Genomic DNA, 72,089 nt, shown 5'->3' with positions numbered 1-72,089 from the left:
CCCAAGGTGTCAACCTACATTCAACACACAGAGACAGTAGGTTGAATGAAGGTGCCGATCGGCTACTGAAATTCTAGCTTAAAACCAGACCTTGTAACAGAGAGACAGAATTTCTTCTAGAAGTTTGACAAAAATTTAATATCACTAATACTGTGTAAGACAGCTGTGCTGCATAAGGCAAGTGCTACTACCAAAATTGTGGGATTATCCTTCTATGAAGAGCTTTTTGTGAGCTGTTATAAATTGAATGTGGGAGAAGCTTTAAAAATTGGCTTCTTTTTAACCTATTAAAACCCATATAGAATTTAATTCAAATGTTGTAGATCGGCATAAGCACAGTCAGAATACTAAACGGTGGAATGAAATTAGAGATCCAAGTCCTCTAAAACAATGTTTGTCAACCATGGGCCAATGACCTCATATAGGCTCCTAGGAAATCCACAGGGGGCCACACATAAAAATCTCTTCAATGGGGGACCATGACACAAAGTTAAGGGATTGGTGTGCATGATGGCTGAATTGGTGCACAGGAGAAAAGAGGATTAGAAAATTCAAAATAATGGTGGTGGGAAGATGTAATGGTATTTGGATTTGTGTTGAAATATTGGATGTAATGAATTATTGTTAACAACTTTATAAAAACAAAATTAAAAACAAACAAACAAAAAACATTGGAAGGATCTCTGGGATTCTACTCAAGTCTTAGGTCTTCTTCCCCTCTTTTCTAATTTCCCATCCCATTCTTCCAAAACCCTTTTAAGTCCCTGGTAAATTGCATTCTTTTTTTTTCCCTTTTTGGGTCATATTCGACTATGTACAGGGGTTACTCCTGTCTTTGCACTCAGGAATTATTCCTGGTGGTGCTCAGGGGACCATATGGGATTCTGGGAATTGAACCCAGGTCGGCTGCATGCAAGGCAAACACCCTACCTGCTGTACTATTGCTCTAGCCCTAAATTGAATACTTCGGTCCCAGTGCACTTTCCAATCTGTTTCCATTAGAAGCCGGGTGGTTCCTACAATGATCCATTCTGCTATCATGCCCGCTCCTCAGTTGCTATAGAGTCTTTCTGAGCTAGGTTGAAAGATTGACTCAAAGTGGAAGCCATGGCTTCTTGCTTCCTGAAAGATGCGAGAGAGAATGAAAGCAGCATGCCTTCACGGTGGAGAGGAGGCCAGTTTAAGTGAAGTGATAACATTTAGGCCCACATGGATCTTTTTATCACTAAATCTGGTGGTGCTGTTTCATCCACTTTTGAGTTACAGAAAAGAGGCAGCTCTAATTTTCAGATGTGAGGTCCTTACCAGAAGCCTGCTAGGTTGATTTCTTTCAGCTTGAAACTTCCGTATAAAAGAATTACATCTGCCCCAACCCTGTGGCAACGGTGCTACTGTATGTTTTCTTTACATCAAGTCTCCAATCCATGCAGTATGCAGTGGATTAGTCATGGGAACCAGAAACTCTGAAGAGGCCACCCTCATAAAAAGGGAATTTGCTGTCTTGCCCTGTGTATTTGTGTTGATTTCTGCTGACAACTAGGTGGGGGTCGATGCTAGGGAAGTAACATTTATATAAACCCAAGTGGAGCAAGTCGTTTCTCCCTCATCTTCCCTTCCCAAACAATCCGGCTTAGTTCATCATCTTGTGTTGACATTACTTATGAATGCTAATGAACTCGTAAATGCTAATTAATAACTCCATGTGCTTGTATTTACTGGCAAATAAGGGATCCAGGTGCAGTGTAGACCTGGTCCCAAACACAGGGCCTCTCTTCATCTCTGAGCCCAGAACATGGGGGCAATGCTGCCAAAGTCTGGTGCTTAGGAGGATGCCTTTTCATATACACTGCGCAATGATTAAAATCTTACCAGCAAATCACCCTCTTATTTCCCACTGAGGAAAGAAATCAAGGTCCCTGAATAGAACAGGTTTCGATTAGATTCCCAATCCTTGGAGAGGTTAGTGTGCCAGGGGAGAGGGTAACCGCTGCAGTTTGAACTAGGGTCTTTGCTGCTTTGCCTAGGGTAGGGCTGGCACTTCGAATGGGTCCTGAGGACGAGGTATTTAAGGATGGACTGAAAGTAGGAGCAAAAGGCTTTAAGGAGCTTGACCTGCCAGTGCTTATTTTTTTTGGGGGGGGGGGAGTGGGATTTGGGGCCACACCTGGAGGTGCTCAGGGTTTACTCCTGCTCTCAATTCACGATTTACTCTCAGCAGTTTTTGGGGTCCATATGGGATGCCAGGGATTTAATTTGGGTGGCTGCCTGCAAGGCAAATGCACTACCTGCCATACTATCACTTTGGGCTCCCTGCCAGTGCTTTTGCACTATGGGTGGAGCTGGCCTCGCCACGTGGATGCTCTGCCCTCCTAGGAACTCATGAGCAGACTCGGTTTTCCCTAGAAGCATGCCAACATGGCTACTTAGACTTGCTTTTTCCTTTTTCTTTTCCTTTTTTTTCCCCTTTTTTGGGTCGCACTCGGTATTGCACAGGGGTTACTCCTGGGTCATGCACTCAGGAATTACTCCTGGCGGTGCTCAGGGGACCATATGGGATGCTGGGAATCGAACCCGGGTTGGCCACTTTCAAGGCAAATGCCCTACCTGCTGTGCTATCGCTCCAGTCTGAACTTGCTTTTATCTTTGGGAAACCCAGCAAATCCAATGATTTTAATGATCATGTTACTTGAGAAGGATCAAACCTTCTGCACTAGGTTTTAGCCCCAGCATCCTTACAGCATAGCTTGTGTGCAGATACTTATCTCCAGCTCGACTACCCCAGACTTACTGTCCCAATAAAAATATTGAATGCCCTGAACAAATGTCATGGTCTTAACTTAGCACCTGTATTGCAAACTATAACACACAAAAGGAAAAGGAAGGAGAGAGCAAGAAGGAAAGTGCCTCCCATAGAGGGAGGTTGGGAATTAGGGGTGGGGTGTTGGGGGATGGCGGTGGGGAAACAGGGGACATTGGTGGTTGGAAATGTACACTTGTGAAGGGATGGGTGCTGGATGACTGAAACCCAATTATGAACAGCTTTATGTTGGTCCATCCCACGGATATTCAATTTAAAAAATTTTTTAATGTAATGTGGAGTTTATGCCCAAGTCAATCAGCTTAATCAATGGCTGAATAAATAGCACTACTCCTACATTTATATTTTTAAAAAATCTTAAAAAATCATTTCCAGCTTCAGAATTTTTGTAAGCTGGTTCCAAAGGGTAATGCAACTTAGCGGGGCCCAACACCTAGCCCATGATGAGACTGGGATCTGTAGGCATCACTAGGAATGAAAGAATGAAACCCCCTATAGGTTGCAACATTGATTGCGGTCCCTGTTGCTGCAGAGTCCAGACTCCCTCCCCGCCCCCCGCCCCCACCATCTCCTTCCTATCCAGAATTCCTGCCTAGATGATGTAAGCCAAGGAGCAGGGTTCCCCATTCCTGCCTTCTTGGCATCCCAACCAGACTGGAGAATTGGTGCTTGGATCCAATTCCCCTTTCTAGCTGCAATAGCTTCTGAGTCCCCAGCCCCCCCCACCCCCGCCCCTACCACCACCTAAGTTAGGAATTACCCCCATCTCCCTTCTCTTTTTTGGGGGTTTTTGTTTGTTTGGTTTTGTTGTTGTTGTTGTTGTTCAGCTCTCTCTCTCTCAAAGGCTCTGCCCCACCTCTGATTTTAAAGTCACTGTTAAATCAGCATTGCTGCCAATCTCCTGGAGAAAACTGTGTTTCAAGGGAAGTAAAATGGGGTTCTGGGGAAACTCTCTCATCCTTGGAGAAACCAGGCTAGGGAGCAATGTGAGCTATTGCTTTTGGATATACCTTCCCTGCAGGAATGGAAGAGCTCTTCTTTGTAAACATAGATACTTTATAAACCCAGAATTTCTTTCAAAGAGGCTGTATGGTTGGCAAGGCACAGTCACTGTGGTGGGAATAAGGTAGGAGAGCAGTTAAAGACTGTTCATGCAAGTTGTGTGTGTGTGTGTGTGTGTGTGTGTGTGTGTGTGTGTGTTTTGGCAAGGAGTAGAGGTTGAGCTAAACCCACTGATACACAGGTCTTACTTCTGGCTCTTTACCCAGGAGTCACTCCTGGTGGGGCTTAGGGGACCATATGGAGTGCTAGAGGAGGGACTGGGGTGGGTCACATGCAAAGCAAGTACCTTACCTCAGTCTATCTCTCTGGCCTGTAAGTTATAGGTATGGCTTGGGGGCCCAGGTTCCTTTCAGATACTTCTTCTTTGAATGCAGTGAACACGTGGCCATTTGACACCTCAGCTGCTGTTCTCTTGGGCAGCCTGATTCCTCTGTCCTTAGTGCCATTTGTACTGGGTAACGCTGAGGGGGGAGGGGAAGGGGCGGAGAGGAGGTCCAGGGCTATGTCTGCCAACCTCAAATGCCAGCAGCTGCACAATCCTGGGATAATTGCTCATATCTGTTTCTTCTCTCCCAGGCCTTGGAGAGTTCCAGGAATGGACTTTTGCGGTATGAAGACTTGCAAACGCAACCCTTCCATTGACATTTCAAACTCCAAGTCAGCTGTGTCAAGGTTTGAACCGGGGCTGTGGAGGATAATGGGTCAAATGCAATTAGCAGCTCAGCAGAGCTCCATGTTGCAGTCTGATTTTTTTTTCCCTATCAGTTTCCAAGAATCCTAGTGCTTAAAAGCAACGAAACAATCACTCTATTGTGCTGAAATAAAGCCCAGCTAATTCAGAAATCAATTGTACCGCCAGGTGGGGCACACTCTGGTCCCAAACAGATGGGGTTGAAAACTCCCCCCAAATCAGTCTTGTTAAATTAAAAACTTGATCCAGGAGTGGGACAAATAAGGAGACATGAATGGAATGGACTCAGGTCCACTCAGGCAAATTCTTTCTGCTCCCAACCCTTTCCCTTCCTTTAAAAGAGAAAAATTCAACACTCCACTTTCATCAGTATTAGCATCTATGCAGAAATGCAGCCATCCACCCTTTGCAGTTCAATGTGTTACTTTAATTAGTCTGAAAATTGAAGGGCAACTTTGGGCCAATGTGAATGATTATGAAAATACATGTGCATCTCATGCAATCCTCTCATTTAATTAACAGTCTTGTAAACTATATGACTCACTTTAAGGCAGTCACGAGGTAGAATAAGTCCATTTAAATATCCACTTAATACTTAACAGAATGTGAGGGACACACCATAGCAAAGGGTCCCTTCTCAAGTTTCACTGTCTGAAATTTTTCAAAGCTGACCCAAGTCAACCCAAAAAATGTTTAACACCCTGGGCTTGAACACAAGAAACTCTGTGATGAACAGACATTCAATTACATTTTTTAAAAGTGAGAAGCATTTTTTTTTGTAAAACAGCAACTCTGGAAACTAATTGGCAGGCACAAAACTTGTGAGCAAAGGCCAAATCTGGTGGGGAACTTTTACTACAGTAACACGACTCAAAGAAAATGGGAATAAAAGGCATCTTTGTTTCCCGGTCAAATTAACTGATTAAAAAATAAAACATCTTAACGTGTTTTTTCAATGTAGAATTCATTATTTATATGAGAAAATATTAAAGGCAAATTCTGTAAATTCTGTTCCTTGTGGGAATGGAGCAGAAAGAGTTACCCTCATGTCTCAAGTCATTATGCGAAGTGCAATATTAAGAACTCCAATTATTTAAAAAACAACAATAACGACATCACATTCAGGTCATAGAACGTGCTTTTCATTTTTATTTTCAAAGTCCATATTAGTTATGGTACATATGAAAAAATGGGATTCAGAGCAAGAAAACTGCTTTGTGTAAACTAGGTACTGACAATTGAGAGGGAGAAGAAAGAATAGCTATACAAAGAGCAGAGCCAGCACAGGCTGATTACTCTGAAGGAACCCAGGGAGAGAGTCAGAAAGAATTCAAACAGGCTGCTCTTTATTTTGCTAATGGGTGAGTTTGGAACTCCTGAAAACAAGAAAACCTAAGTTACTTTTTCAACTCAGAAAAAAAAGTGGGCAGGTGACCTTTGACATCTCAGGCCCTAGCCCTTCAGCCCCGACCTCTAAACATTCCAATATTCTGAAGGCAGATCTTCCCAAGCCCAGGCTGGACACAATCTCAGAGATGTGGAAAAACATGCACTGTTTTTCTGAGGGGCCACCTGTATCAGAATACCTGGAGCGCTTCACTAAAAACAGCACCGACTTCCGGGGTTTCAGGAATGTTTGGGCCAGATAGGCCTGGGGTCCCCAGGTTTTCATTTTGAATTTCTAGGACTCTCAGGATACTGAAATTGGAGAGTCTACTTGGACATTACTAGTGTAATTTTCTGTAAAGGTCTTTAATGGGTTCTCTTTAGTGAAAGGCATTGAGTAAAATGTAGAAGTTTGTCCTCAGATCCTTCATTAAACAAAAAGACAAGAAAAAAAAATTATCCGTCACTATTTCTTTCTCATGCTCTGTCTTCACAGAGAGGGAATAGGAATGCTCTGGCCTTGAAAAGAAGTTCAGTGAGTACTTGAAAAGTCATTTGGCAAGAGATGAGAGATGAGACAAAGGGGGAAGATTAATGACGAACAGAACCAGAGTCCTTGCTAAAATAAAAATGGATTCACACCCAACTTCTTCTGAGGGGTGAGACATATGGTGGCTCATGTGGGAAGCGAGCATGTTTCGTGGAAGGAGGTCCCGCTGCGGAGCTGTGTGATATAGGGGACAGCTTTCTCAGCCAAAAACGGAGCGGCACATGCTCAGGGCCATGGACCGTCTCTGCTGTGATGAGAGGCTGACTTTCTCAAATTTGAGCAAACTCTGCCTGAGCAGTTCTAATAAGTCTCTCAGAGGCAAGAGGATTCCATTTGGGGTGCTGAGGTTCCGTTTGGGGTGCTGAGGCATGGGTTCGTGCTTATCTTGGGGTGTGGCCTGACAGTGCATTGGCTCTGAGCTTCAGGTTTCTCATTTGTAAAGGGCCGTTCAAGCCCTTCATCTCTCCTAAGAACTGAGAGGAGGAAACCGCTGGTCACCTGAAAATGTGTGTGGTCTGGGAACTACCAATTCAAATGGATGATTTCTTTCATAGCCTCTTTATGGTTTGCTTTGGGGCCCCACTAGGAGGCAGTGCTCAGGACTTATTTCTGGTTCTGCTCGGGTGGGGTTGAGGGGACGATATGTAGGGTCTGGGATCCAACTTGAATCCAAATGCACTGTTTCAGTCCCTGCAAAATTACTGCTTAATAAGAACTTTCCCAAACCTATGTCCCCTTTGAGATCAAAATTTCCACACTAAGTTTCATCGCCCTACTAGAATTTCCTTTGGAATGTTTGTGCTAAATTCCTTTCCCCCTGATTGAAGTGTACACACAAAAATCAAGCTTCCAGCCTTAAAAAGTTATGCACTGCAAGGCACAGCTACTTAGGATGTGCTGGGAGAGGCAGTGGGTGGCAGAGGCAGAGGACAGTGGGGGAAATGAATTAACCTCCCCAGTAATTAAGAAGTGATTTACTTGGCAAATTCAGAATTTAGAACGTTTGAACAGTAGGGCAGTGTATAACTTCATTAGATGCCATGGGTAACCCCAGCAACTCAGTTTTGCTGCAAGAAGGTTGTTTGGCTTTTTTTTTTTTTTGGTATTTCCTGACTTGGTATGTGCAGTTGTGAACTTAATTAACACACTAGTGATTCTGTACCCTTAGGGAAAAATGGTAAGTTTTGTCAAATGTAAATACAGGGGGAAAAAAAGAAGTCTTTTTCCTCCTTTTCCTTCCTGTTCATAGCCATGTTCATGCCCTCGTATACCAAGTATCAGAAAAACTTGAAAGCCACATGAAGCTAGAGAGAACCCAACACTCAGACCTCATTTATAGCACAATATCCAACAGTATCCAGGGATTTCTCTAGATCACTGCTATGTCTTAGACCATCCACTGCTTCTGTATTAGAGAGAGCAGCATTAATTTGTGGCAAAAGTTAGCCTGTAAAACAACAATATTACATCTCTGTGCCTTATATTTTTTTTTAAATCACATTGCTCTCATTTGGAAGTGGGTTTAACAATTCCCTTCTGAATCGATTTCTATACATTTGATCAATAGCGTTATTTTCAAGAGGCAAGTTTAAAGCAATCAAGTTGTTCAGTTTCGACTCTCTCCTCTCCTACCCACACTCTTAAAAAAAAAAACAAAACAACAACAACAATTAAACACATACATATACTCACACAGACACACACAAGGAAGAGTCACAACTTTGGCGTGTAGCTTGAGTCTGAAGCTCAGTATGGAAAAGTCTATGAAAAGATGACATTTATAGATGGGTACATATATATTTAATTTTGTGCATGTGAATGTGTGAGTATATATATTTCTGCTTCTGTTCATCGAGAATACAACATCATACATAATTAAGGACATTTTCCTTTATCCAATGAAGAGTTTTTTCAGTTCTCTCTTTAATTGGTAATTTAATTACAGAGCTAATTAGGAACAGAGTGGGTGTTGGGATTACATGACTGTCTTTAACTGGAAATTCTTACCACTTATGGAGCAAGAAAGTTTTAAACTTATGGAACACAAATAATAGATTAATAAGTCACCAGGTACAACTGTATGAGGGTGAACCATTTACATGGCCCTCAACTGGCAAAACTGAACAGTCTGATCTATTCCAATAAGTTATTATCACTCTGCCTTTCATTACCTCCTGGGGGGTCTGTGCCCCAGGGAATTTACAGGTAAACTCCAGAACTGGAATTGCTGGCCACAGTTGAGGCAGAAGGTGGATCAGCTAAAAGCTGTTTGGGAGGCAGTATGGTCCAATACTTAATGCAATGGGAATTCTACCGCAGCCTCTTATGTGTACTAGGACCTGGAGACAAGCCTCAGTTTCCCTCTGCTGCACTCACATCTCCACCTCAGTGGGACAGGAATGAATTTGAATATATTGCAGGGTGATCTTTAACACACGCCTGGTGACCCTTTGGACTTATGTTTATCACTCAGAGAGGGTTGCAATGATCAAATTCATCCTCAGCCTTCTCAACCCATGGAATGAGGCCCTATGAAAGCTTGCTGTGGGTTCAAGGGCACACTTTGTGAGACCGCAATTAAAAAATCTATTTGCTTTCATGCTGACTCCAAACAGGTGTGTGTGTGTGTGTGTGCATGTGTGTGTGTGTGTGCGTGTGTGTGTGTGTGTGTGTGTGTGTGTGTGTGTGTGTGTGCATGCTTTGGAAAACTTCAGGGCATGATGGCCAAGGTCCACACTGGTCAAGTCATCATGTCCATCTGTGCTCAACTACAGAATAAGAAGCCTGTGAATGAGGCTCTGCACTGGGCCAAGCTACATTTCCCTGTCCACCAAAAGACCCACACCTCCAGAGAGTGGAGCTTAACCAAGTTTTATGCAGGTAAGTCTGAAGCCATGATTATTGCAAAAAGACTCATCTCGGATGGCCATGGGATCAAATACATCCCTAATCGTGGGCATCTGGACAAATGGCAGCACTGCACTCCTCAGAGCCTTGTAGTTATTCCTCCACCTAATCCCTTGTCCCCACCCTAGTCCTCACCACCCCATCCCACCCCAACACAATAAGTCCTTCTGTCTTTGTTTGTGATTCTGGGTCACCTGGTGATTCTCAGGTGTTACTCCTGTCTCTGCACTCAGAAATTACTCATGATGGTACATAGTGGACTAAATGGGCTGCTGGAGATTGATAAATCCTACTTCTTAAACTGCACTGGAAGATAGCTTGATATTGAGTTTGATTCCCAGCATCACATGACTCCTGCCCTACCCCAGCATCACTGGGTGTGGTTCTGCTACCCCTCACTCCTCACTCAGCACCTCTAGGCAAGTCCCTCATTGAACCATTAGGCCTGTGCTGCTGGGCAAAACATTGGTGGCCCCAATTAAAAAAAATTGACCTAAATTATAATCGGTGTGTGTGTGTGTGTGTGTGTGTGTGTGTGTGTTTACAAGAGTTCTGTCTTTTGAGAAGACTTGTGACTGACCTGTTTGAGAGGAGCAATCATTTGTTCACTCATTAAACACTTAAAAGTTTTTGGTATGTGAGGGGCTTCCTAGTGTAAGATGTTCACAGCAGAACAAAAGTCCCAAATGTAAATAGGCATCCCCTTGAATACAAGCTACAGGGAATTCCTACAGACAAATTTTCATAAATGCCTGAATAAAAGACCCTCATCTCCAGGGACACTTTCCTGAGAAGTTTGTATCTGGAAAGTTTGGGCTAGCTGACCAGGTGTGGTGTGTGAGCGGTGATGGGGGGGGGGGGGGCGGTGTCTGTATAGTCAGGAAGGTCAATGGTTTGGAATGGAAAATGCTGAAGTAATGCTGGCTTGAAGGATGTGTTTGTGGATTATAGATTGTCTGCTCTAAAGTAAGACAGACAGAGGAGAGGAGGAGGAAAAGAAGGGAAGAGAAATATAGAAGATAAAGAAGAGATAACCCGGGCTCAGAGATATACACAGTTAAAGCTTCTCAATCCTGGTTTCAGCCAAAAGCCTTACTCAATCCATTCTCCTCCAAAATTTGGACCATTATTAGTACAGCGGGTAGGGCATTTGCCTTGCTCCCAGTCGACACGGACAACCCGAGTTCAATTCCTCCACCTCTCTAGGAGACCCTGGCAAGCCTGGCAAGCTCCCCAGGTATTTATATGCCAAACACAGTAACAACAAGTCTCAATATGAAGACGTTACTGGGCCCGCTCAAGCAAATTGATGAGCAACGCGGGGACAGTGCTACAGATCTAAATGGACATGAATTTACCATTTCAGTCCATATGTACAGCCAGGAAGACTTCAATGGACTGAATAAGAAGGAGTCACAGATACAAAATATAAAGGTTCACGAACAAGCTATGACCACCTCCCCCATCTTTTTTCCATGGATTAAAAATGAAGGTTCCAGAGAAATTAGTCTTTTATTAAAGCAGCCTTTCCCTAAGGGCTGATAGAACCCCATCCTTTGGTTGTCTTGCTGGTACTGGAACAATTCAGGTAGCAGCTCGGGGTAATTTTAGAGGAATTTTCTGTTTGCATACAGAAGGTATATTTTCAGGAAGGAGGGGAGCTGAGTAACTTTTTTTTCTGAAAAGGGGGTAGAAGACCCCAAAGTTTGGGAATTTCTTCTCCAAACACAGTGTTTCTTGCTAGGGAAAGTTTTATAAACCTAAAGAGTTAGTACTATTATCACTTTCTCCTTATTCACCATAAGAGAGAACTTTCTGATTTCAAAAGTCATGGGGCCAGAGAGATAGCCTAGCAGGTAGGATACAAGGCCAACTCAATCCCTGCACCCCTATAGAGTCTTCTGAGCTCCACCAGGAATAATCCCTAAGCACAGAGTCAGAAGAAAGCCCTGAGCACCACCAAAAGCACAAAAAACAAACAAGAAATAGTCTTACTTTAAATTGCTCTGTGCTGATGTTTCTACATCTTGGGCTGGAGAGATAGTACAGCTGGTAAAGCATTTGTCTTAGACTCAGCTAGCCAGGATTCAATCCTGGTGCTGCATATGGTCTCCCAAGCCTTGCTAGGAGTAATCCGGAGCATTGTAGGGTGCGGAACAATTCCCCATCCCCAACACACACACACCACACACACACACACACACACACATACACATACACATACACACACCCTTCTCCCCTTTCAAAGACAGTTCTTTTATTTTAACTTTTCTATATTGCTTTAAAAATAATTTAAGCTCATATCCCTCACATATTTAACTTTTATGTTTAACAACCTGTGTTATGGCAGGTGAAAGATCACTTTCAACTCCAGCATCTCGTCTCTGCTGGGTGGTGGGATTGTGGAAGAAAGAGGTAGGGGAGCAGGAGGGAAAGGAAAGGGTACAGTGGGCCCATGTTAGCATGGCACCTCCCTAGCAATAGCTCAAGTTATTTTCTTTGCCACGACTACAAAGCTTTTTCAGGAGAAGAGGGTGGGAGAAAATTATTTACAGAATAGTGTTGAATTTGGTGAAGAAGGAGTAGAAGCTTGCCTACATCTGTCTCTTTCTGGCATGTGATATCCATGGCCATTTCTGTGTGAATTTGGGGATGGAGTGTGGCCTCAGCCAGAGGCCCGAGGAGAGGTGCCAATTTCCCTTAGTAAGGAACCAGATTGCCACTGTCCCATTTTAAATCATGGTGAAAAGAGCTCCATAGACCATTGGGTCTAACGGACTCTTGAGCTGTGAAGGAGTCAAATAATTCCCTTAAAGGAAATGTGTCATCTTGTCTTAAAATCTTAGTATAATTCTCTAGAGTCTTCAAAGCCATTTCCTGATCTTTGTGTCTCCACTTCCCCCAGATTCATCAGTGAGAGCATGACATTTAACTGTGGAGCAGTCACAAAGCTGAGGGTCCTCAGGACCAGGTTCAGCATCTGGTCCAGGTCCTGGCAGTTGCTCTTTCAAAGGCTCAATTCTTGCTTCTGACATGCAGGTTTAGAGGATGAAGGGGCAAAGGAGGATTTTAATGTAATGTTTGAGTGTAGGGCACGGAAAGATTGTTCAAGGGCTAGAGCACACACTTAGTATGCACTTAGTCCTGAGTTCAATCCTGAGGATATAGCACCTGACATCAACATCAAACCTCTTTCAGGACATGGTAGGGTATGTCCCAGGAACCCAGAGCTCTGCTTGGGGTGGCCTCTATTGCAAAACGTCTCTCTCACTCAAAGACTCAAAATTCTTGGATAATACAATTCACCACCTACTAAGTTTTCCAGAAATAAATAACTGAGACATGGGCTGAAGTTCCCGAGGAGGCAGGTCACCAGCCTCCTCCAGGGAAAGCTGCAGAGGGAGACGATAAAGTGAGGAAAGAATTCAGAAGAGAACTCGTTTTTAAATTGGGAAGCATCATGTTCCAAGTCTGGAAATAAACCCCCCGGAAACAGAGATCCAAGCCCCCTCCAAGAGGAAGGAATCCAGGGAGAAAGGCAAGCCGTGTCTGTGTTTTTAATCAGTAAACCCTGAACCAGCTTCCATACCAACTTTGCAGTGGAGGTGTCCCAAAGTCTAGCAAACTGCAGGTGAGGGTGCTGGGGAGACAGTGCACTGGGCTCCACAGGAAAACAGACAAACACATGAGGGTTGCATGAGGCCAGGTGAGGGGTAGCAAACCTTCAGGTGACTCAAGTCTGTGCAGGCCTTTTTGACATCAATGGTTTGCAAGAATTGGTTCTTTGACCAGTACCCGTCTACAGCAATTTCCTGCTGGCCTGCAAAAAAAGTTGCTGTTGTATGACACACAGGATGCCTGGATCAGGCAGTGTGGCTGTGATAAATACTGATATTCACATTGTAAATAGCACTGTAGCACTGTTCTTTCGTTGTTCATCAATTTGCTCGAGCAGTTATCAGTAACGTCCTCATTGTGAGACTTGTTATTACTGTTTTTGGCATATCAAATATGCCACGGAGAGCTTGCCAGGCTCTGCTGTTGTGGGCGTAATACTCTCGGTAGCTTACCGGGCTCTCCAAGAGGGATGGAGGAATCGAACCCAGGTTGGCCGCGTGCAAGGCAAACACCCTACTCGCTATATTATCACTCCAGCCCTCATTCTCACATTGTAAATAGCACTTTTTAATTCTGCTTTAGAGGTCTGAGAAGTGTTTTTCCTAGTCCCACTGATCTGCAGGTGTAGCAAGGTTGAGCACACTGATTCAGGTGCAATCACATGTGAGCTGCTGAATGGCTGTACCATCACATGAGTCTCCATGAAGTGGAGAAATTTTCACACTGTGATATGTGCAATTTGTGAAATTTGCACACTGTGACATTTGACAAAAATGCACATTTGATGAATCTAAGACTTATGCCAATGTGTCCACATTCCAAGTGATTGCAGTACTGTGTCCTTGCTGCAGATTCCACTGATGAATACGATCCTCTCTTTGACTCCTCATGCAGAGGGACAGCAGGAAAGGGAGCCAGGCAGTGAGCTCTGGGTAACAGGTGAGTGGGTACATGATAGAACATGTGGACCATTAGCTAGTAAACTCTCTTGCCTTGATCACAGATCTTAAAGGAGTCTGCAGTGTCGCAGAAAAGTGCATGCACAGCCTGGGCTGCACAGTGATGTCATCTGATGGCATTTTCTAGGTATTTCCCATGAGCTCAGGCTTTGGAAGAAACACAGTTTATGGAATGGATTGCCAAGAATATTCGCTCTGCCCTCATGCCTCACTTCAACCTCTTAAACAGTCCCTGAAAAAGTCCTGTTAGTCTGACCATATTAAGAAAAATAAAAATGTACTCATGGGTTCAGTGACTTTCATGGATAAGACGTGGCCAGCCATGGCCCTTTTCTTTTCTGGAGCAGAGGTCTGTGATTCCTTGACTTAATTCTGCTAGTGGCATCTTGAGACCCAGGGCTCAGGTGGGGGTGAACAGAGAAATCACCAGACACTAGGGCCTCCAGAGCGGGGATACTCTGGGGGTTAACTCCAAAATAGTTTCCCACCTTTGGATAATTATTTTGTCGGAAATGAAACCTCTGGTGTTCCCTGGCCTCATTTCGATACCTGCCATCTTTCCTTTTTTTCTCTTTGGAGTCCTATAGCAATGTCATTAAAGTCCCTGGAAAATGTCAGCTGAAACCAAGGTTTTTGTCGGTTATAACCTATGAAAAATGTATTGGATTTAATATGTTTGGTTTGGGAAATCAGTTTTTGTCCACTATAACCAATTGTCCATAATAACCATGTCTGTTGTAAGTAGTGTGCACTGTAATAACCCTCATATAAAGGGTAACAGGAAAGACAAACCATTTTAGATGGTAGCTGGAGTCATATCAATATAGATCACTGCCTACGTATATCAAATGATGGATGGCCATTTTTAAGGCTTTTTCAATTCAATGCCAGTGTCGTCTAACGGCAGTAAAGCACACAGTGTTTACTGATACCCTTCCTGATAAAACCAGTGCTTCTGGTTGCAAGGGAGAAGGGTTTAAGGAGTGAGCAGGCACCGGAGCCACTTCTTTCAAATTATCTAGTCCCAGTGTCCCCATAGCAGGAGGCAGAACATGCAGCAAAGCACAACTAGACCTGCCTCCTAGGCCAAGGATGGGAAGGCTGCCTACATTTCAACAAAGATTAACTCATAGATGCAGGGCCCAGGGGGCTAAGCACTGCTGGGGTAAGACAGTCAGCAGAGAGGAGTGCGAGAGGCAGCTTTGAAGGAGAGAGTGATTCTGCCTCCTCTAGCACCATGATGGCAAACACTGATACACACAGTCAAAAGTACTTGATACTTGCTGTACTTTTTACCATTTATTTAACCATTCGATAATCCCCTCGAGGTCTGCATTCGGTTCTTTCCATTTTTACAATCACAGTCATGGATGCAGAGTGAGGTCAAGGAATTCGCACAAGGCACACAGTCCGTGGTCCTGATTCTGATCACACAGACCAGGCCAACAAGCAAGCACACCAGCAACTCTGCTTTAGGTGCTGAGGATTTAGTTGCTTGGCTGTACCATGTCACAGATCCTGGAAGAGTATCCTACATGCTCTCACATACATGTGGAATCTGTTTTTTTTCCCTTAAATTTTTATTAGTGAACCACCATGAGGTACAGTTGTAGACTTAGAAATTTTTGTGCTTGGGTTTCAGTTATACAATGATTGAATACCCGTCCCTCCACCAGTGCCCACTCTCCACCACCACCAGTCCCAGTATCCCTCCCACCCCCCTTCCTACATCCCACCCTACCTCTGTGGCAGGGAATTCCCTTTTGTTATCTCTCTCCTTTTGAGTGCTGTGGTTTGCAAAAGAGACATTGAGTGGCAATCTTGTTCGGGCTATAGTCTACTCTCATCATGCATTTCCCATCCTGAGAGGAACCTCCCAACAACCTTTATTTGGTGCTCCCTTCTCTATCTGAGCTGCCTTTTCCCCTAGCGCGTGCGGCTGTCTTCAAAGCCATGGAGTAATCCTCCTGGTACTTATCTCGGCTATTCTTGGGTGTTAGTCTCCTATTTTGTTACTTTATGTTCCTCAGGTGAATGCAATCTTTCTATGTCTATCCCTCTCTTTCTGACTCATTTCACTTAGCATGATACTTTCCATATAGTACCACTTGTATGTAAATTTCATGACTTCATCCTTTCTGACAGCTACATAGTATTCCATTGTGTAGATGTAACAAAGCTTCTTTAACCAGTCATCTGTTCTTGGGCACTCAGGTTTTTTCCAGATTCTAGCTATTGTAAACATTGTGATCCCTGTTAGGATACCCATGACATTCTTCAAAGAACTGGAGCAAACACTCCCGAAATTTATATGGAACAATAAGCCCCCACGAAAAGCTAAAGCAATTCTTGGGAAAAAGAAAATGGGAGGAATCAACCTCCTGAACTTCAAACTCTACTACAAAGCAGTAATAATTAGAATAGCATGGTACTGGAACAAAAGCAGAACAGCAGACCAATGGAACAGAGTTGAATATACTGACATCTCCCCACAAACATATGATCACCTAATCTTTGATAAAGGAGCAAGAAATATGAAGTGGAGTAAGGAAAGCCTTTTTAACAAATGGTGCTGGCAAAACTGGACAGCTACATGCAAAAAAAATGGGCTCAGATCTCCAGACCAAAAACCATAAGGTACATTGAAGACAAAGTCGGCAAAACCCTCCATGACATTGAAGCTAATGGTGTCTTCAAAGATGTCATGCCACTGGCTAAGCAAGTGAAAACAGAGATAGACAAATGGGACTATCTTAAACTAAGAAGCTTCTGCACCTCAAAAGAAATAGTGACCAAAATACAAAGACAGTCCATAGAATGGGAAAGGATATTCACCAAATACACATCCGACAAGGGGTTGATATCAAGGATATACAAAGTACTGGTTGAACTCCACAAGAAGAAAACATCCAGCCCTATCAGAAAATGGGGCGACGAAATGAACAGAAACTTCCTCAAAGATGAAATCCGAATGGCTAAAAGACACATGAGAAAATGCTCTACATCATTAATCATCAGGGAGATGCAGATCAAAACAACAATGAGATATCATTTCACACCACAGAGACTGGCCCACATCTAAAAGTGGAATCTGTTTTTAACTTCACCGAATACCTTCTGGAGACCTACTCTGTAGAATAGTGCCAAGGTCAGCAGTACTGTACTGTCAACTTGAAATTTGCTATTACAGTAGGGCCTTGTATTAAGAGTTCTTGCCTGCTGCCCCTCATATTTCCTTTGGTGCTGTTGATGCTACCACTGGGATTATACTCAGTTGTACACACTTATCTAGTTGTGGTGCTCACTGAGTGTCTGTGACTCTCTCTGAACTTAAGCTCACAGTGTTGCATTCCTGGCTACAGTGCTTGTACATCTTTTGTTGTACTTGCCTCAATACAGCACTTTTTTTTTCTTTGTGGGTCAGACCTGGCAATGCACAGGAGTTACTCCTGGCTCATGCACTCAGGAATTACTTCTGGCAGTGACCATATGAGATGCTGGGAATCAAATCTGGGTTGGACGCATGCAAGGCAAATGCCTTATCTGCTGTGCTATTGCTCCAGTAGCACCTTTTTTTAAAAAGTACATAGATATTTAATTGTGTTTTCTCAGAACGAACATTGTAAGTTCATGTGCTGTTTGTTGATGACATGCATTCTGCAAATAGTTGCTAATAGCCTTGTCTTGGCAAGGAAGGCTTCAGTTTTCTTCCAGGTCTCACCTCTCCATCACAGTGCCAGCTGACCCTTCTCCAGGAAATGCTACTAATGTTACCTTTCAGACCAGTTTCTCCTGGCATATTCCCATAGAAGTCCCATCTCTCCTGCACAGAGCTTCCACATTTTACTTTAAACACTTATTTGCTTCATTCATTTTTTTAATGTAAGAACCTCAGAATAGCCTATAACCTCCTGAAAGGGGAGATCATGGTCTTATTTTCTGCTGTGCCCTAGGAAAGTTCAACAATGAAGCTGGCACACAGTAGGCTTTAAGAATTGTTCAAGAAGTCAAATGAGTGGAATTCTTCAATACTGAAAGGAAAGAAGGTATATTATTGTGTTCCCTTCCTGCTCTTTATCCAAAGTGAGAAATATTATAAACCCCTTTTAAAAGACTGGTGTTCCTTAAAATATCCAGGCCTCTGTTAAGGAAATGAAAACTCACAAGAGCCAGGATCCTCCAATATGAAACCAGTGCTACTTTCAAAAATCTTGATTCCAGGTACACCCAAATGTGTGAGAGTATGTGCATGCATTCCCCCTGAGGCACGCCTGGGGCGCACACCATTAAGCCCACCATGCCCACACTGCTGTTGTCGTGTCCTCGGTGAGGCCTCCTTTCTCCGGGGGAGCGCACATCAAAGGGGTTATCCCACTGTCTCGGCAGAATCTTACTGATGTTCACTTGCTTTGGGAACACATGCAGACGCGCAGTTTAGCACATGGGCCTTGTCTTTTCAGCTGGCTTTTAATCTTTGGTAAATTGAATAAGCGTGGAGAACTTGCAGGTGACAACCAGCTCAGCTGAGACCGCAGGGATGAAAACCATGTCAGTGGAGTCCCTAAAAGTCCTTCAATGTGCTTGAAGCATATAAAGAGAACCCTTGATCCTGGCTATCAAAGGGTGCAGAAAGATCAAGAAGAATTAAAACTGATGGTGTGCCAGAAACCACCTGCAACAGAAGGTCATTACTTCCCCTTGTTAAAACAGCCTGAGTTCTGGGGCCTGATCTGAAGCTTAATTGAAATGTTTCAAACAGTGGATTATAATGAAGATGAGACATCCCCTGTCCATTTCATGACCTTTGCTAAGAAAGGCAGATTGGTAATAAGGTAAAAAAAAAAAAATCTGAGCGATCGCCTGAAGACAGCCAGCCTCTTAATGATATGAGCCATGCTACCTTTCTTGGCAGAGGAGGAATTCTCCATGATGTCGAAGCAATAGGAAGGACTGATAAGAAATCTGGAGGACTAGGGCCTCAGAATTCCAGTCTCTCCCTTGTCATTTAGATCTCCAGCACTGTCCCTAGCATTTTGCCTGAACAGGGATGGAGGGACACCAGTCATTACACTCACACTGGGATAGTAACAGTTACTCCAGACGTTATTCTTGTCATGCAGAGAGCCCCCATTATCTGTCATGCTTCTTTTGCAATCTTTCTATCTCTTTTGTAGAATCCCTCATGAACCCTAGGTTGAGGAAGATGAGGAAGGACCTCTAGGTCTGCAGAGGGTAGACTGCAGTCGCAGGGGGCACTGGCAGGAGATAGCTCAAGTCTGATACTATCAATCTTTTTTTGGTGGGGAGAGAAAATCACAATGCTGCTGCAACTTATGCTTTCCACATGATAATAAACTGCAAGTCATATTTGCCCCAAGATTTGAGTGCCTTTTGGCTCTCTTCCCCTTTTTGGTATGATTATCTGCCTGAACAATATAGTCCATGTCTTAAGTCCCGTGATTATCTCGGCCTCCAGCTGGTACGTTGTTCAAGTCACAGTATTGGGAGGGACTGTGATATGATAACTGCACCAAAGTGTCTGCAGCTCGTGGTCATTTCTGCTATGGGCCCCTGTCCTGATCCCATCCTTTACATTTCTTCATAATTGTGCAGATGCTTGTCTGTGGGGGGCTCTCAAACACCTCCCAGTGCACAATCTGGGCTACAGCCTCAGAATCTTGTTAGAAATGCAATCTCAGGCCCCACTCTAAGCCTCCTGACCTGTGAGTTCAGCAAGATCCCTAGGTGATTCCCAGGCCTATTAAAGTCAGAAGGGGGAGCCTTCAACTGAGGAATCCTATGGAGCATTCCCGGGTGTAGAACTTTTCTGAGATTGGGTTTATTGACTCCGTGTTGAGTAGGCCCAGAGGGAGGTTTGTTTCACTTGCACAGTTCTAATGAGAAAGGGTTAATAAGTCCTTCAACAGCTGGAGCTATTTTGCAATCAAGGACCAACATAAAAAGACAGCGGGCCAGGCACTGAGGCCAGCCTGCCAGAGACATTGGATTAGAGCTCCTAAGACAGCCTAAGAGAAAATACTAGTTGTTCCTTCTGACTTTATTAAACTTTTGTGTGGTGGCAAAGTTTGTTTGAACTTCACTAAATCCTCCAAATAAAAGGCTCACTTGGACCATCTGGTTCTCTAGGATGAAATAATTTAATTCAGGACAAGCAATTATCAATAATTGTTTTGGGATAGAGTGGAAACTCTTAGTCCCACCTGTTCCATTTTTCTCCTAAAATTATTTTTCCCCCACTAAATCTATGGGTAGAAAGCTGACCTAGGAAAATTAGCTTTATTTTTACATCTTGCTTTGAGTATCTGATCCTATCTCATTTAATCCTAGTATAATTTTTCCTTCACAATTCAATATTTGCTTCCCTTGTACAAATATAGATACATCTACCCCTAACTCTCTCTTTTTAAAACTTGGCTTTCATATTGTCTATATTACTTCTTGAATTTTTCTTCTTTCTTTCTGGGTTTTAACTCCATGTTTTGGGATTCTCTTTGTCATATTTAATCCTTTTTCCCAAAGCACTTACTCTGATTTTTTTCATGAGTTTTCTGATAAAAATAGAATTATAAAAGCATTTTTTTCCTTTAAATGTCCTTGAGAACTCTTCTATTGAACTCTTTCCTGATGTTATTTTATATAACATGCCAGTTCTACTCAAAAAATTCAATCTCTATCACCTTCTTCCACCAGACTCCAGAAGATTTGGGTCACTTTCTCGAGTGGTCCTCTTCTGAGGCTTTTTCAGGCCGTGAATTAGAATGGACGGAATTCACTATAGAACTTTGAGTCCAGAGTTCCCAGATGACATCACAAGTCTGGCCATTCTATCAAGTGTCAAATTGAATCCCATTTTGTCCTTCACCATGTATCTCCTCCTGCCTTACCTCTTCCTCCTTAAACTGTGGAAGCACAGGGAACCTTTGGCAGTTCCCAGTACACACCAGGCCCCGACACCCTCATCCTATGAGTGCATTTTCTTCTGTGGATAAGCTTCTCTCTAGTCTGAATTTAATCTCTTTCAATATTTCCTGCCAGTATCATCTTCACTAAACAGCCCTCCCTGATCATCCCAGGTCAAATTACTACCACCTTTCTTTCTACCCTCAGTGTTTACAATGCATTTTTTTCAAATAGGTGAACCTGCCAACCACGTTGTGTATTTTTATTCAAATTTATTTATCTGCTTTTCCAAACAGGAGTGTTTTTAATTTTTAAAATTTTTTTAGAATTAAAAATAGTTTATTTCAAATTTTATGTGCTTTATTTATTAATGGTTTCTGCCATTCTGGATTCCTAGGAGTTTAGCTTCAGTCCTTTATGTGTAGGTAATTATCACCATTCCTACCACAGAACTCCGAGTGCCAGCCCACCAAAAAAGAATTTTCTGTTCATTCATTTTCATCTTTCCTTTGTGTAGCGATCTCAGTTTTACTGAATTTAGCAGTTAATTTTCAGACAGGAGATTTTGAGAATTGAATATTGTGATTCACTCATGACTGCTGATTCTAGTGCCTAGTGTCAATGCACTGTCTTCCAGAGAAGGTTGCATTTAATTGTTTTAAAAAATGCTTTGATTAGAGCTCTATGACTGCAAACAATAGAAAGGAGTTTGATTATTCCAAAAGGGGGGGATTTATTGGGCAATTTTTAGGCTAGCTCATGGAACTGAGGCCATAATGCAGTCTAACTCTAGGACCAGATGGAATGAAGAAATGAGGGACCTCTTCATTTCTCTTTTCTGACCCTATCTATGCCTCCTCCTCCTCCATATTCTCTTATGGGAAAGTCTTGATCCCCACAGCTTTCCATTTTTCAGATCATCTGAAGTAACTATATGCCATATGTATAAAAACCTACACATTCTGGTAAATGTCCAAAAACCCTTCAAAAACATGGGGTTTAGCTGGGGTCAAAGGTCCATCTCTGGACTAACCATTGAGAATCAGAGAAAACTGCAGACATTCCTAGAGAAAAGGACAAATGTAGATACCTTCAAATGTGACCACAATAATGGCATAGAATGAGAATAATTTAAGTTCATATGGTAAAGCACATATCAAGCATAAAACTTGAATGACTTTTTAAGCCTCATGCTATAATGGATTTTATTAAAACATGTGCTTCTAAAATTTATCTTACTGGGGTTTTTTTTTTGGTGGGGTAGGGTAGGTGGATTCTTTCTGTTTTTTAAAGTTGTTCCCCACCCCACTGTATTTTTTCCCCAAAGCTTTTATTACATTATAAGGCAATGACAAACACAAATGAATAATTATAAACATGGCACTTAAAAATTCTCCAATGGAGAACTTGAAGATCAGAATGTACTCCATTTAAAAATATATCTGTTAAAACTATAAGTCATAACTTTTGCCAAGAACTTTAATATTCCAAGCAAACTGACAATAGAGAAACATGCTATTATCAAACTTCCTGCCTATGTCTAATGTAATAAAATGCCTTTCAAGCTCATTCCAAGCAATGTTACGCAACACTTCAGGGGACCATCTTGGGTTATTTAAGACCTCATACTTTTTTTTTTCTGTCTACAAATTCTTGGGTAGGTTGGAGAGATAGCACAGCAGGTAGGGTGTTTGCCTTGCACACCGCCTACCTGGCTGACCCGAGTTTGATTCCTCTGCCCCTCTCAGAGAGCCCGACAAGCTACCAAGAGTATCTTGCCTGCGTGGCAAAGCCTGGCAACCTACCCGTGACATATTCGATATGCCAAACACAGTAACAACAAGTCTTAAAATATTACTGGGCCCACTCGAGTGGGAGGACAGTGACAGTGACAGTGACAAATTCTTGGGCAGAAAAAAGCCATCAAAAATTATTCTGAAATTCTAGAAAGCATAATAGTGTTTACCTCAGATTTTCTTCTTTCTCAGGATGAAAAATGTGGTCAATTTCTGGGAATATACCCCTGGGGTGCAAGAACACGAAGCAGAAATGACATCTGCACCTGTATATTCATTGCAGCATTGTTCACAATAGCCAGATTCTAGAAACAACTTTAGTGCCTGAGAACAGATTACTGGTTATAGAAACTATGGTACATCTACACAATGGAATACTAGACAGCTGTTAGAAAATGAAGTCATGAAATTTGCTTAAAAAAAGAATGGACATGGAGAATATCATGCTGAGTAAAATGAGTCAGAAGGAGAAGAACAGACATATAATGACTGCACTCATTTGTGGGATATGAAAAAAAAAAACGTACTATGAGACTAACACCTCCCGGATGAACGGTCCACAGTTGGAAGCTTGCTTCAAGGTCTGGGAGAGAGAGCAGTTAGGATAGAGGAGGGACCATAATGATAATTGTGGTCAGAAGGGGTTGCTCTGGATGGGAAATGTGTGCTGAAAGTGGATAAAGGACCAAATATGATGGCCTCTCAGTATATGTATTGCAAACCAAAAGAGCCTGCCATAGAGGCAAACTGAGGGTGGTGGTGGCAGAAGGGATATGGGGAATATTGTTTGGTGCTGGGAAATGCACACTGGAAGAGTTGGAATGTTGTATGATTGAAACCCAATCATGAAACTTTTGTAGCTGTATCTTATGGTGATCCAATTAAAAAATTATGTATGTATGTAAACAAACAAAAAACATGTGATCAATCCTTAACTCAACCTGATAAAATCTCTGATGGAATAGCTAAATGTAGAGGAAGCCCAAACTGGTATTAGGCATGTAAAGGGGCTCACTGTATTTTTAAAAGTTGAGGTAACTAAGTTTTAGGGCTGTAACAAGAATACACTTACCACCAAAATGCCAATGTCTTTGCAGCATTATCCATTAGAACTCTCCCCATCACAATAACCCTTTCAAAACCTCAGTTCATGAGGGGAGGTTCAGGGGTAGATGGGAAAATTGAAGACAATGATGGACGGAAGGTGTAATGGTGGTGTGATTGGTGCTGGAATATTGAATACCTCTAAAAAAACATCATAATCAACTTTATTAACCACAATGTTTATATAAAGCATAAGGGGAAAATTAAAAAATCAATACTAAAAACACCCATAAACAAACAAAACATCAGTTCTGTCATCACAATCTAGAGTTTGTTTTCATTTTATCTGTTCTCTTTCTTTGCTTTGTTCCTTTATATGCCATGTACAGATGAGGTGATCTGGCAATTTGCCTTTCTCCTTTGAACTTTTTTAGCTAAAAGGATTCTTAGCACTTTTAACATGATTTTACTGTTGTTGATCTTTATGTTGTTGAACTTGGTCATCACCTTTATATTTCCCTTGAAAAATATGATGCAATATGTCAATTAATATATACATTGCTTACTTCATATAAGGACACATCATCGTCCTGGATTCTCTCCATTAAGTTCGGTTTAACTTCCTCATAGAGGATAAGGCTCGTCTCCTGGAGGTGATCCTGCTTGGTCACACATGACTGGCAGCAAGTCACGTATTTTACAGGATATCAGGGTGTAGATGTGCCCAAAATAATTTAAGCTCCGTGTTTGGGGATCACATATCTTCAAAAATAACATCACATCATGATCCTTATCAAACTTGGGCAGCGGCGTGCCACTGGCGGCCAACTCCGGGTCAACGGTCTCCAGGAAGATGGTCCAAGAGTTCTCACTGTCTCTGGGCTCCATCATCGTTTTGTTGCCATCAGCCTTGTTGTCCAGCATGGCCGGCCACTTGGTGCTGTTGCTCCTGGTTTGCATGAGCCATAATCTAATTTGATCCTGTGGAAATCCCATGGTCTGTGACAGCCTCTGCACGAACTCAGTGAGGGTGTTTCAGCACCTTGAACACCGTGTACTTAGAGCTGCTCCTCAAAGTACATGTCGCTCCCTTGGTGGCCACAAAACTGATCCTCTGCCACTATCTGCATTTGCATATAGAGATGTGCTTCCTGTTGCTCCTTCCACTTCTGGCCTTTGATCCTCTTCTCCTCCTGCAACTGCTCCACCAACTGCTGGGGGATGTCGTGGTTGGTGACGGCCTGCAAGACTTCATTCAGCCGGGACTCCCTGATGTAGACAAGTATGTAGGTGTTGGTGCAATGCCACGTCGTCGTAGTCCCTGTAGTTGTGCTCGATGGCCTCCTCCTTCATGCACTGCGACTCCACGTCATCGTCGAACTTACACGATTTGCCATCTCCCTTGAGGTTGAGATAAACCACACAGTGTCCACGATGATTATCTCCACTATGAACCAGAACTGCATGAAGAATATAGTTTGCTGGGTCCTTAGGATATGTTTTTTGCAAAAATTCATCAAGTGGTAACGGTTCTGGAAGCTCAAACCTGTCATTGATTTTGATGTTCTGATCCGTCTGCGGGTGGTATATGAATCTCATCAGTGGAGGTGTAACACTGGTGGGAATGTTAGGAATTTCACACTCTTCACTGCATCCTACAGGCCGTGTTCCCCCGAATCATATTTATTGTCACCATCTAGTTGTTCTACTGCCATGCAATCCACAAAGGACTTGAAGATGTTTTTCTTTCCTTTTATACTTAGTTGGATATCATAATAAACTTCTCTTCTAACAGACTGATAGTCTACTTCTTTCCACTGGATATAGGACACCATCTTGCCTCTGAATAACTTAGGGATGGTCCCTTCCACACATATGCCTTTCATCTTATTCTTCACATTATTGAGTAACACGTGACAAAGCTCCTGAATGTCATGCTGCATGAAGCTATCTGCAGTATTTCCTCTCGGAGAGCCCAGCAAGCTACAGAGAGTATCCCGCCTGCACGACAGAGCCTGGCAAGCTACCTGTGGTGTATTCAATATGCCAAAAACAGTAACAATAATGAGCCACATTCCCCTGACCCTGAAAGAGCCTCCAATATGGCAGTTTAGGGAAGGATGAGTAAGGAGAGATGCTAAAATCTCAGGGCTGAGATGAATGGAGATGTTACTGGCGCCCGCTTGAGCAAATCAATGAACAACAGGATGACAGTGATACAGTGATACTTCAAATAGTGGATGACTGTTGGTGTATAGTATTCTGAGAGGTTTTTTTTTTAGTTCTTCTCTTATTTATTTTTATTGAATCACTGTGGGATATATTTACAAAGTTTTCATGTTTGAGTTTCATACAATGATTGAAACTCATCCCTCTACCAGTCCACATTTTCCACCACCAGTGTTCCTAGTATCTCCCCCTCACATCCAACCCTCCCCCTACCTCTATGGCAGACAATTTCCCCGATACTCTCTTTTTACTTTGGGGCATTATGGTTTGCAACGTAGATACTTTAGGTCCTTTATCTACTTTCAGCACACATCTCCCATCCTGAATGATCCCTCCAACCATCATTGACTTTGTGATCCTTTCTCTATTCCAGCTGCCTTCTTCCCCAGCTCATGAGACAAGCTTCCAACTATGGGGCAATATTCCTGGCCCTTGTGTCTACTATCCTTGGGTGTCAGTCTCATATTATATTATTTTACATTCCACAAATAAGTGCATTCGTTCTATGTCTGTTCCTCTCTTTCTGACTCATTTCACTTAGCATGATACTCTCCATGACCACCCACTTATAAGCAAATTTCATGACTTCATCTTTCCTAACAGCTGCATAATATTCCATTATGTAGATGTAGCAAAGTTTTTTAAACCAGTCATCTGTTCTTGGGCACTCGGGTTGTTTCCAGATTCTGGCTATTGTGAACAGTGCTGCAATGAACATACAGATGTAGATGTAATTTCTACTGTGCATTTTTGCACCCTCGGTATATATTCCCAGAAGTGGTACTGCGGGGTCATATGGAAACTCAATTCTATTTTTTAAAGAAATGCGCATATTGTTTTCCAAAAAGGCTGGACCAGTCAGCATTCCCACCAACAATGAAAGAGAGTCCCTTTCTCTCCACATTCGTGCCAGCACTGGTTGTTCTTGCTCTTTTTGATGTGCCCAGTCTCTGTGGTATGAAATGATATCTCACTGATGTTTTGATTTGCATCTTCCTGATGATTAGCAATGTGGAGCGTTTTTTCATGTGCCTTTTGGCCATATGTATTTCTCTTATGAGAAAGCTTCTGTTCATTTTTTGATGGGATTGGAGGTCTTTTTCTGGTACAATTCTACTAGTATCTTGTATATCCTGATTATCAGATGGATGTTGGGTAAATATTTTTCCTATTCCATGAGCTCTCTCTGTATTTTGGTCACTGTTTCTTTTGAGGTGCAGAAGCTTCTTAGTTGAATATAGTCTCATTTGTTTATGTTTGTTTCCACTTGCTTGGTCAGTGGTGTTTCATCACTTCAGTGTCATAGAGGGTTCTGCATAAATTTTCCTCCATGTACCTTATGGATTCAGGTCTGATATTGAGGTCTTTAATCCACTTTGATCTGACTTTTGTGCCTCGTGCTAGACAGAAGTTAGAGTTCACTTTTTTGCAGGTATCTGTCCAGTTTTCCTAGCACCACTTGTTGAAGAGAATTTCCTTGTTCCACTTCAGATTTCTTGCTCCTATATCAAAGATTAAATGATCGTATAATTGAGAGTCAGTGACAGAATATTCAACTCTGTTCTGTTGGTCTGTGGGTCTGTTTCTAGTCCAATACCATGCTGTTTTGATTACTACTGCTTTGTAGTACAGTTTGAAGTTGGGAAAGGTGATGCCACCCATCTTTTTCCCCCCCAAGGATTGCTTTGGTTATTCATGTGGGTTTATTCATGGAGGTTTACTGTTCCATATGAATTTCAGTAGTGTTCTGTCTATTTCTTTGAAGAATGTCATGGGTATCCTGATAGGGACCACATTAAATCTGTATATTTAGTGCTTTGGAGAGTATTGCCATTTTGATAATGTTAATCCTCCCTATCCATGAGCAGGGGATGTGCATGTGTCTCCATTTCCTAATGCCCTTTTTATTTCTTGAAGTGGTATTTTGTAATTTTCTTTGTATAGGTTTGCCCTTATTTAAAGGTCCATGAAAAACCCTCAACTGAATCAGGCAACTTGGTTTTAATGGAAGAAATACAAAAACTTGTATGACTTCAATGCTTGTGTTTAGAAGCGGGAAATATCTTTGTTCACAAAAATATTTTCATTTTCTTTACAAAATTGTTATTTTCTTTTAGAAGAAGAGTGTTTGAAGAAGGGTTTCCATAAATTGTAAACTGTTTAAAAGATGGGATTTTTTTAATTATTATTATTTTAAAATTTTTATTAGTGAAACACCATGAGGTACAGTTGTAGACTTACAAATTTTTGTGCTTGGGTTTCAGTTATACAATGATCGAGTACCCATCCCTTAAAAGGTGGGACTCTTACTCCAAATTTCCAGGGTCAACTAGAAATTGCAGATAGGTTATTACACATTGTCAAGGTCTGGGGCATCACAGGGCAGTAGACTTGAAACTGGGCTGAATAATATTTCAACTAGTGAAAATTCAAGTTTCAAAGTTAGAAGGACAGTATTGAACTATGAGATGCTACCGTCTATTGGAAGGTTTTCCTTTGCAACTTTGCCTTCTTATCAAACCAGAACTTTGTCACTGGTCTTCAGTGATGGAAACTAAATTTTCTAATTATCACAATTATCACATAATTTTATATTATATAATACATGTATAGTATGAAATAATTATTATTCACAGTATATCAGAACCAAGAATGGGAATACTCTTAATGTCTAGGATAGATGTGTGAGACTATTATACCAATGATAATATTTATATAAATAATTCAATGACACATTTCTGATAGGGTTGTATTGTTTAGAGATGCTCTTATGATCAAATGAATGTGAAAGCAATTTGTTATTCGAAAAATGGTAGGTTTTATATTAGAATAGATTTTTCCAGGCATTTAAGTTCTTAGTGTATTATGGGTTGTTGAAGGGAATTTGGAAAGCGATAGGTATAGTTTTCTGCTTTAGGTTATCAGTATAAATATATCAGTATTTATTTTCCTGAAGAGGCAAAGTCAGTATATGAGATAAATAGAAAAAAAAAGAGACAACACCAATTTATGAGATAGGGTCTTTTAATCTGGTATGCGTTCAGAAGAGGAGAATAGCAAAGAGGCCTAGAATATATGAATTCTATGAGTTGTTCAGGGGACTCTTTTAACTCACTACTGTATTTCTATCATCTGAAACAATGCTAGAATATTATGGATTTATAATAAATATTGATTGGATATTGATTAATGGGAAAGAACTTGAGTAGAACATTGAAAGATAAAGATATACCAAAAACAGAGGGGAGGGAATTTCGGGTAACAGGAATGTACAAAATGGGCCCAAAAGGGAAATGTATTGAAACAGAATTATTTTCAGTGGCACAGAGGCTGATCTGTAGACTGGAAAAAAGCAGAGACATGAAGAACAGTCTGAAATTTATCAGAATAATCCCATGCCAATCCTCTATCACACAGTCCTGTATCACTGAGCAATCTTTCATTCAATGACAGACATGAGATGATGCTGCCTGTCTAGCCTAGCTGTGTTAGAGGTCATGCCATCTAGTTTTATGTAAGTACATGGCTTTGTGTGTAATTTTTTTTTTTAGTTTATTTTTTTTTATTTATTTATTTTTTTAAATAATTTATTTATTTATTGAATCACTGTGGGAAAAGTTACAGAGCTTTCGGGTTTAGGTCTCAGTCATGTAGATACCAAACACATTTCCCTTTACCAATACTCATTTTTAACCCCGAACCCCAATAGACCCCCACCTCCCACCCCTCCCAATTCTTTGTGAGGCAGATGAGTTCTAGTTAATACTCTATCTACTTTGACTAGATAGATTATTTCGATAGAAGATGCACAATTATTGTTTAGAGTTTACGACCCACCCCCCCGCCCCCCAATCAGACATGCTGAAACAGCGTTGTGAAATGATTTGCTTTCTACAACTTGGTTTAAGAATAAAATGATGGTTTTGGATTTCTGCTATTTTACTTATTAACCCTGGAAGAATTTCTATTAAAAGTTAGATAGTTAAGAGATTGGTTTCTGTGCCCTGGAGTCGTGGCCGTGCCGGAGAGCCGCTCGTGGGGGGCAGCTGGCGACTTTGGTGGGGCGTGGGGGACGGCCCACAAAGCCCCCCTTCCCATGAGGTCCCCGCCGCTCCCCCGAGCCCGGCTCAAACCCGCTTTCCACAAGGCTCCCGTGCGGCCGCCATCTTTCTTTCCAGAGAGGAGCGGGCGGGCCGGTCAACGCCCTTCCCCCTCCGGGCAGGCTTGGTGGCGCGGATCAACACAAGTCCATTTGCTTTTCTGCTCCAAGTGGCTGGTTCTCTGTGCTAAGTCCTTGTGCCTCCGGAGCCGTGGCCGTGCAGGAGAGCCGCTCGTGGGGGGCAGCAGGCGACCTCGGTGGGGCGTGGGGGACGGCCCACAAAGCCCCCCTTCCCATGAGGTCCCCGCCGCTCCCCCGAGCCCGGCTCAAACCCGCTGTCCACAAGGCTCCCGTGCGGCCGCCATCTTTCTTTCCAGAGAGGAGCGGGCGGGCCGGTCAACGCCCTTCCCCCTCCGGGCAGGCTTGGTGGCGCAGATCAACACAAGTCCATTTGCTTTTCTGCTCCAAGCGGCTGGTTCTCTGTGCTAAGTCCTTGTGCCTCCGGGGCCGTGGCCGTGCAGGAGAGCCGCTCGTGGGGGGCAGCTGGCGACCTCGGTGGGGCGTGGGGGACGGCCCACAAAGCCCCCCTTCCCATGAGGTCCCCGCCGCTCCCCCGAGCACGGCTCAAACCCGCTTTCCACAAGGCTCCCGTGCGGCCGCCATCTTTCTTTCCAGAGAGGAGCCTTTGTGTGTAATTTTTGAGACCAATTTTTCAGTGTAAGTGACCTTAGAGGATCCCCACCCCCCAACATGCAATTCTCTGATACCAGAAGGGTGTTTCTAAGTTCATCTCAATTCTGACACAATCTTTGTGGAGATAACTTCAGATTCCACAGGTCAGTTGCTCAGTCTCCCAAGTCTGCACTCCACATGTCAGCGAGTTAAACCTAGGACAGAGGATGTGCTATAAATCAGACTTCCAGGAGTCCCTTCTAGGGGAGTTTAACTTGCTGACATGGCATAATGTACTCAGGAATCCCATTTACTCACCAGATCACTGATTTATTTCAAAAGCTATACCTCGGGAACAGCCTGATGGAGATGCTGGGCAGGGCAAAGCACTGAGAAAGAACTTTGAGCTTCCATGCGCTACACTCTCCCCAAATATCCATTTATTCACCAACCTGGAAATGCTCTAAAGTGTCAGTTTGGAGGCTATTGACATAGGCATGATTGATTAACCCACTAGCCAACCTCGATTGAACTTAACCTTTAACCCCTCTCTCCTCCCAGGAAATTAGAGGGTGGGACTGGAAGTTCTAAAACTCTAATTAAAGTATTTGATTTCCCTGGCAACTAGTACCCACCCTCAGGTGCTTTCAAAATGTCACTCACTGACATAATTAGAAGTACCCTTATCACTCTCCACACTTAGGAAATTTCAAAGCTTTTGGAAGCAATGGACAAGGAACTGGGAATGAAGACAAAATATGTATGAGAAATATACTTTGGTCATCTGAGTGGCCAAATACTATATTTTCTAGAAATCACAATATGCCATACACTCTATGACATTTGCAAAATAACAAAATGGCCTAAGGATGCACTTCCTAGAGTGTATTTCTGTCATTTAGCAACATGTGATTGCATCCTTTGATTCAGCCTATCATGTACCTTTAGGTTACGCCAATTTTTCTCCATCTCTATTACTACACTAGCTCTGCTAATCTTCTTTCTGGACACTGCTTCCTCACCAGTCCATTTGCATCCATTTTTGCCTTGCCCCATCCATCTTTTAGACACCAAGCCTGAATGGTCTTTATAAAATTAAAATCTGATGTCACCATTCTGCTACTTATTGCTTTTAAGATAAAGGCAAAGAGCCTGACGTGATTGTATGTGGCCTGGTCTTGGTCTGCTCCTCCAGCATAATTGTGAATGACTTTGCCCCTAACTCTTGCAGTTTTCCCGGCAATAGTCTTTTTCAGAGAGAAAGAATGGAGTCTTTTGAATGTACCAGGCCTCCTCCCAACCAGGACCTTTTCACACTTGGCTTGATCTGCCTAGTACCACACTTCACTCCTAGGGATTACCTCACTCAATCATTCATTCCAGGGAAGCATTCACTGACATCTCTAATTTAGGTTAAATCTTACATGCTTTCAGAGTCCCACAGGCATCACTTTATCATAGTTTTTTTTTTTTTTTTGGTGGGAGGAGCAGCAAGGGGCCTTATTTTATTGTGCTAAGGGGTTATTCCCAGTGGCACCAGGGGAACATGTGGTGCCAGGGATCAAATCCAGGGCTCAAATGCACAAGCATCTCCCAGGCTCCTCAACACACACACACACACACACACACACACACACACACATACACACACATACATATTTCCCCCCTCTTCATTTTAATCAAGGGGAGAGGGTCTGGCAGTCCTGGGATGTCACTGCAGTTGTTAGAGCCCTGTGGTGCTTAAGGGGCCGGCTGGACCACACCAGGTGGTGCTGGTAAGAGGTATGACTATGGCCTGAACTCAGGGTCTAGCAAATAGCCTAGGGAATGTGCTCCAGTTCTTTGAGCAGTTTCCCAATCCCTTCCTTATCATGATTCTCATTCAACATTTTTCCATGTTTATCTGTATTGCTTATTAGAATATGAACTCTGTGAAGGTTGGAATTCACCATTCTATTTTCTCTCTCTCTCTCAAATATTCATAATATAGATATCATATAATATATCATTTTTATATTATATGTTATGAATACAGAGAATATATAACATAGATATAATATAATATGTATACTACATATAGATATATATCAGCAGTGCCTAGTATACAATCAAATTTATTTAAAATGAGTAAATAAAAATGAGTAAATAAATAAAAGTAAATAAGTTGTTCACAATAATTGATTACATTCAATATTCCAATACCAATCCCACCATTATACCTTCTCACCACCATATTTAGAATTATTCCACCCCGGTCCACAAAACCTGACCCAAAAGCAGGACCTAAATAATTTATTTTGTATTTTTTGTTATGAATAATCCACAAATGATGATAAAAAAGTTTCTTTAGAGGAAAGTGTGTGAAGATTGTTGTATCACCCTGGAGCAAGTAAGTCCTTGTATAGAGTGTGAGATGTTGCACTATGCTCCAGGAATTCTAAGATTTTCCTTTTAACTTTTTTCTTTTTCTTTTTGGGTCACTCCAGCGATGTTCAGGGGTTACTCCCGGTTCTGCACTGAGGAATTACTCCTGGCCGTGCCTGGGGGACCATATGGGACGCTGGGGATTGAATCTGGGTTAGCCACATGCAAGGTTAATGACCTACTTGCTGTACTATAGCTCCGGCCCCAATTCTAAGATTTTAAGTGGGGCGATACAGCTAGAATTAAATTTTTAACTGCATGGTGACTTTGGGGTCTGGTGGCATCTCTGTGGTGGGTTGCTCTCTTCCTCTTTCAAGGTTTATTTATGAGTCTCTGGATCATGACTGTTAATAAGCTGCTGTGGTACAGGAGGCAGTTTATTGGTGTGACTGCCAGGCTACCAGAAGTACAGGGAGATGGCAGCAGGTCACCCATTCCTGACTCCGTGCAAGCTGGAGACTTCAGTGACAAGTCCCACAAGCCTGGGCTTTTCAGCAGATTAACTCATGGATGAGGCTCGTCCGGGCCTGTGAAAATAGACTGTGATCATGGAGTGATCGAGTTCTGGAGGTTTTTGGCTGCTGAGGCTTCTTGACTTGAGTGGTGGGGCTCACCTGCACCTTTCCAGGTTTCCCCAAGATGAGACAGTCTAGTGTGGGGTCTGTTGGCATCTCTGCAGCATGTTGGTCTCTTCGTCTTCCTGACTCTTGATATTTATATTGTTCCTCTTGAATGCACCCCATAGTTCTCTGGTCTGCTCATTTTTTTTCAGTCTTTCCCCATCTTTTGTTTTTTTCTAGAGGTTTCCTGCATTTCATATTGAAGCTCGCTGATCTTTTCAGTAGCTGTTACTCTGCTGTTCAGGCCTTCTATTGGGTTATAGTTTTTTGTTTGTTTGGGGACCATGCCTGGTGGTGCTCAGGGATTACTCCTGGTTTTGTTCTCAGGGATCACTCCTAGCAGTGCTTAGGGAACCATATGGAGCACTAGAGCTCAAACCCAGATTAACCATGAGCAATGAAAATGCTTTACCCACCATACTATTCCTCCAGCTTCTCTACTGAATTTTTAATTTTATCTACGATACTATTTATTTTTGTCACTTCTGATGGTAATTTTTTCATTTTCACTCTCTTGCTTATGGCTTTCTGACTACCTGTACCAGTGTTTCTTTGAGCTCATTAACCCCCCTAAAATGGTGTTTCTACGGTTATTATCTGAGAGGTTTTCAGAATGGGTTTTTACTGGTAGAGATGTGTGTGATATTATTTTCATTTGTTGATCTTAGTGGGCTTCTATTTGGCATCCCCATTCTGTATGTTGTGCTCTGGGGGAGGGGGGGAAATCATTGTAGTTTTCCCCAGAGGGAGCTCTCTGAGAGATTAGGTTGAGTGTCACTCTTTTCTTTCCTTGCCAGCCCTCACCCAATAAAAAAGGTTTAAGTATGCAGTGTTTTGTAGGGCACTGCACTGCACTGCTTGGAGTATCACACTTCACTCAAATGAGAGAAAGAATCCGGAGTTGCGACCTCCATCGACAGTCAAGAATCAGGGATGCTGTCTCATTTGCCACGGTGTCGAAAACCAGATCGGCTGGACACGTAATGAGATTTGAAGATGACTACTGGACTAGAGCCATTACTGACTGGGACGTCAAAAGATTGCGTGGCCGCCCACCTATGAGATGGTCAGACTTCTTCGTCAAGACCCTGAATGATTGGTTTGAGGCTCTTTGTGTTCCTAGAACGAGCAGACACCACTGGGCTACATTAACACGCAACAGGGACAAATGGAGACGTTACTGGTGCCTGTTCGAGCAAATCGATGAGTAAGGGGATGTCAAGTGTCAAGTGATCAAGTGATCAAGTGTGAAGTGTGGGGTATGAGTAAAGCTCTTGTATGGCCAGGTAAGAGACTGTACAGTCCAGGGTACACAGCTATGAGAGAGGGAAGAAAATTTTGCTTTCAGTTAGTTCCAGAAAGGCCCTGGGATAATATGCAGGAAGTTAATCTCACCTGGGAATGAACCAAAAGGTCTGAGTTGTGAGTGTGGGTATGTAGAGATGGCAGAGGGCATTTGTGGAACTTTTTTTTTTAACGTTTTGATTTTTTTGGAGGGGGGCTAAACCCAGAAGTGCTCAGAGCTTACTCCTGGCTCTGCATTCAGGGTACCACATGTGGTACCTGGGATAGAACCCAAGTCAGTCCCATGCAAGGCAAAGACCATATTCACTGTACTATTGCTTCAGTCCTATTTATTAACTTTTAGATGAAAAACAATGCTTCCTATTTCCAAAGAAAGGTGGATAAAAATGACCTGCATAAAGGCCTCTTTACAAATGCATCAATTTTATAGCCAGAAATGACTTTAGAGAAATCTGGTCTAAACACTGGTTTTATGGACAAGGAAAAGGATACCAAGAGAAGTTAAAAGACTTTCCCTAAATCACTTTTATACTTAGTAAAAAGACTAATAATGATCATGATATTGGTTATATTTTTTTGTTGAGCACTTACAATCTATCTATCCATAGCATCAAGCAATTGTTTTTTAATATTTGTAACCACAGACCAAGAAGAAATAACTTGTTTTGTAATTAAGGAAAGTCATTAAAGGTTAAAGAAAATCAGGACTGGAGATAGTTCAGGGGTTAAGACAGATATCTTGCATGTAGCCAACCCCAGTTTAATATCTGGCATCACATGTTCCCCTCACTCATGGAACCTCTGGAGACTTCTGAGCACCTCTTGGGACTCCTTTATCCCCCCTTAAATTATAAGAAAAAAAGACAAAAGAGACAATAGAGTACTTGGAAGTCCTGGCTTTTGAATGGCAATGGACTGTTCAAGTCTCCTAGTGTAGGAGAAAGAGAAGAGTCTTACACAGCTCCACGTTTCTGAGCTTGAGTTGGCTGCTCTCAGACTTCAACGAGCTTCCCAAGGTGGGAGGAATGAATTTTATTTTTGTAAAGATAAAACTGTAGTATTTTAATAGGGCCAATTTTTGATGAAATTATGGAGCTCCCAATGCAAGGAACAAAACTCTGGGGAGTTATTTAACTGGCTTTTCTAGATCTTGTGAAAATTCTACTTCCACTTATGGAAGAGAAAGCTAGAAGTGTTTATTATTGTGAACTTCTTATAAGACATTTTAAAACATGAAATTTATAATTTCATTGCTATATTCAGTATAAAACACAAATGGGTCTGAGCTAAGTGTGTTATTTTCACAGTTTTCTTTTATTATAATACAATGGTTAGCGTTGCTAGGTTTCCTAAGGACAGGAAGCCATGTCCTTTTCTCTGTTTTTTTCCACACTCCTTCCTACCTTCACATCCTTCCTTTCATCCTTTTTTCTTCCTTACATTCTCTGTCTTTCCCTTTTGTCCTTTACTTTGGTTGGATATTACCAGTAAGATTTTATTCACTGGAACATATGCAAGACTGGTGTTAGAAGTAGCTGAGAGCATGTCACTCATATGTCAACTCTCACAGATAAGGAAGCTGCATGGCAAGTAAATGTTCTTAAGAGTTAGCAGCACAGGAGTTTAATCACCTAACAAATATTTATTGAGCTCACTTCATGTAGTGTTTGAGGATAAGAAGAAAGAGCAACAAAAATGGAAGCAATGAGAGCAGACTATGAGTTGAACCCTGGAGAGGAGATTACCTCCCCCCTTCCCCAACACACACACACCTGATAAAGAGCAGAGCTTGAGGCACTGTATGGGTCACATCCAGCAGTGCTGGGGCAGTGCTGTGGGGTCAAGCATCAAATCCGCATTGGCTGTGTGCAAGGTAAGCACCTTATCTGCTTTACTATCTCTTTGGCCCATGTTTAAGTGCTTTAAATCTCTAAATGACTTTATTTTGTGGATCATATCATGACTACTCTGTGTTTAATGAAGACACAAGGAAATGGAAGCATAGAGGAGTTAAATTTACCTAAGGTGGCCCAGGGAAGAATTAAACTCAGGTCTCTGTCTCCTGTCCATGCTTAGAACTCTGTTCTGTGTCACTTGGATAAACAAACTATCTTCCTGGGCATTGAGAATATCTGGTTCCTTCTTAGAGAAAGAGACAGACAAACAGACACAGAGAGTCCAAGGAAAGCAAGAAAGGTCGGACGTCCAAATTCTTATTAAAATTTCCAACCTAGTATTGTCATTCGAAGCTGCTCTCCTTGCCTAGGCTTTGGGGTGTCTGCCACAAGCCACCTGTACTTGTGACCTGGGAATGGGCATTTTCATTATTCACCCAGTCTTTGATTTGAAAGAATAATGTGCAGAGATGGGTATTAGGTGTCTTCCACCTGCCAGATTCTCTGGCTATATTTATAGTCATGTTTGTGCATTAATATTTTATACTTAGCTAAATTGTGCACATTGCATTTAAAGCCAGGTTCGCCTTGTTTAAAAACATCCAAATTGGGATTAAGTATTCAAGCAGTAATCTTTTTAGCGGGCGGCTGTCCATCGGATTTGTCTGACAGAAAGAAGGTTATTGAGATACTGTAACTCTAATATTTTTTATCCTCTATACAGAAATGATTCTTAAATGAATTTAGAAACTAGAAAATACATTAGACAGATACCAAAAGAGAGCAGTTCTTATTATTTTTCTGACCGGCTGTAGAAATAATATGCTGTACTCCTCAGTATAGATTGTAAATTTCCTTGACATTTCTAATTTTTTTCCCTTCTCCTTGTTTGTAATGGTGTGGTTCTAAGTTGATACAGTCCCCCTTACTCTTTACCACTAAAGTGCTAACGAATTGGATTTGTCCAAATCTAGAACATTTCCAGGTATGTGGCCAGGCTGAGGGTTTGGATGGTTGTACTTGAAACCTACACATTTAATTTTAATTGAAGAGCATGCAGCTCTAGTTAGTATTCCACAAATATTGAATATGAATAATCAGACCAGACACTAGTATAAAGAAACCAATAAATTTTATTTTTGTGGTACATTAAAATAAAATTTAGATAAAAATTTAAAATCATAGCATATCTAGAATAACCATTTGATAGCTATATATAAATCTATTTTAGAGATGTGCAAGCACAAATTATGGAATGCCAGAGCAAGTTGATTTAGGCTGCTTTTTCCTCTAATATAAATAATGCAGAGTGCCGCAAATATTCAAGTACACTTAACTGAACATAATTAAAATATTGGAATATATTTTAAAAATAAATAATTAAGTAGTTAGAAGTATCTGCAATACTAATTCAAACTGATAGTCATATGGTGATTATATTATGCAATTTACCCAGTACTTTTGCTTTAAAGTGCAATAATAAAATTTGCATTTAATAAAAATTATGATTCTGTAATACTTGAGGATATGGGCAGAGTCTATTTTGAGTACAAAACACAACTCTTGTTTCTCTGATCCATAAACAGATGAACTGAGAACAGACATTTTCAGCTAAGCAGAGAAGCTTGCTTGCTGAGATACTGTTTGCACCCATAATCGCATTTTCAGATACCTGGTATGGAGGGTGGTTTGCCTGCTTCCCTCTTTGTATTGTTACCTTTACCTGTGTAGGTAGGAACACCGAGTGCTGGGCGCGATGCTGGTGAGGAATAGGTGTTTATAACGATTGCTACACTAATGAATTTAGGAGAGTGTTTCTACCTTTGCTACCTGTTTGCTTCAAAGTAGTAGGCCAGGCATGCTGCCCAGGAACTTGCCTCTGCTTCCCCGTTGCCTGGATGCTCTTCCCCCATTGGAGGCCGACTCGCTCTCTCACCTTCATGTGTCTTTATCTGATATCCTGACTACTCTGAAATAAGACTGCTCGGTTCATGCAAACACAATTTCCAGCTCCGTTTGTACTACCATATGCAAGCTATGTAGTTTTCTTGTTGATAGTGTGTATTATCTAGGTCTCTCACTATAATAAATGTAAAATTCCTGGAAGTAGATTTTTCTTTTTTTGTTCAGTGCTACATCACCAGCTCAAAGAACAGTGTTTGGGTCTCAGGAGACGCTCAAGAATAATTTTCTATGTGAATGAACGAATGAATGAGTTGAAGGTTGAAAAAAAAAGATTTCCCTGATGTCTGAGGTGAGTGCTTCTGATTGTGGGCTAAGTTAGGTTCACAGCGCAGAGTCAGACACTTTCCAGCTATTTCACACAGACCAGTGATGGCTTCTTGAATAGCAATGGAACCTGGGCATTTTCTTTTACTCACAATGCTTGCCCAGTGTACCATTGAGTCCATGAGTATTCTGGAGATGTGTGTGTTCTGAAGGCTTGGCCCAGGTGATTAACACCTTATTCAGCTATTCAGATCACTATGGATTCTTAGCTTTCATGGCCCCAGCAATTTCTTCCCACAAGTACTGTTCTCTGTACTTGTGGGAGCTGGAGCGATAGCACAGTGGGTAGGGCGTTTGCCTTGCACACAGCCAACATGGCCAACCCGAGTTCGATTCCTCCGCCCCTCTCGAAGAGCCCGGCAAGCTACCAAGAGTATTCGATATGCCAGACACAGTAACAACAAAGTCTCCAATGGAGACGTTACTGGGCCCGCTCCAGCAAATCGATGATCAATGGGAGGGCCTTTACTTTTACTTTTACTTTAAGTACTGTTATTTGTCCTTGTCTTTTCCTGTGTCCTTCCTGTTTTATAGCCTGAGTCAAGGCATTATCACCCACAACTTTCCTGCAGCAGGTCTAGAAACACCAAAACTGGTAAAAAATTCTGGACTGTTGACCCTGTGTGACTTTGGGCAATATGATAGATAAAAGACAAGTTACAAGTTGTTTGCCATTCTCTCTCTCTCTCTCTCTCTCTCTCTCTCTCTCTCTCTCTCTCTCTCTCTCTCTCTCTCTTTCTCTCTCTCTCTTTCTCCCCCCCCAGGTGATGTTACATTTACCCTGGTTTTTGACCCATAGAATATGTGTGCCATTATCACACGGTACCAGTTCTGGACCTAGATTTTTCCTTTCTCGTTTTCTTAAATTAAAAATTTTATTTTAATTGATAGATTAACACTCCATGATTTACAACACTGTTAATGGTAAAAGTTCATGAATAGCGACCCAACACCACACCCTCCATGATTGTACCCTTTTCTCAAGGTTCCCTCACAGGCAACCCCTATCTTCAACTCCACCCCTGGTAAGCTCAGTGCTGTAAACCAGTTCTCTGGTTCTATTTCCTATGACCATACCATGTTTCTTTACATACATATATGAAAGAAATCATTCCCTCTCCTTCTGGATGACTTCATCTAGCATGATACTCTCCACATTTGTCCATGTAGCCTCAAACTGCATGATTTTTTCTTATAGCCAAGTAGATTTCATTGTATATAATATATATTATATGTGTATATATGTATATAGACACCCCACCCGGTGTCTCGGGGGCCCTCCCAGGATGGGGATACCCTGGAGCTCCCGGGACCCGCCAGCCCCGCGTGTGCAGCGGAGCCTCCCTGGAGACAGCTGGGGCGTCGTGGCGACCCGGGACTCCTGCACGCGGTTTTCAGTGTGGTCCGCTGCAGTCCACCCACTGACGCCTCCTTGCACGCTCTACCCTCGGGACATCTGGTTTCTAGACGGGGGGAGGCGGGTGACGGTTTGGTGGGCTGGGGGGCCCCTGGCTCCACTCTGCCGACTCCCAGGTGCGGTCTTAACGCTTTGCCCAGAAACCCCAGTCAGTGTCCCCTGGCAAACAGGGAAGTTAAGAAAAACTTCTCCCGGAGGTTTCCTTTTTTTAATGCAGTGAGCTCTGAGAACGGGGCCGTGCTGCGTGCACTGTTTGAGGCCTGTCCAGACCAGGAAAATCTTGCTGACAAAGATCTTCCCTGGGAAAGATCTTCCCAGGAAAGATATTCCCAGGAAAGATCCTCCCAGGAAGGTGAGTTCCCCCTTACAACCCACCGTCCTACCCTCTAGGCATTCTCTTTAAAGCTCTTGTCACAGTCATAATTTTATGAATTAAAAGACCGTGAAATTTTTTAATTTAGTTTTCTCTTATCTGGAGCGATAGCACAGCAGGTAGGGTATTTGCCTTGCATGCAGCGGGCCCAGGTTTGATTCCTCTGTCTCTCTCCGAGAGCCCAGCAAGCTACCAAGAGTATCTCACCCCCATGGCAAAGCCTGGCAAGCTACCAGTGATATATCTGATATGCCAAAAACAGTAACAACAAGTCTCATAATTTGTTGGGAGATGTTACTGGTGCCCGCTTGAGCAAATTGATGAACAACGGGAGGACAGTGCTACACTTCTTTATCCAGTCATCCATTCTTAGACACTCAGGTTGTCTCCAGATCTTGGTGATTGTGAATTGTGCTGAAATGAACACAAAAGTACAAACATGTTTTCAAGATAGTTTTTTTGTAACCTTTTGTTTTTAAAGCCACATACTATTATGTGAGCGCTTTGATCTTCTACAGAGTTTATGTGAAAAGAGAGAGAAGACCTAAAATTACATGGAAAGAAAGAGGCCTGACTTCCTTAGAAACCCAGCTATCCTTAATCTTGCAGTTACACACAAGAAGAAATTGCCAGTAAGTGAGGCATTGTGGATGCTCCAGCCTTATCTGTATTGTAACAGACCATCAGAAGAGCTGTTTAGCTGAGCCCTAGTTAACCCTTGAAATCACCAGGCATAACAAGCTCTTATTTTAAGTCAGATAAATCGAGACCTAAAACTGTCCAAATCACAAAACCTCATTTGCAAAGAGCATAAGCAGAAACAGTGAAGTAGTGGGAATAAGTTATATATATATATATATATATATATATATATATATATATATATATATCACTGTCACTGTCCCTGTCCTCCCATTGTTCATCGATTTGCTCAAGCGGGCAGCAGTAATGTCTCACAACAAATTGTGAAACTTGTTGTTACTGTGTTTGGCATATCGAATACACCACGGGTAGCTTGCCAGGCTTTGCCGTGCGGGTGAGATACTCTCGGTAGCTTGCCGGGCTCTCTGAGAGGGGCGGAGGAATCGAACTCGGGTCGGCCATGTTGGCTGCGTGCAAGGCAAACGCCCTACACTGTGCTATTGCTCCAGCATATATATATATATATATATATATATATATATGTATGTTTGTGTGTCATTGTATAGAGCAGCAACCAGAACAAATGGTGATCAGACAACCAGAACGAATGTACAGAGCAGACCAGTGGGTGGATGGTAAACAATGGAAGGCAAGGACTGGACAGTGAGGAGTTGGTGGTCAGAATGAGACAGCAGGAAGCTGCTGCTGTGGATTACATCAAAGACTCAGCTCACAGAGCTGTACTTTCATGAAATGTAAACTAAAGAGCTGTTTACATGTAAACTGAAGGCATCTGGGTCTGGTAAACTAATCTTACACATCATCCACAAGAACCCGAAGTTGGATATGCTTTAACAGTAGGATGTTATACAGTGACAGACAGTTGAAATATGCAAGTTAATAAACTCTTTGAGAGAGAAAGAGAGAGAAGAAGAAAAAGAAGGAAGGAAGGAGAAGGAGAAGGAGAGAAGAAGGAGAAGGAGAAGAAGGAGAAGGAGAAGAATGAGAAGAAGGTGAAGAAAGAGGAGGAGGAGGAGGTATCTGCCATAGAAGCAGGGCATAGGAGGGAGATAAACTGGGGTCATTTCATTTTTTTTTCATTTCATCATCCTGTTAATCGTCGATTGCCTCGAGCAGGCCCCAGTAACGTCTCTTTCATCCTAGCCCTGAGATTATATTCACGGCTTTTTAGGAGAATGAGACCCATCATTGTTACTGGTATTTGGCATATTTGGTACGCCACGGGGAGTTTGCCAGACTCTGCCCTGTGGGCAGGCTACATTCGATAGCCTGCAAGTTTGTCCAAAGTAGGAATGAGATAATAAGATGTCGCGCGGCCGCAAATGCGGCCGCGCGGTTCCGGGATCTGGATTTTATAGTCTCTGAGTCTTGGCCGCTGATGGGATTACACGGCGCCAGGGAGCCAGGTGGTGGGTGTGACCCCCGCCTACTGGAATTTGGAGGATCTGGGTGGAAGATGCTCGACTCCAATTCGAGTAGGCTTGGAGGTCTCGGCCCCGGAACCCGCGTGGCTTTGTCCCTCTGCCAGTACCTTCATGTGTGCGGAGAGTGGTCTCAGCATGGTGGTGGCTGGTCCTGGAGGTCTTCGGCTGCCGTAGCCCTGGTCGGGGCGGGGAGGAAAGCTCAACCCGCTCCCCTCCAAGGGACTCCGGGAAGGAATACCCAGGCGCGGGGCAGAGACTGCACTGTTCTCGTCCAGGATCTGGATTTTATAGTCTCTGAGTCTTGGCCGCTGATGGGATTACACAGCGCCAGGGGGCCAGGTGGTGGGTGTGACCCCCGCCTTCATGTGTGCGGACACTGGGGTCATTGGTTGTAGGAAATGTACGCTGGTGAAGGGATGGTGTTGGAACATTATATAACTGAAACTCAATCATAAACAACCTTGCAAATGTGTATTTCACTATGGTAAAGGCCCTCCCGTTGATCGTCGATTTGCTCGAGCGGGTCCAGTAACGTCTCCATTGGAGACTTTGTTGTTACTGTGTCTGGCATATCGAAGCAATAGCACAGCAGCTAGGGTGTTCGCCTTACAAGCGGCCAACATGGCCGACCCGAGTTCGATTCCTCTGCCCCTCTCGGAGAGCCTGGCAAGCTACCGAGAGTATTCGGTATGCAAGCTACCGAGAGTATTCGGTATGCCAGACACAGTAACAACAAAGTCTCCAATGGAGACGTTACTGGGCCCGCTCGAGCATTTTACTATGATTCAAGTTAAATATATATGTATATATTTATACATATATATATATAGGGGCTGGAGTGATAGCAAAGCAGATAGGGCATTTGTCTTGCATGCGGCCAACTCAGGTTGAATTCCATATGGTCCCCCGAGTACCGCCAGGAGTAATTCCTGAGTGCATGAGCCAGGAATTAACCTCTGTGCATCTCTGGGTTTGACCCAAAAAGCAAAAAATAATTATATATATGTATATATCTATGTTTATATATCTATATCTTTATCTATATCTATATCTATATCATCTATATATAAGTTCTCTGAGGGCCCCGAGAGATGGTTCAATGCTTTGTAGGCAGGAGAGGTGTGAACCCTGGTATCAAATGGTTTCCTGAGCACAGGTAGAAGTTCCTAAGCATTATCAGATGTTATTCTTCTTAACTCTCCTAAAAGAACTTCTTTGAAATTTCATTTTCTAACCTGGAAAGTGAGAGTAATAATCGGCATGAGCTATTCTGAAATTGTATGTAAATTAGCTAAGATCATGTCCGGGAGACACAATTATGTAGTAAATTTTCTTTCTTTCGACTTTCTATTTTAGCCAGGTTGGGGGGCTTCAAATTCAGATTTTTCCTTTCAAGTTTAATCACTCATCAAAACTTCTCTCTTTATGTCCAGCCCATTTCATAGTAGATGTGATGACAAAAAGCCTCCCCCTAGATGCTAATACATCCCAAAACTAAACGCCTGAAGTTGCTGCCCTGTGCATTATTTTTCCAAGGATGAAACTTTGTGGCAGATTTTTAGGTGCAGAGATAGAAGGGAGAGCTTGGAGAAGAGGAGAATTTGGGAGAAGAGGTAAGCCCTCTTGGAGCTCCCTCCAGTTTTCTTGTTTTTAAGTCTAATGGCCTTCTTAATGTAGCCCAACTCATGGCTCAGCCATATCCAGAGCAAGGGAAGTGTACTCTCTCTTCAACGCTGTAACCATGGCCATTTCAACTGCTCTTATTCTTTATTCAGCTTTAAACCTCCCAAAGTTTGTTCAGTTTTTCAGAATGCTGTGCATCCGGAGAAAAAGAAAAACTGCATTTTGCACTTTCTCATAAAATCTTCAGAAGTGAAGCCAACCATTTCCTCTGGGGTGCAGAGAAGGTAGAAATGGTAGAACCTTGTATCAGAAAGTACCCCCATCAAGTCCTAACCTGATAAACTGATTTTTTATATAGAACTAACACAGCAGAAAACTAGGACTTCTTTGGGAGAACAAGCAGAGGGATATTTCCTGCATATTCAGTAGCCACAGATTTTGTTGTTCTGTTCAGTAATACCAGTTCTGTCTGAGAGAGTACACATAGTAAACCTTTCCATTCCTATACATATCTTTATTATAAGAATGATATTACCTTATTAAAGAAAATTTTCCCATACTGAAAAAAGAGAAGTTCTCAATAGGGATCAAGATTTATTTTCCTGCGAATATACTATTCAAATCTGATATGATTGTGCAGGAACAGAATAATAATAGAATAATACCAACATCAACTCTTTCTTCTTTTGTTGATGTAGGGGTTATACATAACATACAAAAATTAAATTCCCAGAAAATACCACCAACTTGGTTGACTTTTTTTTGTCAATATTTTAACAAGACAAAGAGTAATAATGACAGGAAAAATGGGAAGGAGGAAAGGGTAGAGAACAAAAGAATAAAGTTTAAAGCATTAAATAAAAGTACAAATTGGAAAGAGATCTGGGTGCACCAACTACATAATTGGTCAGTGAATGGCTATAAACTGGTTATTTCTAAAAGCTTGTTTTTATATCTGTTCATAATAGAGAAAAGGGTATAATAGATACATTGTCTAAGATCACTTCAAATTGCAGAATGTTTTAGTTTTTGAAATCATTGTTGAGATCAAGCTATTAGGCTAAGAAAGAGGAATATTTTATTGTTCCCTTCCAAACTTTGCTTAATTGAATTTGTAATGGTTTGGAGATATATGCATGTGGGAGATTGATGGTTTTCTCATCAGCCTCATTGTCATTCAGTAAATGCATGTAGTCTTTTCTTTTCCTTGCCTTGAGCAATATGAAAAATCTTTTCCTCTCTTCTGAGAGGGGGTGAGAGTTTGAGATGGAGTTTAAGAGAGAACCTGCATTTAAATCCTTGGACAAGTCATTTAATTTCTCTGAAGTCCTCTTGATCATCTATAAATTGGGAATAACAAATGGTTCAGATTTCTTTCTGGCAAAAAAATGCGTGACAATGAGAATGAAGTGCACTTGAGGGGTTGAGTCTCACATGAGAACTATCTTATTGCTGGGTGATTTCCTTGTCACTACATTAATAGGGAAGAATGCTAGGCCATATACAGTTGTGCAGAGCTTCCATTTCATAAACCCACTGGAAGGAAGCTGCCCAGGCAGTGCTGTGTTTTCCTTAGAGCAAAAGAGAATCATTTCAATTTGGCAGGTGGACCAATCGTTGTCCAAAAACACAAGTTCCAAAAATGTATTTTCAAAATCTCTGTGGATGTCAAAGGACACATAATTTTAAAAAACTAAACATTAGAAAAGTCAGGTAAATACATGTAAATATAATAGAAGGGCATTCATATAATTTTATTTTTTAAATTCTTATCATACTTCCCATTAGTCACTTTAAACAATGTATATGTGTCTACTGATTTATCAATTTTGGGTAGTATCTATTATGGCTTTCTTTTGGGACATGAAGTATTTAGGGCAATTGCAATGATAACTAATTTCCATTCTCTATTCTCCGGTTTTGCTAGTTACATTTAATTATTGCAAGAATATCTTTGTATTTTTAATTAAACTATATCTCTACTTCTTGATTTATTGAAACTAGACTTCTATTTATTTCCTACTATAAAAAATTAGGTTATTTTGCTAAACACTCTCATATCTATTCTCTTGTCCCCAGGCTTGATTGCTTATATCACTGTCACATTCACTTTTGTTGTTTTTGCTCTTATTTTTTGTTTTGGAGCCACTTTAGGTAATGCTTAGGAACTACTGCTCTGTCCTCAGAAGTTGCTCCTCTGACAGTGCTTAGGTACTATGTGGTCTTAGGGACATTTTTATCTTCTAAAGTGTGCATTCCCACCAACACGGGTCCCAGTATCCCTCCTACCCCCATCCCCCCCATCCCACACTGCCTCTGTGGCAGGGTATTCCCTTTTGTTCTCTCTCTCCTTTTGTGGTTTGCAAAAGAGGTGTTTGATCATTGTACAATTGAAACCCAAGCACAAAAATTTGTAAATCTACAACTATACCTCATGGTGTTTCACTAACAAAAATTTTTAAAAAATGTAAATGATGGAGAATGGACACTGGTGGAGGGATGGGTACTGGATCATTGTGTAACTGAAACCCAAGCACAAAAATTTGTAAGTCTACAACTGTACCTCATGGTGTTTCACTAATAAAAATTAAAAAAAAATAAAGTCTGCATTCCCATTGTGCTTTATGATAATGCTTTTTGTTTGGAGACCACTCCCAGCAGTGCTCGGGAGTTACTCCCTGCTCTGCCCACAGAAATCACTCCTGGCAGTGCTTGGGGAACTGCTTATGGTTGGCGGGGAATTGAACTTGGGTCAGCCTAGCTTCTGTACTGTCCCTCTGGCCCCTGAAAATGGTTTCTGTATTTAGTCTGTAATTTAACAGGAAAATGTCTATGACAATGCAAATATTACTCACTTACCAAGAAGTTTGTGTTGAACCTAAAGAGAAACAAATAATATTTGGCTACCAGTGTATTTTCCTCAAAAGGCAACTTTTTGTTTTGTTTTGTTTTGTTTTGGGGCAACATCTGGTGGTAAGCCAGGGCTTACTCCTGGCTCTGCACTCAGGAATCACTCCTGGAGGTGTTCAGGGGACCATATGGGCTGCTAGGAATCAGAATTTGTTCACCCGCTTATAAGGCAAGCATCCTACCTGCTGTACTATCACTCCAGCTCCCAAAGAAAATTTTTGAGTGTACTAAAGGCTAATCAGTTCTTTTAAAATGTCTTTATTTGTTTTCAGCTTTGTTCATTTCTTCTGGTCTAACTGCATTCCCTTATTCATTTCTCTCATGCAATCTCCTATGTTTGATTCATTTTGTTGTTGTTTTAATGGAACTAATTTCCTGATAATAATTACTCTGCGCAATTATTTTTCATATAGAGTTCATGCTGGTAAATTTTGACCCTACGCAGTTCTGAAAATATCTTAATTTTGTCCTCCATTTCATTTTTCCTAATTGTATTTATAGTTTGTATAGAAATAGAAATCTGGGCTTAAAATAATTTTTCTTAGAGCTTTAAAGGGATTACTACAGTATGTTTTAGCATCAAGCATTGTTAATGAGAATGCTAATGTCATCCCATCATTATATTGTGAGTAGACTACTTTTTTCTCTGGATGTTTCGGATTGTTTTCTTTATCCTTGGATTTCTGAAATTTCATTAAGATGCATCTTAAAAGTGATCTTTTTCCCCATTCATGCAGCTGCTTGTCATTTAGCAGTTAGTTTTGGGGGAGAGAAATGGGTTTTGGGTCACACCCCAACAGTTCTTGGGGCTTACGTTTAGCTCTGGGCTCAGGAATCATTACTGGCAGTGCATGAGGGACAATATCTGGTGCCAGGAACCTATCTGGAGGCAGCAAGGCAGTATACCTGGTGTACTATCTTTCCCACCCCTTGTCTTTGTTATTTAAAAAACATATTTAGATCACATATAAATTCTTAGAAGTCCATGTGTCTCTGAAATTCTTAGAAGTCCTTAAATCCTCTAGGAGAATAAAATGTTTTGATTTTCACTTAAACAATAATCTTTTAAAATACCATTGCAGAGTCAAAGCATCTAGTGTGGAAATAACCAGCATCAAAACCAGGATTTTCATTTGTGTTCATACATCCATGTCTTGGGTTGCTCAAATGACACCCAGACCCGCTGCATAGATGAAGATTTGTACAAGTAGACCTAAATTATTCTCAGATCTGGGGAGAATGAACCCTAACCCAGTTCTTGCCATACTCCCCTTCACCCTCCTGTCCCATCAGTTTGAGAAATATGATTTCAGTATATTTCGGAACCCACACAAGTTGTTACACATTAAAGGAGAGTTAATAATTCTGGGGCTTATAACATAAATCTGGGCAATCCAGAATGATTGCTCATCCTACTGGAGGAGGAACAATTTCATTTTGTTTTCTTTTTTGAGCCACATCTGGAGATGCTCAGTACTTATTCCTGGTTCTGCATTCAGGGATATCTCCTGGCAGGTTTGGGCGCCAGGAGATCAAACCTGGGTCAGCAACGGACAAGGCAAGTGCTCTACCCATTGTTCCAGCCCTGGAGTAGCACTGTAGCACTGTCCTCCCATTGTTATTGATTTGCTCGATCAGGCACCAGTAACATCTCACAACAAATTGTGATACTTGTTGCTACTGCTTTTGGCATATCTAATACATCACGGGTAGCTTGCCAGACTTTGCCGTGCAGGTGAGATACTCTTGGTAGTTTGCTGGGCTCTCCAAGAGGGGCAGAGGAATCTAACCTGGATTGGCCATGTCGGCCATGTGCAAAGCAAACGCCCTACCGCTGTGCTATCGCTCCAGCCCAGCCCTGGAGTAAATATATATATATATATATATATATATATATTATATATTTTTATATATTATATATATATAAAACAGCCTAGCAGCTGTTATCAGAAATGTTTTTAATTCTGCTCTACAGTCTCCAATTCTGCACTGGGCCTAGCCACATAAAGGATCCCTCTTTTGGCACATAATTGCCTTTGCCCAGGCAACAGTTCTCTAGGATTCAGAAGGCAAAAGCCACTAATTGTTAGCTGATCAGCAAGGATGGGGGGAAGGAGTGCTGCCTCATTGAGTCAGCTGTTCCAAATGTAGTGCCTTTAATTAATTGCTCTTAGGATTTTCTCACTCCCCATCCTGCCACCTTCCACCACCCTTCTAGCTTTGCATTTGTTGACTTTGAGCTTGGAACTTATCCAGGACATCTTAGCAGCTTCTTCCGTTCTCATTTCACTGTCATTCTGGTCCATGTGCTTTATATTTTTTGGGAATTCCTTCATTTCTAGTCAATTGATGCTGCATTTTACCTTTCCAGAAAAGCCCCAATTTCATCATTTAAAACCAAATCTTTCCCATGATGTTTATAGGGCCATTGAAGAAAAGGGAGATGAGTAGCTGTGCTTAGGACCCAGTTCTGAACCCAGAGCACACTATTCTGTTATTTTGAATTTCATTTGACTATGAATAAAATCTGATGGGGTTGGGAACTGATGGATACTGCTTATAAATGTAAAAGCTACTCAGATCTTTGAAGACCGAAAGCTAAAGAAGAGAGTCCAAATAATCAAGGCAAAGAGGATGTTGTGGCTGAGAGAGGTAGCTACTGTATGCAGAGTATTAAGGACTATTTAACAAAGGAACTAGCACCTTGTGAAAGTCCTAGAGCTCCTGAAAATGTATTCGAATTTTATTTCATAATATTTTGAAGATGCATATGTGATTAAGGTTGTATTTAATATTTGTGAATAAAAGTTATAAAGGGTGGGGAGAAAACATATATTGGTTTCGTGTATTCATCATTCCTTTTCCCATTTTCTCAGGCTTCTCCTTTCTTGGAGTAAAGTTCCCTGTTCTAAGTCTATATTATCTGGAGAGAGTACCAGTCACAACAGTGTTTCTATAACACCATAATTTAACCAATAACTAATTACATCAATGGCATTAATTTAAAGATGTACTACATTTGATTAAAATGTTAAAAAGAAAGCTCCGGGAGGTACAATAGATGAAAATACCAGCACTCTGTGTGTGTGTGTATGTGTGTGTGTGTGTGTTTCTGCTCTACTGCTGGGTTACACCCCAAACTCTTAGCAATAATTTAACAGCAAAGTTTTCTTAGTGACAAGCTATAAGTTTAATGTCTTCAGGAATTAAAATAAACCATAATTTTTATCCCCCAAATTCCTGTAAGAATTTGAGTATTCTAAGACTACAAATTATGGTTTTTCACATATCTATTAGGCACTAAAAAGAAACTCATTCTTCAAAGACAAGCATATATGTATTTGGCTAATATTATTTAATAGTATATTACTGATATGATTACATTTGTTTATATAGTTTATAATTTATTAGGAAAAGTGACAGACTCTTGGCAGATGACAGGAAAATGGGCAAGTCTCTTATTCTTTTTTTCTTTTTTTTTTTGCCTTTTGAGTCACACCCAGTGATACTCAGGGGTCACTCTCACTCCTGGCTCTGCACTCAGGAATTACTCCTGGCGGTGCTTGAGGGACCATATAGGATGCCGGGGATCGAACCCAGGTCGACCGCGTGCAAGGCAAACGCCCTACCTGCTGTGCTATCGCTCTGGCCCCAAGTCTCCTATTCTTAAAAAAAAATCCCATAAAGGTGTTCTTGTTTACCTAAGTTCAGAATCCTTAAGGAGAAAACCTGCTTATAAATGTATTTCATTTGGAAGCAATGAATTAATCAATATGGTAGCTTTATTTCCAGAAGTCCAGATCTCATCAGATGTAAGTCTGTAAAACTAGGTTTGTAAAAATTCCAGATGGATTGAATCCTTCAGTTTCATCATGCTCTTTGTCTTTGTTGTAGGAGGATTACATGGAGAAAATGGTGGAATTCTCCTCCTTGAAAAACTTATTTTCTAGCAGGGGTATATAGGTCAAGTTTGATTATAATTTTGAATGAAATTTTTATTATTCTGTGAGTATATACTTGGTAAACTTGGCCCCAAGTTGTTGAGGTCTGGAGAAATACTCATAGCACATGGTAGGGCGTTTGTCTTGTGCGCGGCTAGCCCTGCTGAGCCAGGTTTGATTCCTCCACCTCTCTCAGAGAGCCGAGCAAGCTACTGAGAGTATCTTGCCCACACAGGCAAAGCCTGGCAAGCTACCCATGACGTATTCAATATGCCAAACACAGTAACAACAAGTCTCAAAATGGAGACATTACTGGGCCCGCTCGAGCAAATCGATGAACAGCGGGAGGACAGTGTGTGTGTGTGTGTGTGTGTGTGTGTGTGTGTGTGTGTGTGTGATCTACCCTATTGTTCTCTTTCTGATAACATGCTTTTATGGACGTTTTTATGATCAAATATTGGGTAGCTAGAGACCCGATGAGATTGGTAAGTTTCCTTTGGTTCACATCCAGCTAGGTCTCAGAATAATTTTGGACCTTTCATTGGATGTTTTATGAATTTATAGAGCAACCACTGCAGGTTCTCAAAGAACTCATTTGTTGTCACTGTCACATTGGCTGGGAAAGTAAACAAGCAGCAACTGATGACCACTGTATGCAAATTAAGCTTTTCAAACATGACATTGTATTTGCTTATCCAGAATCCAATGTGTTTTGGGTTGGTAAGTAGAACAATCATTTATTCATATATTTATCAAATATTAATTGAATGTATCTATAAAACATACTAAGGAGAAATAGTTTTGTAGAGCATGAAAACATCCTAAAAAGACTTTTGGTACATAGAAGGGTCAGACACATGATGTATAGTGAACATATATTGTTTTTGTCTATTAAGTATTCCTTTCCCCATGCCCTTAGGCTCTCCTTCCTTTGGGGGAAAGTTCTGTTCCAAGTCCATCTGTTCCCAGTTGTTCCCAGGAGAGAGCATTAATCGTGGCAATTTTCCTATATACCCGTGCCACCATGGAAATGATGGGTATGCAGCTCAGACTTGACTTCTATTCCTATGCCTATGCCTATGCCTATTTTTCAGCCTCAAGCCTTAAAAATCAGAGTATTTCCCTGGGGGTTAATATGTGATGGGGGGTGGGGAGCGAAAAGTTCTGTTCTTCTGAGTCTTCTGTTCTTCTGAGTCTTCGTAATGATGTAAATCCATAACCCTCTACAGGAAGATTCTCTCCCGACCTCAACCCTCTACTATTCTCTGCATAGACAATGAAGCTCAAAGTGTGTATAGTTGATAAAAAAAAAAAGAGAATGGGGCAAGACCAAGACAGATTATTAACTGAGCACGTGTTTTGAATACAGCTCTACTTGGGCTTTTGTAGCTACTCAAGATGATGAATTCCTCACATTCTCCTTTCTTATTTATTTATTTATTGGTCCATTTCCAGTGGCACTCAGGGCTTACTCTCGTTCTTTGCTCAGGGGTCACTCCTGGTAGTTCTTGGGGGATTGCCGGTACCAATCTGAGGTCAGCCAATGCAAGGCAAGAGTCTTATCCTCAAATCTTTCTGACCCTGATAAATTCCTTTTATTTTCCCACCTCCCTCACCTAGTTTGAGCTAATGTTCCCATTCATAACCCAAAGACTCCTAGATGATCCACAATGTGATATTTGATCACGATCATGATCACGATCATCCTGTTGTTAGTCAATTGCCTCGAGCAGGCACCAGTAACGTCTCCTTCATCCTCGCCCTGAGATTTTAAAAAGTGCCATATTCAAGGCTCTTTCAGGGTTAGGAGAATGAGACCCATTATTGTTATTGATATTTGGCATATTGGGTATGCCACAGGGAGTTTGCCAGACTCTGCCATTACATTCGGTAGCCTGCCAGGTTGTCCAGGTAAGAATGAGATAGTAAGATGTTGCGCAGCTGCGAATGCGGCCCTGCGCTTCTGAGATCTGGGTTTTATAGTCTCTGGGTCTTGGCCGATGATGGGATTACATGGCACAGGGGGCCAGTTGGTGGGTGTGACCCCTGCCTACTGGAAGATGGAGGATCTGGCTGGAAGATACTCAGCCCCAATCCAAGCAGGCTTGGAGATTTCAGCCCCGGGACCCGCATGCCTTTGTTCCTCTGCCGGTACCTTCATGCATGTGATGAGTGGTCTCAGCATGGTTGTGGCTGGTCCTGGAGGTCTTCGGCTGCCGGGGCTCTGCTTGGGGCGGAGAGGGAAACTCATCCCGACCCCCTCCAAGGGGCCCCGGCGAGGACAGCCAGGCTCAGGGGCAGAAGACTCTGCACTGTTCTCTTCCGGGAGCTGGGTTTTATAGTCTCTGGGTCTTGGCTGTTGATGGGATTACACGGCGCAGGGGGCCAGTTGGTGGGTGTGATATTTGATGATTAGAGTTAATAAAGCTGCTGGGGGAACCAATCCTCATCTTGACGTAGAGAGTGAGAGAGGACTTATTGAAGCAATGTCATCCAAGCAGAAACCAAGAAGCTTTCCAAAAACCTTGGGAAAGAGGAAGAAGAATAATGAGATATGAAGAGTTCCAGATGGAGGAGTATCTCTTCTGAATACCTGGAAATCATAGGTGAAACAGCACACTCTAGGAAGCAACTCTCATGATCTTTTAGCAGAATGTTCCCAGCCAGCTTGAAACCTAATAAAAGTCTTGCTAAATGGAATTGGGACAGATAATAAAACACTGACATCTCTAGATCCCCAAACAACAGAGAAAAATGGTCTCATCTCAAACAGCCCTAATTTTACCAATGATGTTGGGCACCCAGGTCCACAAAGTTAAATCCCCATGTCTACCACTGGAAGAGAGTCTAGAAAAACAGTGGTTGTGAGATGGACAGAAAGTGCATGAGAGTTCCAAGAACAGGACCATCTGGGAATTCTTAAGAGCAGGAGGTATTGGGTCAACGAATAAAGGTTAGGTTATGAATGTATGGACACAGATTCAGTGAGTGGGCCCAGTGAGACTGGGTAGTTGTTTGGTGGGTTGACTTAGAGACTAGTGAAGATAAGTTTGGAATGTAAAGTGGGAATATGTAGTGATTGAAAGGAATGAGGAGCCAAGACTAGTGGAGTATTTGGGGATGAGTGTGCAATATTGACAAGTTATGTTAAGGGATGACTTATTTGGGACATGCAAAAAGATCTAGGCCAGTTGGAGATAGAGGGACAGAGGATGCTTCAAGGCCAAGACTAGGTCAGTTACATGGAATAATGAGAAAAGAAAGGTGCCCCTTGTGAAAACCAAAACGCTGCACTCAAAGTTTCTGGAAGGAGAGAGGAAAGAAGGATGAGCAGGGTGGTCTGTCTGTCAGAAGGAATAAACTGTAATCCCAAGAGGAGCATCCTTCCCACCACAATGCTTGAACAGACATGTTTCACCACATTCATTCTCTGTGGAACATGCAGCTCCTGCCCCCCAGACAGCAGCAGCAGCAGCAAGGCTGCTGGAGAAGGATGGAGTGGATGACAGAAATGATTATGCAGTGATGTGTGACAATTGAAATGCTCTAAGTTACACCTTCTGTGTCAATATGCAGAACTCGTTTGACTGAATTCAGTGAAAAGAACACCTGAATTCAGGAAGACAGCACATGTGTCAGCATGACATGGAGGACCCTGCTTAAAAGACTCTACTGAAAAAAAAAACAGCTCCAAAGTCATCAGGCAAATTAAAACAGTCAATGGGTCAAATGTCAGACTAACAAGACCAGTTTACTCTAGTTACCCCAGTGTTTTAGCTCCCTATAGACACCCCCAGTGTCATCTAATTCAACCAGTGTGCGCTGTGAGCCCATACATGCCTGATAATTAATTCGTGCTGGAAACCCCACATTGGAGAATCCACTCTCAGATGCTGAAACCAGTGGGCAGGATCCTGGGCTTGAGCAGCAGGACGTCCCAATTATGCATTCCAGCTCTGCATTTACTTTTCAGTTGTGAGACTTCTATCGTGTGAACCCTCAGTTTTCCAACCTGTAAAATAGGTAAGTTGGGATGACACCAGGGATAAAAAGGTGTTTATATGTAAAGTACTTAGTATAGAGATCAGCACAGGAGAAGTGTTTAATTAGTGATGTCTATTTACCAGATGGGCTAGAGCGATAGCACAGCTGGTAGGGTGTTTGCCTTGCATGCAGCCAACATGGCCGACCTGAGTTCGATTTCTCTGACCCTTTTGGAGAGCCCGGCAAGCTACCAGGCTTTCCAAGAGCAAAGCCTGGCAAGCTACCTGTGACGTATTCGATATGCCAAAAAACAGTAACAACAAATTCTCACAACAGAGACGTTACTGGGCCTGCTCAAGTAAATTGATTAACAACGGGAGGACAGTGACATGCAGTATGACAGTGATTTACCAGATAATATAGGAAGCATATTATCTATGGAAACAGAAGGGAATAAGACAGCCTGAATCCAGGAAATTCAGGCTTCCTGGAGAAGAGGACACTTCTCCTAGTGGTGGATAAGGGACGTGGAAGCCAGCACAGAGAGACATCCAGGTGCTCAAATTAGTGCACTTCATATGCTGTGTGTGGCCAACTCCAGGGCCAGTCACTGTTGGTTGGGCAACTCTGAAGAGATCAGAATGAAAATTGTCACCTGGACTCTAGAACCCACAGGACTCAGGAGGCCTGAATATGTTTCAGACAGTTGCGCTCAGTCAGTGAAGCAGTTCTGAGCCAGATTCAGTTCTTCTTCCCCAATCACAGAACCAGCCTATGTCAGTCTGTCTAAGTCATCCTCTGCAAACAGGGCACTGATTCGTACCTCAGAGAATTGTCTAAGGAATGTCTCCTCATAACCTGACGTAGTTTCAAACACCGGAAATAGGGCAATTAGCAAAATGTCCTGGTGCTTACAGGGCAAGGCTCTTTCTAGGCCTTGAAAGCTTCTCCCTTCTTTCAAGTACCGCAATAGATGTCTAAAGATAGTGTCTTCAGGACTGCATTGTTCGGCCTGAGTTCGGAAGGGGCAATTAGAGACAGATTTTCGGACTGTTCCATGAGTTGCCTTTGGAAACAATTTACCAGTTTGCTTGTTCTTTCACACACCCCTTCCTCCCCACATGGAGCTGTTTTCCCCCTTTCACCTTGGAGGAGACAGCTCCATGGTGGTTGAGGAAGCTGCTGGCTGGGCTGGCGTCTGCAGGGGCCAGGGCGTCCCTGTGGATGAAAGGCTCAGCAGAACTCTAAGTCATTATCGTGATCAAGGACGAAGGGGACCGTTTCAGTGTGTAAATGCAGATGCTCTCTTGGTTTCTCTGATAGATGTGTTCCCAGTGCCAATGCAGCAGTATGTTGAATTCTTTTTAAAATCTGAAAGACCTGCAGGCTCTTCTCTCCTTTTCTTAAATCCATTTCCCTGTTGAGATGAAAAATGTAATACTTTTCAGCTTACTTTAGACTTTCTTCAAAAGTATTTCTGGAAAAGGATCCTTCATGTGGAGCATATGAAAACTGCCAGTGGATGGGAGAGAGCGGGGTTTTAAAAACACACTAATGGACAGCCATTATGCCATGGGGTGTTCCCCCGGAGCAGAAAAATACAGGCTGCGGGGGGTAGGGAGAGGGGTAGAAGGGAGACAGGGCCCAGAAGCCATGGATTAAGAGTGGAATGTAGTCGAGAGATAGTAACAAAACTGGATCTATAATGAGATGGGAAAATAACGCTGGCTAAGATAAAGAAGACTGCTGAGGTTTGCCTCAGGAGAGTGCTTAAAAACATCCATTTGGGAGTGTGACAGATCAAGTTTAAACGTAAACTTTTCTGTTCACTGGCTGTGACATAGGAGAAGTTAATTTTTGCGTGACTTGGTTTTCACACCTTTAGAAATGGTCAATAAAAAAAAGGTGTTCAGGGGCCGGAGAGATAATACAGCAGGTAGGTGCTTGCCTTGAATGCAGCCACCGTTATGCTCAATTCCCAGAATACCATATGGTCCCCCGAGTACCAACAGAAGTAATTCCTGAATGCAGAGTTAGGAGTAACCCCTGACCATCACCTAGTGGGTGGCCTCAAAATGAATACAAACTAACCAGTGACTTCTGAGTAAGTTTGTGGTGCTCTTGAGACAAATGTATCCATCTTGGTCTCTGGAATACAGTGAGTGTTGAATAAGTGTTCTTTTTGGTAATTTTTATTTATTATTGTTTATTATTGCCTGTTGTCTGTCCTCTACAAGCTGTTCACTCAAGTCGTCCTGAATAGGATTGGCAGAACACTAGATGAAGGACAACCATGCGAGCAAGCTGAAAAGAATTCAGCACAATTGACCATATCCACACAATAACCAAACAGATTGAGGTTTCTCAGGAGTTCAAGATGCCGCTCTGTCTAACATTTATTGATTTAAAGAAGGCCTTTGATTCTGTTGAGACTGAAGCAGTCATCGAAGCCCTAGCCAAACTGGGCTTCAAACTCAATACTTCAGGATCCTCCGTGAGCTGTATTACTGATTCACTACCAGGATCTCACCATTCTACAAGGAAGTGATCATCCATGTCAAGAGAGGGGTTCGGCAGGGTGATACCATTTCACTGAAACTCTTCAGTGCTACCCTCAAGAACTTCATGCAATGACTGAAATGGGAAGGAATGGGAGTGAAGATAGACGGTCAGAAACTACAACATCTCTGCTTTGCTGATGTCATCGTTCTAATAACACAACATATTAGCCAAGTGGCACAAATGCTGGCCGACTTCGACCATGAGTGTGGAAAGGTCGGACTGCAGCTGAATCTCACGAAGACAATGTTTATGACAAACGGTCTCATTTCTGACGTTGCATTCTATCTCAATGGAACCAACATCTCCGAATGCAACAGTTATGTGTACCTAGGTAAAGAAGTCAACATGACGAATGACCTTGCACCTGAGTTGTGCAGGAGTAAGAGAGTGACTTGAAACGCTTTCAAGAGCATTGAATAAATAGTTAAGACGATGAAGAACCTTTGGCTCTGGGCACATCTCTTCGATTCCACTGTTCTTCCTGCATTAACATACGCCTCACAGACCTGGACCCTACAAAAACAGGATGAGAATGCTATTCATGTCTCCCAAAGAGGAATTGAAAGATCTATGCTTGGAGTATCACACTTCACTCAAATGAGAGAAAGAATCCAGAGTTCTGACCTCCATCGATGATCGACGAATCAGGGATGCTCTCTCATTTGCCAAGGCGTCGAAAATCAGATGGACTGGACATGTAGTGAGATTTGGAGATGATTGCTGGACTAGAGCCATTGCCGACTGGATTCCACAGGACGCCAAAAGATTGCGTGGCCGCCCACCTATGAGATGGTCAGACTTCTTCATCAAGAAAGAGAGGCTGTTCGTGTTCTTAGAACGAGCAGATCCATTGGGCTATACTAGCATGTGACAGGGCTGAACGGAGACATTACTCATGCCCGCTCAAGCTGAGAGAATAGATGAGTAATGGTATGTCAAGTAATCAAGTGATAATTGTTATTGCTTTAACTGAGATGAGGATTTAGAGTCATAGACTGTCCTGAAGGTTGTGGCCAGTCTTACTTCCTGTCCAAGTATGGATATGCATGCATTTTTTCCCCAAATCTCCTGGCACCCTACTCCCAATAGCAGGGGATCAGAACATAATCCCATCACAGGGATTTCCTTGTGCCAGATTCCTCTGTGAAGTACTTCTCATGGCTTCAGGTGCCTCTTGGATGGGAGAGAGCGAGGTTTTGAAAACACACTAAAAATGGACAGTTATGATGCCATGGGGTATTCCCCCAGAGGAGAAAAACACAGACTGGGGAACGAGAAGGAAGTCAGGTTGTATATAAAGGCTGTTCTTTCAGCATCATGGACTGCAGAAGAAGGTTTTATGACCTCGTGTTTGTGTGTGTGTGTGTGTGTGTGTGTGTGTGTGTGTGTGATCACTAGTTGCTTTGCCTCTGTGCCAGGGGTGGAAAGCACCAGGTTGGAGGTTTTCTCGACAAACAATTGTGAATCCCAGAGGGAACATGAAGTGAATAGAGCAGTTTAAAAATGCTCCATAGGAAAGAAATGATAAGCATAATGGTTTCTTCTGAACTTTCCCAATTCAACCTCTAGAAAAAGGTGTCAGAAGCCTCTGCAGGAATGACTGAATGCTGGGACAAAGGCAAGTCTGTTACACACATCCCCGTAACTCCAGGAGCAAATCTCTTTTTTCCACTCCTAAATAACTCCAGAACATTACATGGCATTAACAAGTTTCCCAGGACAGGAACTTCTAGTTTATTACTTGCTCACATTGTCATCAGAAATTAATTTTGTCCCTGAAAGACAAATTGGCTGGTAGCTTATGAAGTTAAATGGAAAGAACAAGCGCGCATCTGTTTCTTCTGCATTTTGTCTCCTTGGTGTCTTACATATAAATGAATCAGAGTGTTCAAACTTAAATTAAGATCTTTGGCTAGATAAACAGTTAAAACTGGTTCCCATAGCTACCTCTCACACATAGCTGTGATTGCATTATAATCCCCTAGTAATCAGCTCTAAATGAAAGAAAGATGATAAGGGTGCTCTTTTCAGTTTTCAGTACTGATTTTTATTAGCTCTCAATCAGTCCGGGACTGCGCTGTCTTTCATCACATTGTGGTAGTGTTTGTAGAATCATTAGAGTAATAAAGTGTAAATTTTACCAAGGTGCATTTTTCTTGAGGTGTTTTATAGAAGGAAAACTCCGAAGATTACACTGGCGGGTACAAGAAAGATTGTTTCAGAGACGAAAGTAAGAATGTAAATGTTTGCCCTAATCATTTATTCTTTACCCTAGTCCAAGTCAAATGAATTATCCAGCCTAGGTAAAACAGCCACCACAAAAACCTCTTGGACGTCGGTGGCCCCATATTACCATAACATACATTTGCATGCATTTATCCATTTCCTAATTTGCCTTGTTATCCTGCTCTAACACTCTCTCAGTGCAAAGCCCTCACATTACAAACGCATTACCCACAAAACCGCAAGCTTTGCTATTCCCAATGTGATTTCTTGAGCAAACTAGTGTAATCCAATAAAACATCATGTCGCACCAACATTGAAGTATTTATTGCAGAATAAATTTCAGCTTAAAAAAAAGTACACTTGCCCACTCCCTTCTCATATATCACAGAGTGACCAGTTCTTTGAGCTTTATGTGGGTTGAGGATTGTTAAATGGGGAGAAATGGCAACTGGAGCGAGCCAGCTTTCTGATGCTTCCCTGCATTAGTGCTGGAGCTTCCTAGGCCCATTCAAGAGACGGGAGTATGCAAAGGAAGCAACTTGCACTGACTTTCTCCAAGTGTTGCAGGATTTTTCACAGATTTTGCAGGTGTGCTACACATTTGCAATTAACGGAATACTTAATTCTGACGTGTCTTTTCTTTCCCAAAGGCTTTATTGTAGCTGGGGAAATGTTACCATGTATCATACTCTATGATACCTATAAAAATGCCTCCTTGTTGTAAATGTTGAGTTTTATGCATTTTATGTTTGTATTAGGCGGAAAGTGTCCCTATATTTTAGTGATAGACATTTACACTCATCCACAGGGTAAGAAACAATATAATGCAGCAGTATGTAGTCTCTGTAAGAGTTTATAGAAATGTGGCGGTTCTCTACTTAATTTGAAGTTACTATTTTTTAAGGAAAGGTTTTGCCAGAGATAATTATTACAGTTTCTATGCTCATATGGTGATAATGTGCATCTTTGCAACCAGCAGTGTTCATAAGATTCAAATAGTCAGACAGTCAGGGGGTGGGATAGTGAAAAATAAATTTGCCACGTATCTTTGGGGTTTATGTCATTGTATGTAAGAATAGGTATAGGATTTGACCTGTGGCAAGAACTTCGGAGAACAGCAAGAAGAAATCATTTGATTAGGGTGGTTAAAGATAATAAAAGAGATCTTATTTTCATTTTTAAAAAAAAAACTCTTAGTCCTGAGAGAGACCTCCTACATTATTGACTATTAATATTTAAAAATATAAAGCTTGCATTTAAGCACCAGTTCTATTTTCTTTTTTCAAAAGAAAGCAAATAAAATTTTTTGCTGATGATGGCGCTTTTTGTATGTGTTTGCATGTTGGTACTTAAATGCAATATGTCTGGAAGATGTTGCTATTTCACACTACACGCACAAGAAAGAGTAAATTGTAGGTCCTGATTATCAACAGATAACAAGACATACTGTATATAAATAAATGCTCAGCATCAAAACCCATTATTGGATTAGCTATATAATCATGTCTCAGGCTGTAAGTCTGTGCTGACAAATGAACACTTTTCATTTGGCTCAAGGTCCTCATCAGCAACAGAACTAATTTTACATTCTCACCCATTAAGTGAATAAGATGTGGAAAAAGCTGTCTGCTTTTTGAAGTGTAAATTTGCTGCTACAGGCTGTGCAGACCAAAGCGCTTTTGAAGCAGGCAAATGAGATCATCTCTAGGGACATGTGAACCTCACAAAGTTTAGGTCATTTCTGTTGAAGGGACAGGATGTGTGTGTGTGTGTGTGTGTATGTGTGTGTGAGTGCATGTGTGTGTGTGTGTGAGTGCATGTGTGCATGTGTGTGTGTGTGTGTGTGTGTGTGTGTGTGTGTGTGTGAACACCAAGGGTCACATGATTTAATTGGCCATGTACATTGGCTGTGTGGGGACTCATGGGTCTGTACCCATGATGAACAATTTGTATCAGTCTGGAGGAGAATTAGCAGCTTTATCTTCATCTTCTCCAGAACCGAAGATGCTTAGTGTTTGCACAGAGCCTGAGATGGAATGACCAGGACTTCGTACACTAGATAGTTAGGATGTTTAGCCTTTGGAGAATGGGCTGCCCTGGCAAGAGCACAAAGTCTCTGAGCCTCCTGTGTGAAAATTCCTGTAAGGAAGCCTGAGTTGCTCCCCAGAGACACCAAGTCAAAAGACACCAAGCTCTTCTGGAACTGGCTTGAGAGCAAGATAAGCTGGGTGTGGGGAACACTAATTCCATTACTGAATGATTTCAAATGCTATGCATGTCATTTACTCCTTATTGCTTTGAGCTCCAGGTTCTACAATGCTGCTGCCCGCTTGGTAGATAATCCATATATATCTTAAATGTAACACTTTTAAAATAAAAACTTGGGGTTCTATCCCCAAGCACATCTCTATCCCCTCACTTTTCTTTATCTGATAAATTACATCACCAACTTCCATCTTGCTCAAGTCTGCAGCTCCAGAGTCACTTCCTTGATTCATTCCTTTCCTTCATGAGCTAAATACAATCTATCAGTAGTCATTCTGGTTTTATCAACAAATAATATTTTAAACCTTGGACACAAGCCCAGGCAAACATCATTGCTTACCTTGATAACAATGACTTCAATGACTTTAGTTTCCCAACTTGTCTCTTGCCTCTACTAGTTACTCCTTCTCCCCATTCATACCTAGTAAAGAATAAAGTGAGTGTGTGTGTGTGAGTATACGTGTGTGTATGAGTGTGTTATGGGTTTAACCATGCCTTCTCCTCACAATACATATTGAACTCTCAGCACCCAGTTTCTCAGAATACAGCCTTATTTAGAAACGGTATCATTGCAATTGTAACTAATTGTGATGAGGTCATACTGGAGTGGGATATGCCTCTTTCCAATATGACGTAGTCCTTACAGAATAATTCCATGTGGACAGGAAGAGACACAGACCTAGGAAAGAGGATGTGAGTAGGGGAAGTAATATCTATAAAGAATGCTGGGGGCTGGAGTGACAGTACAACGGGTTGAGTGTTTGCCTTGCATGCGGCAGATCCTGATTCGATCCCCGGCATCCCATATGGTTCCCCAAGCACTTCCAGGAGTGATTCCTGAGTGCAGACCCTAACCTGAACCCCTGAGCATCACTGGGTGTGACCCCAAAAGCAAATTTTTTAAAAAAAGAATGCCAAATTGTGAGAAGAGAGGAGAGACATAGAACAGTTTCCTTCTCAATCCACCAGCACCGCTGACACCTTGACCACATTTCTTGACTGCATAAGTGTGAGTCAACAGATTTTTTGATGTTTTAGTCACACAGAGTGCAGTGCTTTGTAATGTCTGACTTAACAAAGAGACACGCCACCGTGTGCAGTCATGTACCTTTACTACTTAAGACCCAAGAAGCAGAGCTGGAGATATAGTGTGGTTGGTAAAGTTCTTGCCTAGCATGGATGGCGCTGACCCAGAATAGATCCTCAGCACTGAATTTGGTCCCTGAGTCTAGTTAGAAGTAATTCCTAAACACAGAGTCTAGCCCACTGGTTCTTCTCTCATTATAATCTACCACACAGGCTACTTTTCTGAGAACTGGTACTCAGACAAGCCAAGTTTTTTGCTTTTACCCAGGCAGTGATTCTGATTGGAGGTTGTGCATCCTCCTCCACTCTATGTATGATTCACCATAGAATCCGCAGGTCTTAACTCATGTGTCTCCTCCTCCCACCCAGGCAGATATTCTCCTGCTCAGCCCCAATTTTTTTTTTATTATAACATTACTTTCTACCTGCCCCTCCCTCCCTCCCTCCTTTCCTCTCTCTTTCCCTCCCTCCCTCCCTCCCTCCCTCCCTCCTTTCCTCTCTCTTTCCCTCCCTCCCTCCCTCCCTCCCTCCCTCCCTCCCTCCCTCCCTCCTTTCCTCCCTCCCTCCCTCCCTTCCTTCCTTCCTTCCTGCTTGTGTTAGTTCATCAGAGACAAATTAGGTGCTAAATACATATAAGTTCAGTGGATGACTGAATAGAACAGTCTTTGAGAAACACCTCTCCCCAGGTCTTATGGTTGGTAAGATGTGTTTCTTTAAACTTGCAAATTATAAAAGGAGTGATTCTTACAGGAGAAGCATTGTTGATTTGGCCTTATATTGAAAATGTCCTAATCACCTCATATTCACAATACTACCTAGAATTAGGTGATTTGAAGAAGAATTTAGAAGAAACTCCATAGGAAAGATGAGTGGTTGGTCTTGTCTCTGCCCAGTAATAAGCTGTGAAGTTTGGGAATCTTCCCCCAGAAAGATCCATGCCTTGGCAGTCCAAAGTCTACATTGCTATATAGAACTACTCCGTGATCTCAGCTTTTGCCAAAATGAAGAATAGGAAGTTGTGTGGGTGAATGTGGGGGAGACTGCTAGCTGTCCATCAAAATCTGTTCTCCTTTTTTCCTGGACACACAACTAAATTACATTTTCCAGTTTCCCTTGCTGTTAGGCATGGTCACATGACTGAGTTCTCTCCAGTGGCCTATGGGCACAAGTATGGGTGCCATTTCCAAACCCTCCTAGTGAAACCCTCCCTATGTGCTGTCCACGATCTTTCCTGGATAGTTTGTGAAACTGTCAATGCTCAGGTTGTAAATGCAAACTTAGGTTGGAGTGGTGATACAGTGGATATGACTCTTGCTTTGCATGTGAATGACTCAGATTTGATTCCTGGCATCTCATAATGTCCCTCAAGCCCTGGCAGGAGTGACCCCTGAACATAGAGCCAGAAGTAAGCCCTGAACACTGCCAGGTGTGGCCCCAAATATATACCATCAGTTTGAGTCTGTGATGACCTTGTAGAGGAGCCCCGTACAGCAGATCTGAGTTGTATCTATAATTCAGGTGCACAGTCTGTATGTACCATGAAGTGTTGGGGTCTCTGTAACTCCAGTGAAGACAATCTTAGCCATACCACGATACTTCCTTCCTTTTGTTGCTGTCATAATTGCAGCACACTGGGGATCACAACCTGCTTTCATCTTGTTGAAGAGCTTCCACTTGCTATGGATCAGGGATTACTCCTGGCAATGTGAGGCAGTTTCAGGGGGGACATTACAGCCTCACACACTCAAGGCAGGTGCACAGAACACATCCCTGGGTCCTTCCATATTATTTTCAAAGCTCATACTGTGTCTAGCAGAATAGTTCAGTAGCAAATGTACCTGTCTAGCAAGTGTGAGGCCATACATATGATCACTGGTGACATCTGTAGGCACTAAACGTGTTCCTCACATGTCTGCTGTCCAGGACTCTGGTGCCACAACAGGAAATCAATAACTGACCCAGGTGTGTGTGTATGTGTGTATGTGTGTGTATGTGCACTTGAGGGTCACAGCCATGGGCAAACCCCAGTGAGCCCCATGATGAAAGATGTGGGGACATGCAGCCAGGAGGATGGTCCCTGACAACCATGTGTGAGCACTATACCATGGTGATCACATGAGTGTGTTCCTGTGGCACAAATAAAAGAATTAAACTCCCAGAGATCACTAAGGCTGAGTATGGGGGCACCACAACTAAGTGTGCATGTGACCCTACCCCACCCTGGGTCATGGCAACAGACAACAAAGGGAAGTGGGCTGGGGGTGGGGGTGGGATGCATCTGAGAAAGAGGAAGTGGCTATGAAGTTGACTAATGGAAGAGAGAGGTGAATTAATAATTAGGATTGACTCCAGTGAGAACCTCTTCTCTCTCTCTCTCTCTCTCTCTCTCTCTCTCTCTCTCTCCACCTCTCTCTGGTGCTGGGGATGCAGCCCAAAGATTTATACCTGCAAGACAAGAAATGTCTTCTGTTATGAGGCAACCAAGGGTCATGGAAAGGAACAAAAGAAACAAGATGACTATTCAGTCAGTGAACTGAAATCTCCATGGTGAGTTCCGCATAGAGATGTCTCTTCTATTGCTTCATATCCAGATTCAACCTCTGTTCTATAGGGTCATGGCCTCTCTTGAGGGCATGACAAAGACTTTGAAACCATTAATAGTGAGACACAATTTTTTTGAGATGTGCACCCAGGGCCTCAAAGAAGACGAGAAGGACAAATCAACAATGAATGACATTCAGGTGTTTAATAACCTTCTTAGTGAGGGAGTTACCTACTGTGCAGATCTGCACTTTTGTAGCTCAGTTCTTGGTAGAGGTTCTGGATTTAATGAAGGTTTGAGGAATGAATAGATTCACAGGCTCATCTGAACCTGGAGAGATGGTTTTTGGTCTCGTTCAGTTTGGGAGCCACACTTGGCAGTGCTAAGGGGCTACACCTGGCTCTGTGTTCAGAGTCATTCCTATCAGTACTTAAGAGACCATATTTGGTGCTAGAGATCAAGCCAGGGTCAGCTGCATGTAAGACATGAGCCTTACCTCCTATACTGTCTCGATGCCTCTGAAGATAAGGATTCATTGCACACAGTATCATTTGCCTGTTGGGGCTCAAACCATTTATGTTCATTTTCATTCTTCCTATACATGGAAGACAGCATTTGCCAGCTCCCAAGAAGTTAAGTGGGACTATAGACTGTTCTGACCAAAGACATGTGAGTGAAAATGACATAGCAGGAAAGTGATTAGTGACTTTGTTCTGAGGCTGTTCTCAGTTCCAAGAGCTCCTGGGAGGAGGCCGTGCCTCTGTCTGCAGGGCCCTGACTTCACTTGCTCTGGGCATAGAGTGTGAGCAAGAAATAAGATTATGTTGGGCTAAGATACTGTATGTGTTAAGATCCAGCATAACCTGGTCTATAGAGACTCACATGCATCCAACAGCCACTTCCCACTCTTTGTTCTATGTGCACGGAAGCTCGCATTCTTGCCAGTTCTCCTCCGGATGGCCATCTGCTTCAGGGGAGTCTGAGTCTCTTAGAAAGCAGCTTAGGGGCAAAATTGGGTTGTATAAGCCAATCACAGTCATGTGGATCCCCCTCCGCCAGTGATTTCCTTAGGGGTAGGTCTGTAAGCCAGGTCTAGCCATCATGATGTCTGGGGCCCCCGGGTTCTGCAGCATTTTCTAATTTTAGGAAAGAGGATATTTTCCTTTCATGCCTCAAGGAATTATTTTGGGAGCACCTGAGGCTTGGAGCTTGTAACTATGGACTTAAGAACAGATGCCAGTACAGTGAAAATAGCCCATGGCAATGAAAAGTCTTCCTTGGGCCATTTGAGTTGAGTATTCTGTTACTTTTCCTTAGTCCATCTAAATAGATTAGCTCCGTTTTATTAAAAAAGGAAAACGAAATTCAATAGTATAAGTGATTCACTCAAAGTCTCTTAGCTTGTAAGTAGGAAATATGTCTTCTAACTCTTGAGTCTTTTATTGACACTGCTCAGTGATAGCAAATAGACCTGCCCAACCAATTATTTCGGATGCTTTTAGAGAGAGTTGTGTTGAAAAGGTTTTAAGACCACATTAAACAAGAAAATGGGTTTTAGTTGATTCATAAACTAATGGGTTAAAGATATAGAAGCAATGACCTTCCCCCCTCCCCACCCCCTGCTGTCCCTGAGGCATATTTCTGGATAAATTTTAAGAGGGAAGGATTCTTGTATTATCAACAGTTGAGAAACATATTATTCTAAAATCTAGCAACTAACAAAGCACAGACATTTACTCTGTCATGGTTTCTAGTGGTCTCTGGGAGCATGGTTGTAGGTGAACTAAATGCTTCTGTTTCAGAACTTCTCAAGCAATTGCTATCAAGTCATCTGCAGGGACTGCAAAGTACTCTGCTGGGGGTAGCCTGCTTCCAAGCTTACTCCTGCGGTCATTGGTGTGATTATGTTCCTCAAAAATCACAGGGCAAGGGCATGGGTGTTCTCTGACTCTGTCTCTGAAACCTTCTGCTGGGGCATTTTTAACCTAGAGTGGCTGACATGCCTAAGAATGAGTGAGGGGAGAGAAGAAAGAAACCATGGGCTTTTGGGAGCCCATCTTGAAAGTGACATCCCATCTTCCATACAGAATTCTATTCATTAAAAGTAGCTCAATAAACACTCGAGGGAAAAGATCATACAAAGGATCTTTATGAGAGGCTGCCCGCCTACTTCAAGAAATCAGTGTTAAAAATGTTGAACGTGTTTTCCTGTGATTCCTCAGAGTTCTAGTCTTTCTGCAGTTTCAGGCAATCATGTGAGGGTCTGCTTTATGTGTCCTTTCGTATCAAAACATTTTGTATAAAGCAAGGGTAATAAGATTTCTTAATTATATCAAATACTATTAACATTACTTATGATTACTATCAATGATAACAAATGGTAATAACATTACAAAAGAGTTTCACAGGATAGTGAATGCCACTGACTTTGGCATTTCTTTTTTGTCTCCTGTCCCCCAATCCTGGACATACCATATTTGTGCCTATTTTGAAATCTCACACAATTAGTGCTCTGTAACCTCCTCAGAGAACATCTGTCCCTTTCATTTGACTTCACTTCTGTTACTCCCTTGCTGGTAGAGGAAGCCCACAAGAGAGGAGAGGAGAGGAGAGAAGAGGAGAGGAGAGGAGAGGAGAGGAGAGGAGAGGAGAGGAGAGGAGAGGAGAGGAGAGAAGAAGAGGAGAGGAGAGGGGAGGGGAGGAGAGGGGAGGGGAGGGGAAGAGAGGGGAGGGGAGGAGAGGAGGGGAGGGGGAGGGGAGGGGAGGGGAGGGGAGGGGAGGGGAGGAGAGGAGGGGAGGGGGAGGGGAGGGGGAGGGGGAGGGGAGAGGAGGAAAGAAGGGGAGCATTCATGAGGGCAATGCCCATTCTTCACAGTTTGCTGCCTTCTTAGACTTCAGACACACATTCTTACGAGAAACAAGATTTAAGGATTAAGGGAAAAAGATGAGAAAGGTAGTAGAAGAGGTTAATATAAGCTGAAGGATCCCAAAAGTCAGGGGGGTTTTGCTAGTCTATTAGAGTGGATAAGACTTGACAAAAATGGAACTTTTGATAAAGGCAGGCAGATGAAATTAATCATGACAAGAAAATGAACAAGAAATGATCCTACATTGTTATTTAATAAGAAAAATGTGTAATTAACTGATAAAAATAGGGTTTTTTTTTCAAGAATCAGGCAGTTAAATAGTTTATAGAGCCAGCCAGGCCAACTCTTCAGCTTCCCCGTTAGCAATCAGAATGCTTTTTATATGGTGTCTTTCTTTGGAAACGCACAAACCATCTCGCCACAGACATTACCTCATTTGCTTTCCAGCCTAATGAATGCTTTATGGCTGAGGAATGGTGAAGGAAGCAAGTGAGAAGCAAGAGATGAAGAAACTGAGGCACAGGGAGGCTTCTTGTGGCATTCCCAAGAAGTTGCAGTGAGCAGAGCTTGGGTTGACTCATTCTTCACCTCTTGCCCCTTCATTGCATTTTGGACATTGGCTAATAAATTTACATGGAACAATTTCTTGTCTCTTCCAATGAGCTGCACAGAGGAACCTGGGCTGTGTATTATGGTCGATATGACACTAGTCGTCCAAACGGGAGGTGGGGATAGAAAGAGATCCTGGCATTTGCCATCTGTTAAGCCTGTCCTTAATCCTCAGTAAAGTAATGGAATGGAGATGAAGAAAAAAAATGCGCAAGAATCAAGAGCATAATGCCACTATGAGCAAGCAGCTGTCTGGATTTTTAAAGAGCAAATTCCATGAGACAAATTTAATTGCATTTTTAATAGAATTAAAAAAAACACCTCTACAGCATTAGTGGGTGAAGGAAATGAAATAGATGCATCCAGAAATCTCACTTGAAAGATGAATTCAACTGAGCTGTTTCTGAGCTCTGTCTCGTGGATTAAAATCTGGCTAGAAGGCCATGTGGCCATGTGAGCAGCCTAGGGTTTGGAAGATGGTGGAGGAGGATGGTGGCTGTGGAATGACTGGGAAAGGGTGGCCAGTGGCAGGCTCCTGGCACCAGTGAGATGGGCCAGTAACTGCAGAGCATCATTATTAATGACTTGCGGGAGGTGATGAACTGCACATTAATTAAATGTGCACATGTGGCCAAGTGGGAAATTGGCGGTGAAAACACCAGAGAGGCAGGCGCATAATACCCAGGTACTTGTTTTTCAGCTTCTGTGATTTGGCCCGCAAGAGACGGCTTGACTTTGCTCCCCCTCTGCGCTCTCCCTGCTGTTTTGGGCTTGAACCAGATATTTGCATGGTGCCACAGGGGAAGTGGCAGGGGGGCTGCCTTTAGAAAAGACTCATAAATCTTCTTGCCAAACGCCGGGGTGCGTACAAGTTGCACCTCTAGCATGAAGCTCTGAAATAGGAAGCCCCTATTGATATGAAGGAGAGCAAGGAAGCAGCTGCAAAGCTGGCTCACAAATGTCTCACCCCACTTGGTGGCCTGTTGACATCTGCAAGGAAAGAATAAGCAGGAGCTTCAAGGTTGGGGAGGCATCTCTTCTGAATCATCTTCAGGGGAACCCTGTGGTCCAGTTCATCTCTCTTCAGAGAAGATGGGGAGTTAGACTTCTGAACACATTCAGGCAATTGGAATCAGGTGGCTTGCTGGAAAATCCAAAAGGGAATAGTGCTGATAAGTGCTCCAGTGATCACAGACTTTCCAGTTCAATCAAACAGCTCTTTCCTTGAGATATCATCCCTAATAACCCCCACTGGCTTGGCTGGTAGCTGCGTCACCACTGAGTCTTGGCATTGCCCCTACTGGAATTCAGATTTATTGGAAAATGCTTCTGTTGTCAAGGTAGGAAGAACAACTCCGGGAGAATGCCAGCATCCCGCCCTGTAATTTCAAGTACTGTGGGTTCTGAGAAGGCAGCTTCTCCTTTGTGTAGTTCATCTGAATGCCTCAGCCAAAGTGTGGGCAAGAAGAGTTTTTGAGTGAGGGAAGGTGACCCAGCCTAGCTCTAGGCCAGCCAGAGGTTGTTTTGTGACTGATGTGATAGCCATACAAGAGTTTTTTTTTGGGGGGGGGAGAAAAACCTGTTTCCCCCACTATCTCAGCAACAATGGTGTCAGGTCCTCACCAGGATCTGTCATCCACTATCTAATCTAACTCTTCACAGAATCTAGGCATGTCTTGTTTTTTTTTTTAATTGAAAAATAGTTAAAATTTTAAAAATGGGTCAAGTTGGGTTAACAATTCCAGAGTGCATAGTAGACTCCAAGGAACAAGGCCTATAGCAGACAGAACTGCCCTGAGTCCCAAGCCTACAAGTCGACATTGGGACCATCACTCATCTTGGATGCAAGGTTATCTTGCCTGAAGTTGACACCTAGAAAGATGGGTCTAGAGTTCAGCACCAAGCTTGACACCCTTTAATTTTTGAATATTTCTTTAGAGGTTAGCTGAGATATTCCTGAGGGGTAGCTAGAGATGAACGATCCTCTTGGGAGCCCTGATCTCTTCTCTTCTATCACTAGCCATTTGACTCTGGCCCCAGACTTGCACAATCTACCTGAGAGAGCAAGAGTCCAGGGTGTATCACCTTGAGGAGGCCCTTAATGATGCTCTGCAATCAGGTAAGGCCCTTTCCAGTGTCAGTTCTCACTTTCCAGCAGCATGCATCTGGAGCCATGGAACATAATGTGCTACCTTATTTGACTTCTGATGATGTTGTCGATTTTCTCCATGTCATGATATTTCCAGAGATTTTTTTTCTTAGCCTCAATGGCAGACTACTTTTATCACTATATATTATATACGTGTATATAT

At 42.3% G+C, this 72,089-nt stretch overlaps 1 pseudogene; it reads right to left on the bottom strand.

Moving 5' to 3' along the window:
• Positions 1 to 12,716: 12,716 nt before the first annotated feature.
• LOC130031499 (ubiquitin carboxyl-terminal hydrolase 7-like) lies at positions 12,717 to 67,265 on the bottom strand (annotated as a pseudogene).
• Positions 67,266 to 72,089: the final 4,824 nt, after the last annotated feature.

This window comes from Sorex fumeus, unplaced genomic scaffold (genome assembly GCF_029834395.1).
Source record: "Sorex fumeus unplaced genomic scaffold, SorFum_2.1 ptg000047l, whole genome shotgun sequence".
Taxonomy (NCBI): Eukaryota; Metazoa; Chordata; class Mammalia; order Eulipotyphla; family Soricidae; genus Sorex; species Sorex fumeus.
The sequence above is the reverse complement of the archived record's forward strand: the minus strand, read 5'-3'. Positions and strand labels throughout refer to the sequence as shown.